Consider the following 72,089-nt stretch of genomic DNA (forward strand, 5'->3'; position numbering starts at 1 on the left):
TTTGATGCCTTTCAGGATTCCTGCTACTCTCTCTTCTCTCCTTTTGTGAATGAGTATCCACCAGTTTGGTTTCTTTAACTCTCCTGACCTCTGTATTCTCTCTGATCCTATACAACTCTGGTCAGCTTTGGCTTTTCCCCTGCACTTGAGTCTCTATTTCCACTCATGCAGCACTTAGGTTTTAGTCTAATACTATGAAAGAATGTACAGTACTGGGTTGTCAGAGTGTATTAGCAAAAAAAGATAACTTTGAAACAAAAAGAAAATAAATACTGACTGAGGTACCTTTGCTGCTCTTCTGGTAAAAGAGAGTAAGCATCAAGTTAATCCTTATGAGTGACTTTCACCCCCTAAGGACTGCATTGCACCAAGCTACCAAAAACAGTTAAAATACTACATCAGGGAGCCTGTTATTTTAGGGAGTCTGAGTGATCCCTATGTTAAAGTCATAGTATTCCTTGTCAACATAAAAATAATATGTTTTCATTATATTTTAAAATTGTGGTTCAGCAAGCCCTCAGAATGATATATGTTTAATCAATGTCAGCAGAAACTTTTCATTCTGAACAATTACAGATTAAGAAAGAGAGTATTTTACTTGTAACTGTTTATTATTATCCTTGGCATTGTAAGTAATCTTGTTTTGTTAAACAGGGTAGAGCAGGCTATGGTTATAATGCCTTTGTAGAAATCAGACAGAATTTCCTCTGGCCTCTGAAACAGCAGCTTCTTGTATCTGTCCCTGCTCTGCTTGCCAATATTTGCACATCTCATGCAGCTCTCCCAACTTTTTCCTCTCTCCAGTTAGCAGAATCTTATTAGAGGCTAAAGTGGCATTTTAGATTTCAAGTAATCAACAGATGATTTTCAAAATTAATGAGGCACTTTGGAGAAGCCCCTGAGCACCCTTATGTGAATCTGAAATACATTCTGTCATCTCTGAGGCTGCTTAGTCAGGTGAAAATTGAAATGAGTACAAATGTTCTAAACCACGGCTTGTTTCTAAGGCCAGCATTAGGAAACATTCATGCAAGATCACAGACAACTCCAATCTTTAAGTCAACAAGTTTAAAATAAAGCTTCAATTTTCTGTCCAAATACATCCCTTTTCCTAATAATTTATTACTTTTCAACTCTTAGTGTGTTTAAAAGTTACATATGGACTTGAAGAGTGTCTCAATACTGAAAATTGTTGTTAGATGCAGCATGCTGGAAGTTAGAGCTTCATATTGACCAAAGACAATTGGCCATTCTTGATAAATATGATGTATTAAAAGGTTGAAAAAGTTCTTGTCCAAAACATGAGCATCTTACATATGTGACAGGAAGCAGATAAAAATCTTCCACAATTAATTTCAACAAAACAAATCACATAGATTTAGGCTTTTCAAATAAATAGTATGCTCCTACTGTGTAAGGCTGAGAGACCTTGGCATTTATTCACTGCATCTGGTATATGAGGAGAAAATACACAGGGCCTTGACTGAATAGAATCACTTAAATAAAACTGGATTATGACTATATTCTGCCCTTGATCTCCTACCCTAAGCTTATAACTAATTCACTGGAAAATGCATTATATCATGAGCTTCTGCATGTCCTAGTGGATGCTTCTAAAACACTGAACTGAATCATTCTGTATCCTGGTGCAGTGAAGCTGTTAGAATTTACAGAGGGAGATAAAACTTTCAGGTTTTTTTTTTTTTAACTTTTTCTTCTTCAGAGTACATATTGGTTAAGCTATTATTTTCCTTCAGTCACCAGAACAATATCCTTTGTAGTTTAAAAGAAAATATTTTCCAGCTCTTTTCCTTTTAAAATATTTATGATATTCATAGCACCACATAGATAGCCCTTCACCTGAGGAGTGCTGCATATTGTTATGACACTGTAAGATGAATGACAGTTTTATTCTCAGTTTCTGCATTTCTACTTTTACTGCAGTTTCTCCAAAATTTCTTTAGGCCTTGGGAACCCTGAAAAGGATGGAGCTGAGCATGCAGGCTCAGATAGCAATGGCCCTGGGACAGGATACAGTGAGGAGGAGCTGGGTTTGTTCCAGCCTGGATACGTGGCTGGAACCACAGACCAACAGCTGTATTGTATTTTCAGACACTGTAACTAAGAAAAAAAAACCCTAAAATTACCAGTCAGAAATGTGCACCAAAAAATAAAGAACATCCTGGTATAGTAAATGTGTTGTTAAGAATTGTTCTTTAACATTGACTGCAGTATATAACTCCAGTGTTGAAAAATAAAGAGGTTAAAATGTCTCATGTTTCTCCTCAGAAATACACCTTGATGTAGTGCTGCTGCCACCCACTACAAGGAAAGCCACTTGTGCAGTCACAGCAGCAGGAGCCTGCCACTATGTGCATTTATGTAGAATTCAACATTGGTGTTTGAGCACAAATGAAATACAAGATCACTTCTCTCCCACTTGTTAGGAATTGTTAACAGAGGTGAGGTTGTCACAAGAAAACCCATGTAAATTGAAATAAACATACCAGCTGCCAGGTTAGAGGCTAAGAGACTGGTGTCCACCCACAAAGAAGGATGGGGACAACGGCAGGGCCCCACTGGTCCCCTCAGCCTGGCAGTCAGAACAGCTCCTGCAGCAGAGAAGACTTTTCCCAGATCAACAGGTTGCTGTAGAATCGCCTCAGAATGATCATTCCCAGTATGACCACTACTGTGAGTTCCCTGGGTAGTGCTGGATTCATTTCAGGAGCAAAGAGAATTCAACTTTCCTCTGGAACTTGTCCTCTAGTTCCAACACTGCTGCTGCCTCTCTGGCCTCTGACTTGTCTAGTGATGGGATCATGCAACACATCTCAACCCAATGGCCAGAAGTGCAGCTAATTTTTTTTCTAAGTCTTGAGCAAAACACAATCAAATCACCTTTGCTGTTCTTGCAGACTTTACAACATGCTCCCAGCAAACTGGCAAAAATTGAGTTACTCCTGCCTGTCAATGATCCATGACCCTATGATGCCAAGCTCAGCATCCTTCAGCTTTCCCTTGGCTCACAGACTCCATCCTTGCACAATAATCACAGCTGAAATGCTGCCTGTATGCTCCACCCAGTGACAGCATCTGCACCAGCAGGGCACAGGGTGAAAAGCTTGACATGTTTTAACAAAAGCAAGGATTCCAAGGCCTGCACAACAGGAATCCTGATGTCCAGAGAGCAAACCAGGTAGTCCAGGGCTGGAAGTCAGCTCATGGTCCCCATCAGAGCTCACTGCCATAATAACCCACAGCAGCCTTACCTGCAAGGCCTGGCAGGTGCCTCTGACTCCCAAGGGTGCAAGCAGAGTAAGAGCAAAAGGCAAAAAAGGCCACAGACTTGGTTGATCTGAGGGTAATTGTTAATTAATGAACTGCACACAATTCTCACTGCAGATAAGACTAGTACCAAAATCCTGCAATGGGAAGAATTCTATAAATCAATATGCTTCTAACTGGAAGCTTCTCCTTTCTTAACCTGTGAAACAATCAGAAACTTTCAATTACAAAAAGCAACACACTTGTGTGAAAGATAATTGTGTTTTTATTTTTCTAAGCTCGCACTTGTGGAACATAATAAATGACCTGATATAATGACAACTTTGCAAAAGAAGAATCCTCCTCTCCCCAACATCTGGACAGCAATATATAAATATTTACAATGAAAAAAATAGGAAAGAGAAGAAAATGAAGTCAACATTAGCCAAGTCAGTTTGTTTCTACATATCTGATTTTGAACAGTAAGTATTCAAGCTTAATCAACGTCTTCCTTCAGTACTGAGGGTTTTAACCTCATTTTCAGATCTTATGTGCAACAGATACACTACTGACTCTGCTTTTATAGTTTGCTCCTGTACAGTACCCATAGAATTTCCCCGCTAAATTTTTATTCCAGGTTTTAAACTTTGAAAACAACAAAAAAATTAAATATAACTTTATGTCTCCTGATACAAAGTTTCTCACACAGTCAAACACATCACAACACTGAAAATCAGCATAATGAAATGCTGTATAGCTTCTTAACAAGGACAATAGGTCTGGGTCCTGATCTGTTGGCTTTAACAAAAGCTCTCTTCAAATAGAACAAGTACATATAGAAAAAATAACCTTCTTATTTTCTTTTTAAAAAAGGAAATGGTGTTTTCCATAAACAAAAGAACATGTGATTTCTTCAACACAGATATAAGTTACAGTGGAAAAAGCTCAGAAAGCTTCAAATAAAACCGGCGTTTTATTTGAAAATAGGATGAAAATCTGAAAAAAGGATGATTTAACAAGTTGATTGGATGAGGTTCAGTCAGCCCATACAGTCCGGTAATTCTAGAAACATCAGTGTAAAAAACCCTGCTTTTTTTGCTTTCTGATATCCAGTGTCACACAATCACTGACTGGGAACATGTTGCCTGCAGCAATGGAGACGGTGCTCATAGTCTGGCTGCACGGTGTCACCGCTGATGGCCGTGTCCAGGCAGGGGCCCCACTCCCTGCGGGTGCCCCTCGGCAGCCGTGTCACACGTGAGAGCTGCGCCTGCCCCGCGTGCCCAGCGACACTCGCAGCCGCGGCTCTCTGGCCTTGTAGTGCTCATTGAAGTCCAGCCTAAAGCTCAGGAACCGAAGGCTCTCGTCAGAACTGGTTGTCAGCAGGACCAAGAACTGCTGGACGATTCCCTGAAGGGGAAAGAAAAACCCAAGAGACAGCTAAGAAAACATCCCTGGTGTGTTTTTTGCACAGGAATATCAGGTGGTGCACAGACCTGGTAAACTGGCAGAGAGAATCTGGGAAAAGGCAAGCACAGTGGTTCATATCCAACTGTTAACAAATCAGTTGTGCTGGATTCAGCCTTTCTGCAAAAACCCAGTTCCATTTTTATTTTTCAAGGATCTGCCATGCAGGCCAGAGACTCCAGCACAAAACAGCTTGGTTTTTTAAAGCGTGCTCCCCACTCCCTGTGCCCTGCTGGCACATTCCATCTGTCTGAAGGCTCCCAGGCTGCAGAGCAGTTGCCTCTGTGTGCCACCGCCTTGGGAGCGCATTCAGGATCCAACCTGTGCCAACAGGAGACCTCACCTTGAGTCCGTGTTGCAGGTGCAATGCCATCCAGGCCAGCATTAGAGCACTGCTTGCTTCAAACATACCCATTTGATGTGGGTTGTAGAGCACATGTGGCAGCCCAGAACAGCAAAGCAGACCCAGGAGGGCAGTCAGTGCTACAGACCAAACCAGACTGTGCATTTGGACAAATCTATGGGGGGATTTGCACTTGGAATGTGGGAGGCACACTTCTGCTTCCCATCTTCCCATTCGGCTCTAGTCACGCCCCTGCAGGAGCCTCACAGGACACAGGAAAGCAGACAGCTTTGGGAGGATGGGAAGACTCACTTGAAGAGCTCATTCCTAATCTCCTGTAAATATTAACATGAACATGCCCATAACTAGAGCACTCCATTACTTCCAAAGACAACCAGAGCAGGCCAGGGAAATCCTGTGTGGAAAATCCGCAGCGGGGCTTACCAAGAATACAGTCCAAATACAGTAGCAAAACCAACATTGCCAGCTTGTAGCAATCTTGTAGAGCACATAAAGCACGTATTTATTTACAACCTACACTTAAAGACTTAGGGTCATTTTTCTGGGGGATGGTAGCTTTAGCATCAGATGCAACCAATAAAGACAAAGAATAAATTACTTAAAGAACATAGCCTGCACATGTTCCCCCAAATATCTTATCCACTGCCCACTCCAGTGAGCTTAAAATTAAGTGTTAGGCCCTTCTTAAGAAACTTTCTGCAGTCTTTAATAGCAATGACTTGCAAAGACTGTGAGGAAAAAATGGAAACAGAAGGAACTCTATCCCCCCTCAGACTACACCGAAAGATAGCCTTACTTTTACTACTGGAGGAAAAAGACAATTTCCATGAAATTACTCTTCTCCTTTGTCAGGGGAACATAAACGATAATAAAATCTTTGACTACTAAGGAAGAGTGAACATAGGCTTGTAAGTACAGAAGGAAAAAACAAAGACCTAGTTCCACAAACTGCACACACATGAATACAGAAGCTACACCTACTCAATATTTTAAATTAATTTCTACACAAAGCTCAGTGTATTTTAGATAAATATAATTTAAGAGTCACCTGGTAAAAGTGAGTGAGTATTCGCAGCTGTGAGCACATTTTAGGTATTGAGTCTTGAAATTCTTTCATCCTCTTGTTCTCTTCTTCCTCTTCTGATGCAGTTACACCCCACTTGCCCTACACAGAAACCAAACAAGTTAAGAGGTGAAGCACCACATGATTCAAGTTATTAACTGGGTCACCTTCTGCCCAGCTACATCAAGTTTATAAAAAACAATCATTGCCATAGAAAGCCAAACACAGAGACTCCAATATATAAACTATCAGACCCCCATCTTGGTGGCTGTACAGCACATGAAAGAAATAAGAGGTTTATTAGCAAGGCAAGTCTCACACCAACACTGCATGTCAGTCTCACACCAGGGAGGCAGACATGGAGCTATGGCATTTTTTGCAAAAGGGTTCCCATTTACTTCATCTAAGAACCCTAAATTTCTCATCCTCCAATGTCCACTAGAAAAATCAACTCAGATTTTAGGCAAGACAGAAATGAAAAACTCCACTCAGCAGTTTTGCTTGAAGTCACTAGCAACTGCTCATGACTTTTACATCTGTCCCAACTACATTTTTCATTTCTACTGTACTTCTACATGGTATCTAAAATCCTCCATATATCAAAATTCATTTCACATTCTAGAAATATCTTTATTGTACCTCAAGCTCACGCTGTTTTTTCCTCTCTTCAAATTGCAACCTCAGCTGCAGCTCCTCCAGAGCAGCTCTGTACATTGCATCTTGGGCATTCTGGAGTTCAATGATCTGGTCAAAAACTGCTCGAAGCTGGTTGAGAAGTACCTGTTAGGCAACAAAACAAGTAAACAGCTGTACAGCACAAGAGTTTAAAGTTACCACCCTTCTCCAGAAAAGGAGAAAAAAAAAAAGTAAAAGAAAAGAAAAGTAAAAAAAAAAATCTTTTGTACGCAGCTGGAGACACTGTTCTGCAAAGCCCTAAGTCAGTTGTTCCATGATCATACAGCTTCTTAGGATGAAAAACAACTGGACTACACCACACAAGTTTTATTCAACATTTCTCACTATGTCTGGGCAGTCAGTACAGAACCTAGCATTATAAAATCTTATATCAGAGGAATAAAAATGACTTTTTCCTTTGCTCCTACAACGTTAAAGGTCCTTCCTGACATATATGCCAAGATCATTAAGTTACAATTTCATGCAAAGGAGAAGACTTACCCTGGAATCACTATCCAGCAAGCACCTAGCTATGATTGTGTCCAGAAAAACTTCATGAGCTGCAATGATGTGATCCAAGTCCTGTGCTTGTTGGACTTTGTTCCAGAGTTCATCCCATGAACATTCAAGCACCTGGAGCAATGATATAGGATTGGGCTATTTCAATTTGTGAGATGACAAGCTCTATGAAATTTAAGACACGCAACACATACAGAATTTTTTACGAGTGCTTCATTTTAAAAGTAACTAATTGGGTGGGTAGAGTATACCTCAAATGTAATATAATACTGCATTTGATGAATGAAATGGACCATTTCTGATGCCAGAATGTGACATTGATGCAGCACCCCAGAAAGCTCTGTAAAAAATCCAAAGAGATGTCATGTTAAAGACTGCAAGAACAAGCACAGCCAACAAATCAGCTTGGTAAATTTTTTTTACCAAACTGAATACTTCATAACACAGCCACTAATCTTAGATGGTAGCAGCAGTGACCTTCTGAGGCCAGGTGTCCTCTCCCACCCACCAAAAGTTCTTAATTATAAAACAATAAATTTTTAAGTATTACTATGCCATTAAGAAGCGTAACTCTCAATAGTTATTTTTTACTGAAAGTAAAGCAGACAGATAAAAAAAAAAATCAAGAATGAGCCAGTACAGATGCTCATAAATATGGCTAAATTCTCTAGCTGAGAAATAGGATCAAAAAGTTCCAGTCCATGAAACATACACCAGAGGCACTACATTTCAGAGCTTTCCTATTTCTTCTCAAACATCTTTCTCTTCTTAGCCTCTTCTGTTCTTAGCTAAACAAAAGCAGAGGGAATAAGTGAAGGTAAAAGTAGTAAATTCAGAACTGTGCATGTATGAGGCTTAACAGTTAACAGCATAAGAAAGAGGGAGACATGGGGTACAAATAAGACATCCAGGAAGATGAGTACAAAGGATGGATGTTACATTCTCACAACTGGGCCAGCATAAATATACTTATGTTAGTGTAACTTTTCAAGACAGGAACCAAGGATTAAGTAAAACAACAGATAAGAAAATTCCATTTACAATTGTTGTTTTACCTTCATCATCATCACCACCATCTACCATTAAACAGCCAGGCAAGAGGAGCACAAAAATACAAAATTAATCTACACATCACTCATCAGACACTCTTCTCCCTCTTAACACACACAGTTTAAAATAAGACGCAGTCATCTATATCCATTTTACAAGCGTGTCACCCATCTGGACACCTCTCACCTGGCATACTTTTCAGAAGCTTTGCATTGCACATGTGCCCTTTCCATATATCAGTAAGAATATACTCCATTCTCTTCGCTCTCCAGAGGAAATTAAATACTCTTAGATAGTGGCTCATGCACTCACGTGTAAATACCTACAAAATAAAGAAAGTTTCAGTACAAATTAATAGCCACACCATATATCCTAAAGGACTAAGAACCTCTTCACAGTCCATCTTATCCGATCCATGCAGCTTATTCGTAAATATTGTAAAAAAAACAAAGAGTTTCCTGGAAATGCCAGAGTTTTTGGAAAGATCCTCCCTTGAGGGCTGACACAGTTGAACAGTTACCTAGCATTCAAATAGATAGAGGGAACTGCTAGAAGTGTAAGAGGAGGTGAACAGAACAAAGCCTAAGCCTCTTTTAAAGCTTAAAATGAAAATTCCTTCTGCTGGTCAGACTCAGTTTTTCCTGCTTAAAAAGGAAGTTCTTTACAAGTTCTTTATAGAGAATAAATACATTCTGATAAACAGTGCAACTACCTATTGAATGCCATTTAGACAGCGTAAGTTCTCCACAAATACATTCTTCAGTTCCCTGCAAATTTTCCCAAATCAGCATCTACAGACTAGCAATTACTGAAGAATAGGAGTACTCAATTTATTAAGTACTTGCTAAAGACTGTGCTGGTACAAATGAATTACTGATTTGCAGTAATGGTTGTTTTAAATGTAGCTTTTCTGCACTCCCAGTTAACTGGTAAGAATTGAGATTTTTTTACTTAACTGTTGATACAGTGGGTACATCCTAGAGGCAAAAAAAATAAATCTCTGATTTCATGCTCCAGAGCAAAAAAAGGTTACTTCAATTAAAGAAAAAACACTTTGCAATTTAATTCAGCACTCAAAACACACAGAGCCAGTACTGTATGACATTACCGTTGCTATTGGCCCATCAACGTGATAGTCCAAGCTGAAGACATCCCATCCAGTGTCCCCAGGAGATACCTGTATTAAAAAGATATGCTACAGTCAGAGTATAATCAGAGCCTACTAAAGCTGAAGAAAAGCATTATTTGCTTACTCTTTTATTCTCAAGGGTCTATGAGCAAACAAGCATCCACATCAACAAGAGATACAGGAGTTTCTTGTTGAAAGTAGCAGATTAGGCAAAAATTGATCAAACACTCTGATAAAAGGGTGAGACTGATCTCACAAAAATACTGATGTTTGCAACATCAGTGTTTCTCCACTGAACCTAGTAAAGGAAAATAACAGTAAGGAAAAATTTCTTTGGCATCTGAAGTAGACTAATTTCAGATGCTATAGCTCATCGCTAAAGTCTTACCTGAGAGACTGAAGCTTTCAAATTAACTCAAGTTTCTTAACACAGGCTTCTTACATGAAATGGGCTTTCATTGCTTCTCTTTTTTTAACTAGAGGTAAGAAGGAAGCACACACTCCAACCTGCCCCTTCCTGCCCCAATTCTTGTAAGAGCAACAGCATTAAGAGCTCTTTGGAGAACCTCAAATCAGGCCCACCAGCATCAATTTCTGTTAGGCCCCAAATACTCAACCTTGTATTGTCAATGGCTGTAAACCCACATCTTGAAATACAAATAGAAAACAGACAGGGAAAGCAAAAAGATGACTTATTAAATGACCTTTATATTACTCAAAGTAAACTTCAGTGGAAAGGAAGGGAGGAAATCTATTCACATACAAAAATCTCGTTTCATATAGATGTCTGTGTGTATACACACAAACAAAAGTATGTTTCAGGTCAGAGTCACCATGATGCAACAGACCTCCAGAAGTCGAACATCCAGGCGCTTGAGAATCTCAGGATTATCGAACTGGGCATTCGTGGCCCTCACTGCCGTTTCCAGGATTCCGGTGAGATTATGCTGATATAAGGTTGTAGCTGGTCGCGCCAGCTCTGGCCTGATGGTTATGAAACAGTCATAGCACATTACTGAAATACTCTGCAGCAGCAATTCAGTCATAACTGCAGCACACAGCAAAACCCTTTTCTAACCAACATTCAGAACTTCCCATATTACTCTTTCAGACTTAATCATGAAGAAAATCAGTGAGCAAAACATTTGCACAGAGTATGAGCAGAATATGTCTATTCACATGCAGCTACACTCATGAATATTAGCATAAGGAGTAACTTAATCCTTATTTAACGCCAGTAATTTGAAGTTACCAGGCAGAATTGCTAGTTTAGCTAGCCTGTAATCTGAGTTGCATTCATATCTTAAATGAGGTGGATTATATCATTAGCACATCAAACCAATAATTTCAGTGGTTTTGAGAAACTTACTGATAGCCATCTCACAGGCTCAGAAGTGCTGGCAGGAACACAGAAACCCACCCACCTCTACATAACTTCACCTTTCCAGAGAGTTGTAAAATACAACTCTTGTACTACCTCTCTCTCCCTCAGGATCAGAGGGTAGCCTCTCACTCCTCCCTCAAATGTGATACTGACTCTACAAGCCAACCTCATTCTGCTTCACATTAAAAAGCGTGGTCATGTACATGTTGATTTTAATTTACAAACGAGTTAATGAAAGTTTTATTACAAAGCCTGCCTTCTAGATCGAAGAAAAGCTTTGCAAGCCAATGCTTCTGTTTGAAAAAGCTTCATCAGTAGCACCAGCATATAAAAGTGAGCTTGCAAATACTCTTTAAGAACTGGAATCAGTAGTTGTGGGTGTACCCGAGTGCTTGAAACAGAAGCTGGTGAGGTTTTAAAATTACACTGAAGGGTTTTGACACAATGTTTTGGACCAAACACCTCTGAAATACAGGGAAGCCTAATAATTCCAACTGAGCTAATCAGTGGCATCAAGGGCAGAATGATTCTGCTTAAACTTGCTGACAGGACCAAGAGAAGTGCCAACATCCTCGAGGCTGTCACAGGTCCAACAAAGATATCTGTATTAGTTCAACTTCTCAAGACTTTGTCAAATAGTACTGTATGTACTTCTTATCAAAAAGAAATAACAAATTTTAAGCCTCAGGGTCAGAGAAACTAAGCCTCAAATAGAATTTTAAAGTTATTACTCCAACATTTAATTGAGCTAGGTATTTAGAGGGTCCTCTTCAAGAAGCAAAACAGTTTCTGTGCTGACCATGCACAAAATCATCAGAAATTCCTATCGTCTTACTTGAGCAAGTCCATTAAATGCCTGATAAAGTCTCCTTGACCAAGTAACAAGTAGCGTCTCATGGCCTGCATGTGCTCCAGCAAATTGTACTTCTTATTCAGAACATCCAGCAGGTATTTGCTGGTTTCAAAATAAGCTGCATCAATTTTCTCTTGAAATGCGTTTTCCAGATCTGTGAACAAATCAGCAGCTAAAAGAAAATAAAAATTGAAATTAAATTAGTAGTTTTCAAAAACTGAGACAAACAAGCTTTGGAGCTGAAACACACAAACAGAAAAAACACACTTGCCATAGTCAAAGTGAAATCAAGTCTAAAGCAGCCTAAACTTCAACATTACTTTTAATCTGTGCCCAGATTGTACTTTCCAGTAGAAGCTCATGTTATTTCACTTTCATATAAAAAGCTGGGGATTTTTAAGCTTGCTGAAATACTGCAGTTTACAAATCAAATAATTTATGGAGATCCAAAAGTGGAGAATTAGGAAAAACCTTTGTTGGGCAGAATCCAATCAGAAGGCACTTCTAAGGGTGCAGGGGAAAATAAATCAAAGAATCACAATGTTAAAACACTCAACAGAAGAGAGTTTCCATAGATAAGAGAATGAGAAAAAAGGGAATATGCTTAAGTTACCTGGGGGACAGCTACCAACCTGCTTTTTCTGTCCATCTTTCATGTATGGGAATTTGGAGACAGAAACTAGGCAGCAGTAGAAAGTAGTAGGAAGCTTATTTCACTGTTTTCTACAACGACAAGCTCATCAAGAAAGGGACTCCAGTAAAACTTAGAAGATAGCAAGAACTGCGGCCTCTTCAGGCAACACGGAGCAATACTCCAAATACTGGATTGCCAACTATCATAAGATTCAGACCTCCCTTCAGCATTAAAGGATGTACTCCCACTTTAACTGCTCAATTAATAAAATGCTTATGACCTGAAGAAATAAGCAGTGGCTCTAACAAAGAAGTCACTCTTTAAGAAGGGAAGCCTAAATGTCTGGCTCACTGACATTCCTGGAGGTTTCCAAACTATCATTCAGTAACCAGTGAAACTCTCCATAGAACATAAAAAGTGCAAGAGATGTCGAAGAGATTACAATTTTACATTTACATTGCTGTGTTTAAAATCCCTAGACTAGAGAAATACTACTTAGTCGAGTAACACACATCAACCTTAGGGATGTGAGAATTAATACAGCCTGCAGTGAGTGCAAGTGTGTTTCCTCAAGATGCTGTGAGCCTTAGAGGCAAAACAAGAGAGGGAACAAGCCAATCCATAAGGAGTCACTAGCTAATCTCTTCAGCCCCTGGACACAGAGGCTGGGCCTAGCACTGGCTCAAGGCACAAGCAAAGCCAGCAGGCAACTCCCTGGCTTGTCTATGGCCAGCCCACCGTATCAGGCATGCTGGTCCAGTCTCCACTCACACAGGGGTGAGCATGTTTAAGCAGTAGCTCTGAGCTCAGATCAGTCTCAACTTTTTACTATCTCAAGCAGAAAAAACAGCCTTTCCCCTCTCCTTAGTACTGATCCTCTTGCCTTGAAGGAATTGACTGGGCCACAGCACTTCACCTCAGACTGAAAAGTCAATTTTACATATGTAGCTATAATGCACCACCTCTGCATACATACACAGCCCCCAGCACAGGCAAAACACAGCACTCCTGTCTGACATGCAAAACTGCTAAAAAAGTTTTTCACATCAATACCAGGTCCAGACACAAGTTCTGAAAACCGTGCAAATATATCTCAGAACACTGAAAAGCTAGAAACAGATAAAGGATCAGACTAAAAGCACTGACAGGCAGGTCCATGAGCTGCTACTGAATAGATAAATAGCTAATAGCTACAGCTGAATACAGTGTCATTCCTGGTCCAGAAGTCCCCAAACTACAGACAGCAGCTACATGTTGGAGCTGAGGCCACTTTATTGGCCTTTTTTACTGTTCCTCTTTCCCCAGTGCTACAATTCTCTGCCAGGCAAGATGACCAACTTCAACACAGTTATATCAGACTTCTTGTTTTAATACATGTTCAGACACTTTTCCACACCATGATTACTTCAGCATCAAAAGGAAACTGGGGAAACATGATAGTTAAGGTTCCCAAACAAATTAAAGAAATAAATAATACAGCCAAACCTATGAAACATTTAGAATTAAAATCAAAAAAAGCATCCAGAACTCAGGCTGGCATCCTAGCTTTCCATGATCTTAATAATAAGTAATTGTCTAAAGGGACTTTCAGGATATTGTTAGATGGCATAAACAAGCACAAAAGGAAGCACTTCCAACATTCATGACACAGAATATTCTTTCAGGATTAAATGGGTAAAGTGCCCTAAACACAAATGCAGTTTCATGCAGAATTAAAGCAACGCAATACCGTGAGGTATTTAGGCTGCCAACTGTAAGCTCAGCACACCTTCAGCACACTGCAGATAGAGTAACATATTTCTAAAACTACGCTTCTGTCTCAAACAGTTATTCTCAGCACTTAAGATAATGTAGGTGCTTTGTAGGTCTCATGCCCTACATAATAGGAAACCTGTATTTGTGCAGATCTTCCATTCAATCAAGGAGAAAGAAAGAAACAAGCGCAAATTTAAAGAAATATTGGAAAAGCATGGCCATAAATGCTGTATAAAGTGGTGAAAGTAGTGCAGCCAAAGAATGGTTTTTTTCCTTTTTTCCAGGAGTAGCTGGCAAGATGATTGTTCAAATACAGTCCTTATTCACTTAACCCTGATCCCTTTCTGCACTTCAGGCTTATCTCTGACTAAGGAAGCACTGAACATGGTACAAAAATCACATTATTAGAAGACATATTCTTCCAGATATGAATGGGCTTTTATTACTAGAACATTTTGCATGGAGGTACTCATGCCAAAAGTCCACACTGAAGAGTTAATACTAAAACTAATTCAAGGTTATCTGGAGGTGAAAAAAAACCCCAACAAACGCAAACCAAACAACCCCACATATACAAGCTTTAACATTATATGTAAGTAATATTATGTTATAAAGTGTTAAGAAGTATGTTCTTTGAAAACAAGAATTTGACAGAAAAATACTTAGATGATTAGCATCAGAAAGCTTATCCCAGTGAGCTATACCTCAGCAGTTGACTATCTTCGGTATATTAAACAAGTTATCAAAAGAAGTTACAGTAGCAAAAACCATTTGCACCACAAGGCAACAATCCGTCCTTTCTCTGAGATGTAGCAGCGTCCTACACATTCTTTGCTTAGTATTTGGATAAAGTCTCCTCAGTTTAGATGTTTACTATTTGCTATCATTCATCATGTTGATTTCATTGCAACAAATATGCCACCAAAAAAACCCCAAAAATGATATATAAGTTCTCATTCATTAAAACTGAGATCTATTCTGAATAAAACAAAATAACGTGAAGGAATTCTAATAGTTAAGTTTTGGTTCCAAGTTCACCAGCTGGCAATCCCAATTTTAAGTAATCTTCAAAAAGAATTTTATTAACCTTCCATATACTTATTTTTGACATATTGGTATAGTGCATTCACAGAAAGGCACTATACCAATAGTGCCAATATACACAAGATAGGCTTCTGTTCTTACTGCTTATTCTCTTATTTACAACTGAGTATTCTTATTTTTCAGCCACAAAATTAACTCAGTATTATGGAATTGTATGATGGAGTATATTTGATTGAGAAGACAAACATACTAAATTTTTATTGCAGCACTCAAGAATATCTCTGCTCCGACCCCAGCTAAGGCAGCTGAAGGCAGACTGTTTTTTGAATGGTTTCATTCACAAATTCAGTACATTAACAATCATCCAAAAAACTTGTTAAGAAAATTATACACATGCATCAACATACATATTTTGAAAAAACAAGTGTCCATTAAACTATCTATATTGTAGGGCAGATGGGATTTTTGTACTCCTTTCCATCCATGAAGTCAGTTTACAGTGTAAACCACATATAGTAAGGGAGGTCATTTCAAAGGGGAGAGAATAATATTAAAACTGTACCATCTTTTGAAGACTCTGCAGATTTTGCAACAGCAATCATCTTTGTGGATGGAGTTTGATCATGACAAACTTGATGCAAGAAGTTGATGGATTTTCCTATTAATAGGACCTGAAGAAAAAAGGAATTTTTAAGAATTTATTTGCCTATAAGAAAAACAAATAAAATAGCAAACAAAGAAGCCATCCACAACCACCAGGACAAGAAGATATTTTGTCATCTTTCTGTGCTTTTATTTTTACAATCTCAACCACAGCAATCCAGAATTGCAATGCTAATATGAAAGGGTTTTAAAAATAAACTTTTCCTCCTACTTGAGATCCCCTCAAAGTTTAACAGTTAGAGAATGGAAAGGAGAAACAGTCCTGTAGCCTTCCTCAGCAAACAATTCTAAAATTCCTGAGACAATTATTTTTTGTTAAATTTAGCCTCTGTTTTCCCAAATCTAAGCAGCAGCACAGGGCAAATAAATTATCAGAAGATGAACTTGTAGATTCATACCTTTTTTGATTGCTCCATTGTAATAAAAGATGGGATCATTGACTTCCTCAAAGTGTATTTGTCATGCCACAAACGATCAGTTTTAACTGTAGGATCTGAAGCTACAAAAAACTGAAGATTGAAATAAGTATTAAAAGAGAAAGATTAACGTAAACTCTAAGTGATAGTTTCCGCTAAGCTATAGTTTCCTTTAAGCTATTATTCTTCCTATTTTAATAGATGCAGAGGGAAAAAAAGAACCCACAAGGAAACAAAAACCCCAAATTTTGCAACTGATACAGTTATCAAATGCTATAGTCAATCAACTCCACACAAGAGAATCCCCTCATTTGTAAACAACTAAAACTACTTTATTCATTTTGCTGAAGTTTGGATGGATTATGTCCTCATCCTGTCACACAATATACCTATTTTCTGGACACAAACTTTTTTCACTGCCTCCAAATACCATTTTCTCCAAGAATGGCCAGTTGTCTTTGTTCAAAACTGTGTATCATATGAAAATTATAGCTTTCAGTACAACACATCCAACAGTAATTTTCAATATTAAGAACACTCTTCCAGTGCACATACAGAGGTTAGAGCTAACGAACTACATAAAATCCAAAGAAGACAAAACCTCGTATCTGGGGAGTAGCTGGGAAAAAAAAAAAAGTCTGTTTTACACTTCTAAAATAAGATTCATAGACATTTTACACAATTCTGACCTTAAAGTTCAGCTGTTACTGTCATTCAACTTTTGACCAAAACAAGGACATTGCAAGAAAACAGCACATTTGACTCTGCAGTAAAAGTATTCAGATTTGTCTCAGAAGCACTCAACTAATTTTAAAACATGATTCTTTGTCTTCTTGGAACAACAAAAAAAAATATTAAAAAAATCTAATCACTTTAAAAAGATACTACTGATTGTAGATAAAGTGTTGAGAGAATTTAGAAAAGCATAAAATATATTTCCAAGATGATAAAGGACAATTACTGTTTGTAATTGATGTTATGGAAGTCACAACAAGTAACTTTGCAGAGTTTCTATTCTGGAACCATAAACCTCTTCTACCCAGTCTGAAAGACTGAACTTACTTATCAAGGATAACAGTACGCAGGCAGACAAAGATACTTGGAGCTTCATTCCAAATAAACAGTTACAAAGAACTCTGCATACATTACTGTTGTTACAGTAAGCAAGAAAAGATACAGAGGAATTGTTTTGTCTTCAGAAACACAGACCTACTGTCAGTACACCATTCTGACTCTACTAACCAGACCCAGCATATAATTTGTTCAAGACACCACATTGCAACCTGCAGATATCAAAATCATGAAGAATTCATGAAGAAAGTGGTATTTCAGGTTGTTATTGTATGTATTTCTTACTCATGTTATATATTTTCATCACACTCTACTTTTCAATTTCCCCTCTAAGCTTCCCAGATCATCACAGCACAAAGCAAAGAGATGAAGTATTTACTGTAGCATACACATTACCTCATGGTATGTGTCCTCCAGCTCTCCATCATAAATCCAGCGATAAAGGAAGTTCAGTACAGGATGAGATACTAGGCCAAGAATGTGCTGAACCAGAGATCTCATGTAGGGATCTCCTGTTTTAGTATAGGCATGAACTGCTGAGGCTAGTTCACCACCTTTTCTCCCTGTAAGAAGAAAGGGAGAGGAACAGAAACATTTGAAGGAAAACCATATGCACCCCATATAAATTCAGCAGCCATTAATTTTAGCTACCTGTGTGTTACATTGAGCTTGCTAAATAGCAATTCTAAAATGCACCAGAAGTAGACTTTTTTATTGCTAACAGGGAATTCCTAGGTTTTAAGGCATGAATTATTAATCTCACTAAAGCATTAAGCAGAGCTCTCTGTCTACTTTATGGTTGCTTAGAGGAATGCAATATTCAAGGCAGAAGATCACACACAGAGGTTGATGCTTTGCTTCCAGAGAAGCATTAAAGGAGCCTTAGAATGTTTTCCTTCTCTCCTGTACTTGACACTTTCAGATACTCTGTGTGCATACATGCACACAAACACAGCTTTCCCGTTTCTTTGTTATAGTTGCCCCCATAGCTCCATTAGGTAACATCTCCTTCAATTTCTTGCAACTGAAAATTAAGATGCTGTCGAAAAAAAAAAAGTTTAAAGATAGACTGCATATTTGTTTTTGCTGCCATGCTTCACAGCTAACCACTTCCTTGTGGCAGAGGCCATGGAACTCAAAATTTTCATGAATGTCTTAAAAGAAAAACCCATTAAAAAAAAAAATAAATTATATCAATTCCAATAATCAAGGCAAAACAAGTATTGTAGGCTTTTTTTTTGCTAAGATGCTCTTTATAAAGGGCTACAATCTCATAAATCTGAAGTGTCATCAGGGAGAAGCATCAGTTACTGGTTAGTTTACTCATCTACTAGCCAAAGTTGTGGTAAACTCCAACATGACTCTCCCCAGCATTTTCTTGTGGATTCCCAACAAAATCATGGTATTTGCAGATTTGCAAAGTTTTGTTGTTTCACATGAATCTGAAGACAAGTTGGTAAAGACTCCTCCATGCCATCATATACAGAGAAATTGCATAATACTCATACATAGTGAGGAAACTAAGCCAATCACTTCATAACATATTAGTGGGGCTTTTCAGTGTACCATTCTCTGAAAGATGATTGAGTAACTGAAAAGTACATGCTTAAAATTGAATTTTTGGAGCATATTCTAGTTTTAAAAAAGTAAGAAGTCTGAATGTATCAACACAGCACTATAATTTGTCATGCTTTGTTTAAACTAAACAAGGGAGAATCTAAACTACCTACTTGAAATTTTCTAAAAAAACCAAAAAAGTCCAAACAAGCACTAATATTATTGATACCCATCTCTAGCACACACAACTATTCAAAGTTATATAACATCCCCAGAAATATTAAATTAATGTTAAACAGACCTTGACAGTGATCAACAAGTGCTGCAAGGGTCTTTAACCTTATTTTGGGGTCATATGTCCAGACTAGAAGACGGCGAAGTGTTAAACTGCTCTCAAGTCCCAAATTCACACCCTGATCATCTTCCAGTTGTAACTGAACAAGTTAGAAACAGAAAGACATGTCAAACAACAAAATTGAAGCAGAACTCAGGTTTTGAAGTTGGTTCTGAAGTCAGATTTTACTAACACACTTGAAATACCTAGTGTTATATATTCTTTCATCAAATCACTGGGCCAAAACCCAAGAGTCAATTTTTAGTGGAAACAGAGACTTCAGCACAGGTGAAAGAACAGAGACAAGCATAAGTGCAATAAGGTAGACACAAAGCACAAAGACTGAGAAAATTAAAGACAGCAAGGTAATAGTCATGAAAAGAGAGAAGAGCAAAAGAAAAGAGAGAAGAGATCCTGGAAGACAGCAAGAGATACTCAAAAAAGAGTAGAGAATCATCTAAAGGAAAGGCAGGCTGAGGGAGGTAAACCTTTTATTACTGCACATGCAGCTTATTTTACTTCAATATGGGACAAATTCTGTTCAATGTCTTCCTCCAGAAGCCGTCGGAACTTAAATTAGCCTTATAGTGAGATTAAGGAATTGCTACATTGAACAAAAAACACCAAAATAAGAAAACTATCATAATGTGACTACCATGAATCTTCCAACACCATGAAAAATAAAAGCTAAGTATTTGCATCCAATGTGCAAATGCAAATCTTATACAAGTACAGATGGAATAAGCTTGACAAGAACACAACCTAAGAATACAGAAGCAAGTTTCTGGAGCAGTACAAGGAGATAATCTCTTAGAAAATAAGTTATTTCTGATATATGACAACCAACCCACTCTGTGCTTTCCCATCTAGCACATTTTTTAGCCAAATGCAACATACTAGTTAAATTTAAGTCTAGTGTCATCCACATTAAGTTCAGCCTTGGAGCCAGTTAAATTCATTTGCTTCCGAATGCTCCTGGGTCCATGTCTGGGATTTTTCTTTGGTGTTTTTGGAAATCAGCAATGATAAGAGAGATACATGAGCCACCCTTTGACTTTAGGGAAGACATGGTACATCTTCATCATGGAACTGCATTTTTAAATGGGCTGACAATGTGAAAACAACCTGCAAGAAAAAGACCAGAGACTCTTATGGAATGGTAGACAGTATGCTCAGGATTACTCATTCAAGGGCAGAAACATGCTCAGGGGAAGCTCTGAAGACATAATAAAGAGTTATCAAGAGAGTATAGAACCCTTTGACAAGATTCTTGCTGTTCTATGCCTATCCTGCTCTCTAGAACTGCAGTTAACTACTCCTAAGCTGGCAGCCTGTACGATCTCCTGAATCTAAGAATACCACATACACTCAATTTTAAGTCAATTTTCTACATGTTTTCAAGAAGCTAAAAGGTACAGGTTTTTTATCCATTCTGCAGTGTGACCTTCAAGCCCTTCCACCTTTCAAGTCACAGAAGAATCTCTCCTCCACTGCTGGACCTCTTTCCTTTCCTTCATCTCTTTGGGAATGAATGTTGCCAGGAGCTTCTGAAAATCCAAACATAACATGACTCTGAGAACCCCTTCAGTTGGGTGCTGGGGGATCTAGATTCCCCAGAAACCCCAGTCTGCTGCTGCAGCAAAGCGCTGCCGACACTGTATTGACTGCTCCCTATGAAAATGCATTTAATCAACATACTCAATGCACTCATGGACTCTAACACTGAAGATGAATCTGGCAAGGAACATGAAGATCAACAAGAAGAACAGCAGTAAAAGTAAGACTGGGAAAATGTGTGTCAAACTACTGAATGATGCTAGGTGAATGGTGACAGGAAAAATGGAAAATGCTGATGTTCTTAATGCCTTTATTTCCTTGCTATTTCAGTGAGATTTTCTGCTGAGGATACTACATGTCAAGATAGGAACTCTGGGACAAGGAAGACCAAGTTCAGAAGGTTCAGGCTAGGGTACACCAAAAAATGGGATATGGTTAAGTCTATGGGACCTGATGGGATGCACCAACAAGCGTTGAGGGAAAGAGCTGGCCAATGTCACTGCAATGCCACTCTCCATTATTTTTTCAACACAGCAATTAGAAGAGGTTTCTGACAACCCTGAGAAAGCAAATGTCACTCCTATCTTCAAGAAGAAGCCATAAAACTACACACCAGTGAGACTCCCTTCATTCCTTGGGATAGCAACTAATCCTGGAAAATAATTTCCAAGTTTATAAAGGACAAAAAGCTTTCTCAAGAAAAATAGCTCAGGGAAAGGAGAAGGAACATTTGTGGTGATGCAGTCTGTCTTCCCAAGTAAGTGTTTAGTGTCCCAAGGCCCTGCTTTGCCACAAGCAGCTGGACATCTGCCTGCTGATGGGAAGTAGTGAATGAATTCCCTACTTTGCTTTGCTTGCACGCACAGCTCTTGCTTTCCCTTCTAAACTGTCACTAACTTGACTGACTTGTCTTTTTGTCTTCCTTCTATTTTCTCGCCGTTCCTCAAGAGACGGGGGAGCAAGGGTGCCTGGCTGCTGCCCAGGGTCAACCCACCACAAAGGCAAATGCAGTTTGAAAATAAGTAACCACAGAACTTTTGTTTTCTCCTTACAGGCTTTCCCTTCCACCCTACCTATCTCTTCTTTGGAAAGGTTTGGTGGAGCAGGAAAGGTAGACAAAATTGCATTTCAAAGTACTCGAACATTTTCATGATCAAGAAGTTTTAGAAGTTAGAATAAATCAAAGCTTCAGCAAACCAAGAGAGAAAACACATTTTGGACAGAGCAAGAATTACAAAAGGAATAACTGGATAACAGCTACCAAAAATAAGCAAAAAGTATATGTAACAGACATTCCAAAAGAATATTCAAGAACTGCAAGTGAGTTAAAAGGAACAGATGCTTTGAAAACATTAACAAAAGTCTATGACAAACTATAAGAATTTTATTGAAGATAGAATTTTAGAAGGCAGTATAATTTAGCTTTAGGTTAATTCTCAGAATAAATTTTTCACCATTACAAGTAATGAACCCCTTGAAAACCCCTTTTTTTAAACAAAAAGCAAGGAGAAAAATCATGTTTATTTTATTTTCATTTTAGAGACAGCACCTAGATGCACATATCTACAAATTTTTGTAGAAAAACTGCAAGATTATCAGCACTGATTTGGTCTATATGTTACAGAAAAACTGTAAAACACTGAAACATCTGCAGAACAGATGTCTTTACTCTCAGAAAACAAAGGGACAATAAAAATGTATGAACTGCCCCACACAGAAAAAAAACCTCGAACTGTTATTACTAGCTGCTGAATCATGCACTGCTGGAAATAGAGATTGCTTTTATTCCCCTCAAGGATATGTGACATTGTTTGGGATTTGAATGATAAAGATATCCAAGATGAAACTGACAAAAAGGATGCAAAACAGGGACAGAGACCTAGAAATACCCATTGTATTCCTTGCTTATGTAACACATCAAATACCAGTGAATTCTTAAGAGAAAAATATTCAAGGGTACATACATTTAAAGAGTAAGAAACGTACAGAGAATTGTGCTCACTGTCAACAGAAACTGCTGTACATCCTTTACATTCTAACAGAATAGGCAGGTATTACCTTTTTAGGAGATATTTAGATAGCATAGAACAAAATAATTGTTGAATACATACCACTTAACTCACCTGAGAATGTAAAACAGACAGAAGTCGGTAGTATTCTTTAAGTTCCTGATGTAAGGCTGCACAAAAACTCTGTAAGAGAAAGAAAAAAATAAAGCAAAGCAATCAGGAGAAAACCGTCTGATTCACAACACTTCCAACATAGTTGGAAAATTCCTGATGTTTCAGCATAAAAGCCAATTCTTAGAGAAATCTTCCCTAAGAGCTGCATATACCTTTTCCAAGAATTTATACAAGATTTTTTTTTTTTTTAATAATCATGTAAGATACAGTATGCAGTGAATTAGAATTTAAATTTCAGGAAGGCCTCTAACAACAGAACACAGAAGTTAGGCAGCTATCATTATATTTACAGTATAGACTATATGACATGAACAAGAAAGCACAATGCTTATAAAAACACTCCCAATAAATGCTGCCAGATTAAGTACTCTATATAATTGACCTTTCATCAATTCACAGTTATATATAATTCATGACTTGACATGGAAGAAATGAACAACACAAAGTATGTCTTCAGGAATCTGTAGAATGTGCAGAAGTTAATTTAAGCCAGAACTAAAGCAAAAACTCTTCTCTGTAAAACAATTCTAAGCACAACTACTTTAGGTTGTTTAAAAATCCAGATCAATTTTAAAAACAATTCCTGAAATAATACTTGTTTAGTGATAAATATTTTCCACAGTTTAGGGTTTGGGGGATGTCTTGCTTTGCTTTTGTAATGGTCTTAACATACAAACTAAAAAAAATCCCTGCAGCACATTTTTTTAAACAGAACTAAAAATATGGCTCATTAATTTGGGACTAAGTGAAAAAGACTTTAAAACCCCACAAAGAGTGACCAAGGTTTTCTATTTGTTTGGTTTCTTGGGAGAATACTCTCATGGCATACACACAAATTCTTCAGAACTTTCTAATCAATTCTCAGCTAATGAATTTGATATCCATTTTGATGGATTTTTTTCTTTTTTAAATGGGAAATTTCCCAGGATTTTCCCTTTAAGGCCTTTTAAAATTACGGTCAAAAGAATCTGCAAAAAAATAAGGAAAATTTCATAGAAAGAACACAAGAACTTGAAGTAAAATATTTATTCACTAGAGTATGTAAAAGGCAGAAATAATTTCTAGAAGCACAAGGAGAAAATAAATCTTCTTTCCTGCTAAGCAGCTAAGAAGCCTAGGGAAAAAAAAAGTCATTAATCTTGCCATTGTGTCCTTTTTTAGGGAAAGGAGGTTCCTTTCGTCAACTCAATGTTGTAAATGGCAAAGAAATTTGACATTCATTTTATTCCAGAGGATACTGAAGGGCAAAAAGAAATCCCCTTATGTGTAACTCCACTTTTTATTTCTTCTCACTTGCTTCTCCAGTAAATTTTGCAACCTATTAAAGCAGCACTTGCCAAGACAGAGGGCAGAGCAGAGCCTCCAAGAAAACAATCAAAGGCACTGTTATGCTCAAAAAGGAAGAACAGTAATCACTGACTTTAATTATTTAGTAGCCAAAAGGATTTAGAATCTATCTGGTCACCAATTCTTCAGAGAAGCTTTACAAATTAAAATTTATATCCAGTACCAATTCCTGCATCACAAACCACATATTTGCTTCCTAAACTGTTACAGGAAAACTGGACATTATCCTAGAATTCTGATTTGGTCTGCTTCAAAAGAGAATTGAGGAAGGAAACAGAATGCTTGTTCAAGAGAAAAAAATTAAAATGCCCACTAGCTCAACTGTATCTAAATGGGCAAAATGCCAAAGTGCAGGCTAAATTATATTTAACTGCCTATTATTCTTTTTATTTTCTGAGGACAAAGTAAAACTTAGATATTAATCAGCAAAGGTAGGAAAGTATAAAGCGTAATATATTGTTGTATCTCTACTTCTAATGTCAATACCGGACATTTTGTATGGTAAAACCAGTCACCAGAATCATAACAGAAGAGGTGACAGACATCTTATTCTACACCTGGTTTAAACAGGGGTTTACACAATCATTCTTTCTGAACATTAAGCGAAAGATGTTTTATAACAATATACACTGTTGTGCTGAATTCTTTAATGCACAGAGTGCAGCACCTGAAATTCTCAGCTATAAAAGCCATGAAGAGCATGAAGGCATTCTCTCTGTGCCCAGATACTGACAGCAAGAGTAGAATATAAATTTTTATTTGTACGTTTATGTCCTAGAAATATACACAAGTGCTTGCCTCAAGCAGAATTAGCGGCATTAGAGCTATGCAGATTCAGGTAACTTAACAGCACAGCCTCCTGCACAGGATCTGAAACCTGCATACAGAAGCCAAGATACTGCACATTTAAATTCACTGAAGAATTAAAGTTCTCCCCTTTCTGTAAACTTGAAGATTAAAGCCAGAGATGGTAAAAATAAGCACAAGCAGGAAGCTGCTAGATAAAGAATAAAACTTCACCCAGATACAAAGGGGAGAGTCCAAAGAAAATGCATACATAGTAGCACTACCATATAAAACATGGAAATCAGCATTGGATCAGTAGAAAAATAGTTATTTATATGTATCTAGAAGGGTTACCTAGAATAAGAGACAGAATGGAACAGAATAAAACATTAGAAAAGTAGGAAGCACTACAGTGTCTCTACTGACCTCTTAAGAAAAATTAGATTGAAGGGAGAAGCACTTCAATTTCTTGGCAGATTAGGTAGGATGTTATGGCTAGAGGCAAGGATAACATTTCTGTCGACTCAGAAGGGATAATATCCAGTTTTACAGAGGGAGCAAGTGAGAGGAAACAGGAATGTCTTAGCAGTAAATGTGGTTTTGGGTATTACAGCAGCAGTGAAGTTACTGTAGACTATAAATCATGATGATGAAACCTATAAAAACAAAAATTAATATTCTTTTGATGCTGTATTCAAAAGAAAGGGCAGAAGATAATGGACTACTTGCATTTTATGTAAGCTAGTGCAGTACTAATACATGAACATTAACAATAGCTGACAAGAATGTCTTCTGCACAGGTAGCTAACAACTGAATTGGTGATTAATTACCTCAGGGATGAAATCATCCCATTTAAGAAATGTTTTGCTTATGAACATGCATGAACAATTTTAAAATACTGGGTTTTTTTTAAAAAGTGAGATTAAGAAAAAGAATTTATGAGTGGTTCCATCTAAAAATTACAGGGGCAAATCCTTAAGATCAGAAAGAGCAAATGTCTTTTTCTTGCCTTCTGACATATCGAATGCAGCATCCTCAAAAGGAGTAAATCAAATGATGAATGATTCAAGCTCTAAAGTTTATGCATCATTCTAGCACTGCATTTACTCTAAGATCAAATACTGTAGTTAGATTGTTTTTTCTAGCTGACCCACCTGTCCCACAAGTCCAAATGCACGATCCAAACTCCTCTGGTCTGTATATTTTCTTATTTTGTTATGTAGCCACCCCAACTCTGCAAGTCTACTTGTTGTATCTCGGAGAGATTTGGACAAGCTCACCTATAAAGTTAAACAAATTAAAGTTTAAAAAAGTTAAAGTTATAAAGAAACGAGTTTGCAATTAAGTCAAATCTGCCATGCCAATACTGGTTTCTTCACAAAAGTCTCTCTTATAAAAAAGGCAGTTTGAGAAAAAAATAATTTTAAATTCTACAGTACAGATACTGCAAAAAAGCAGACAACCACATAATTAACATTATATTTATACACACATGCATTGAAAAGGCAGCAGCAACAAACTACTGGCAACTTTGAGACCTTCTCTTTTGGAAAGCTTAATGTAACAGTATTCATGCACTTTTTTTACATTAGGCAAGTATGGCAATAAGAAAATGGTCTTCAGAAGAAAGGGAGAAATCTGCATTTTCATGTAGTATCAGACTTTATCTTATACTGACAACCAGCAAGACTGAAAATATGAGAGTTGTAGCAAAGGTGTTAATGACTAAAACTAATTAAAAAGCTTTGACGAAATAATTAGCTATTGCTACATGTGAAAGAAACCTTCATTAGAAAATAAATGACCCAATGCCTGACTAGGCAGCAGGAACACAAACTTCCAGAACCCAACTTCCAAGGTTAAGTCCAACTTTTAGAAGTTATTTAATCGTATGTCCTTCTGAACTCTCCTAGTCTGTTTCTGTTTTTTTCCTAGTATCCCATTTGCCTTGCAAGCCTGCCTTAGTCCCAACACCCTATTTAGCTACCACTATATTTTTCATCTGAATCGGTAATTTCTTCCTCAGAATTAACAACAGGTAAGACATTTCCAACTTGAGATTTTCTTCTTCCCCATTTCACCATGTTACTCAAGAACACTATCATCAAGTACTCATAACTTCATTGAATAAAAAACCCCAAACAATCTGACTGATAACACAGACAATGAGAAAGAGACTGACCTTTGCCCACAGCAACTGGGCCTATCCTACCTCTACAGACAATTTTAACTTTGACAGCCTGCTGGAACATTCAAAACCAAAGCAAGGAACTGTTCTAAGAAGTTAAGCTGCCAAATTAGGAATCAATGTCCTTCATTAAACATTTTAGTTAGCAGTACAGGCATTCTCCAAGATAACAATTAGTGTCAGAGCGTGTTATCCACACCAGTGTGGGCTTGAACCAGGCTGCAGCATTTGGTTGTAAGACCAGAGTTCAGTCCCTAGCCCTCTTGTTTACCCACAGAGGTACAGCTTTAACTTCTTGAACAACTTCTGTAGGGTAAATTCCAGCCCAAACAAGCATAATTGGACACAGAAATCCTGCCCGCAGCTAAAGCCAAAGAGATGACAAAAGAATTATTTAGAATTCTGCAAGTACAGAGTACTTGGCAAACACTGAGCACAGCGCACATCCGCTGGAATTAAGTGAGGAACAAGCAAAATTAGCTTGTGTTATTACATTTGTATGTCTTAGATCAAAACAAAAGCTGCTATCTTATACAATGCTGAATGCCACCACCAGATCTAATATTAACACTAATATTAGGAAACACTGCAGCAAGAATAGCACCTTATAAAGTGTGCTTCTTTCTGGGAAAAAAAAAACCAAACCAACAACCCAGACAATGAGATTGTTAGCTGAGGGAGAACTACATGCTTTGACTACTATTTTGCCCAATGTGCAGCCAATACAGCTAGAGGAGGTATGATCTTGGTCCTCCTTGTTTTTCAGAAGTTGTTCCAGTTGCAGCTCTGGTGATTCAGATAATCTCATCTTCACCAGGTTTGGTAGATCAGACCAAGTACAAATAAGAGAGTGGAAGATGACTGACTTCACAAAAATTACTGACAAAAAAGTTCTTGGGCAAAGATTATTCAGCTGGTTTGTAGTCAGTAATTAAACTCCTTGAATTACAAGTTCCAAGTAGAACAGCTTCTGACCTCAAATCAGCCTATTGGATATGAAAGCTACACAGAAAACCAATGAAACCCATTGCCAATTTTGTATTCACTAAGTTTTTTTCACATTCCTCCCGAAAAATAAATTATGCTACCCTTCTTTTGCCATATATAAATTCATATATGGAATATGATTTACTCAGTAAAGATGTTGAGGAATTACAAACTTGGCATCATCTTACAGTTAGATGTTTATTAAGAATCTGTTAATTAAGAAGATTTAACTTACTTAACAAGAGTTAGGTTTTTCCATTTATCCCTCCATTAAGCAGACATAAATGTCACTGTAAAGTAATGGTGAACAACTATACATTTCACATCTTCCTACTATTATGAAGGAAAAAAGGAAATTAGCTCATCTATCAATTTAAGACCTGTCTACTATGCTCTTGCCATGTGAAATGGACCCAAATAATTTCCCTGCCCATTTAAGGACTATGTAATATTGCCATAGTAGAAAGTTTTTAATAGAGGTGAAAATTGAAAGCATTGTCCTTCCATCTGAACAAGAACATGAAAACCAATTAGCAGAAACTGAACTCTGAAGCTGTACTGTGTAAATACTGAATATGAAGATGTTAAAGTAACTAAGGACATTTTTTGTTCTTTGCTCAGCTGACCCAATCATACATTTGGGGTTTCTTTGAATTGCAGATGGGCTTAACATCTCACCACCTTAAAGCAAAGTCTCTCAGGCATCTCTCCTATTTGATGTCTTCATTCAAATTCACATCACGCCTTTCTTCAGTCTACCACCAGTCCTTTCTTTCCTAGGTAATCTGCACCTGATCACTTATAATTGTAATCAGGCCCATAACATCAAGTGGCTAGCATCCATTCTATATCTCAAGCTGTTAAATTTAATTCAATAATAACACAGTCAAATGCCTGCATCTACTTTATATTAATTCTTATACACTAGAGAGGACAAAAGTTGACGGAAGTCCTCAAAGCCGTAACTAACAAGTCCTTCTACTGGATCAAGATTTGGGAGACTATTCATGTTTTGTGAAATGCTGTATTTTCTTTCTGGCATCTAATCTACCCAACCAATTTTCAATTACTATTGTTGAAACTACTCTGTTGTATTAACAAAAGAACCCCCAAAACCAAAACAAACGAAACCAGCACAAAACAAACAAAACAGCTGGTAAAGAGAATACAGACTTGTAATAATATTTTAACTTTTTTGCATGTTTCTCACAGCTATTTTCCCCCTTCTAATATACTTCTTATATACTTCTCTGCTCACATATGAAATACAAGTCACCATACAGTACCTTTCCCTCCACTTTATAGCAATTTTCAGAATTGCACATTTTGATATTTTTTCCATCTATTCCCTGGAAGACATATAAAACATCTCTTACAAGATTTGCTTCCGTTATTTCAACAGAACCTAGAAAAGAAAAAACCAAAAACAAAACAAGTATTTAGATTTGTTGAGACAATTAGTTTTGATTACAACTTTAAAGAGCTATTTAGATGCATAGCCACAAAAACCTAAAACTATAAAAACTATAAAGCCTGTTCTTGTAACCTGTAAAGAAATGGTTTTGGTCCTCTGAGTCTTACAGGAAAGACCAAGATTGCCTTTACCTGCTTCTAATGCTACCTGTGGTTCTCTCAGAGCAGTCAGCTTGTATGGCACAGGGCATGTCCTACTTTAACTGACACATCAGCCAGTTCTTAAACTTGTTATCTCCTCTGATCCAACACCAGTGCAAGCTCTGAGGCAAGCACCACAGTAACTTTATATTTCTTTAAAAAACAGCTGAAGCTGTTAAACAGACTTACAGATTAACCTCTTCTACATTCACCTATGAAAAGAACAGTTAATTCAGAAGGAAGAGCTGCTTGTTGCATAATGGCTTTCAATCACATATGCCACTGCTCAGTGAGAAGACTGATCAAATCAGACTGCATAACAGCCATGGAGCTAGAAAATATTGAAGTGTAAATACTGTTTCTGAAGATAAATATATCTTTGATTTAGAAAAGCTTTTGATATTGTAACATACAGTTTGCTTCTGGTTCTTATCTCTAGTCAGAAGTTAGATTGTGTTAGAGATATAAGATATTTATGAATGTAAAATAAACATAAGATCAAAAAAGTCACTGTGTAGGCCATTAAAACTATCCCCATTTCTTCTGGGCAAACCGTCATATGCTTTTGTAAATTCATTAAGGATTTCAAGAATTAAACGATTTTAACAACAACTATCCAGAAACTGAGATGCTACAACATGCTTCTCCCAATTTAGATAGTACTCTTAGTCTTGTCAGTTTGCCTCCCCAACAATCCACTTTCCCAGAAAAAAACAAGAAAAATTAAATTCTACTCTTATTTCAGCAGAAGGAGTCTTCAAGGTATCATTTAAAACTCAGTCTCCCCCTGTAACAATAAGATGTGCATGACTGTAGGTTGTCCCTCTTAGGCACTTGTAGTGAAATGGTGAAAGATGCAAGTGCACATTTCTTTAACTGATAAATAATACAACAAGTATTAACATCAGCCATACAATGCGCTTTTTAATACTCTGTGTGTAGACGTAACAGTAAGAAAGCTTCAAATAAAAGCAAGCAACTTTAGGAGAAAAAATTAATTACAGGAATTTTATATTCATAGAACTGTATCTTCTTGAAAATAGACTGAATGCAATATATTCTGAACGCAGTCCTACTTCTATTTCTACACCAGCAAGTGACAACATTTAAGACAACTGTCAGTCCTTATACCCATCCCACACAGGAACCAAAGTCACAGCTGCTGGCTGACTCAACACAAGAAGTATTGCTTTTTATAGCAATCAGTATAATAAATTAAGAGGCAGTGGTAGATTTTATATGTTTTTCTATTTCTTTTTCCTATGTTTTTTTCTGCTCCTTTTTCTACTTATTCTTTTTTTCCCTATTGTTGTATGTATTGAAACTACCACATATATAAAACACATATTAACACATGTTAACTAGGCTCTATATGCCAAATGTTGTCCTCAGATACACCAGTACAATTCTGATCTATAAGCCACTGCTTTGTACACTGCTACTCAAAAATGCAGAGGCTGGCAGACAGGCTATATTTTAGTTCCTTAATATCCACACTTATTTGTACAGAAGGTAAAAACAAACCAAAACAAAGCACCACAAACAAAAGCCTGCATCTCTTATCTTTCTTTGCCAGAGAATAACGTTGCTATGGGATGTCAACATCTGCCATCAGCTCATTTATTCAGAACTTACTTTTACAGTAAGAGTTGCCACAGAGATCACCTGTTAAACAATTCCTCCTTAGTTACACCTGTGTAAATTCAGAATAGATCCTCTAGGCATCAGCTTCAAGTTTACAGACACTTAATCATGGACTTAAATTAGCAATATTAGGAATTTAAGAAGAAATTCTTTACTGTGGGGGCTGTGATGAGGCACTGGAACAGGTTGCCCAGAGAATTGTGGAGGCCACATCTCTGGAAGTGTTCAAGGATAGGCTGGATGGCTCTCTGAGCAACCTGGTCTAGTGGAAGGTGTCCCTGCCCAGAGTAGAAGAGTTGGAACAAGATGATTTTTACGGTACCTTCCAACTCAAACCATTCTGTCATGAGTCATTCACCAGTCTGTATTTATATTTTTTTATTTTATTGACAATATCTTACGTCACTTCTTCTGAATACAACCACTGTAAACATTATGCTAACCTAAAGAAGAAAGAGGTTTAAGAGCTCTATATTCCAGTACACATTTCCAAGTTCTGAAAGACACAGAACCACAAAGAGATGAGTATTTCAACATGTTCTGATTACTGAATTCTATCTGACTCTAAAAATAATAGCAACTTCTGATCATCAAAAGAAAGATCATTGCTCACATGTCACAATCACTTAACTATATGATAAACACTGGAATGAACTCAGTCGTTTAAGAGGAGCAGTCCAACTAACCAGTGCAAAAAAGAAACCAACAACCAGCCAAAGAGATTGTGGCCAAACATACTAGTCTTGTACATTTGCCTCTATCCTTCTATTAAGCACATTCTAGAAAAACACTCTTCAAAAAATCAACATGCTATGATTCCAAAATAATTCAAAATATATGGAGGATATAAATAACTGTAGAAAACATGATCTTTAACAAATACATCTTTGCTCACCACTTGTATCCCCTTCTCGCCTAGACCTTGGCACACCACGAGAGACAGCATTTGAAAAGCCTTTTGAGGTAGTGCTTTGTAAAGAAGGCTGGCTTGCAGTTAAAGTCCATGCAAGACGTGACCCTAGCTGCTGACGGAGGCAATCTCCAACGCCCGGAGCTTGATAGGATTGTCTAAAAGGATGAAAGGAAGAAACATCTTTAAAAACTTTGATTCTATACCCATTATATGGGGTGGAGTGATGCAAATTTTGAAAAATGCCCCAAGTTTTTGCAGATGTTTTGTGGGGGGAAGGGGGGTGGTGGTGGTTTAATAAAGGAACCTTAAAAAAGGGTAGAGAACACAAAAGCAATTAATTTCTTCCTATAAGTCTACACTTTCAAAAAAGCCCCCAACCTGTAGAAAAGGTAAGTGTAAGTTTGATAGACATGATTTCATATCAAAGATTAACTTTGATAAAACGTGTAATTATACTGAAATAGGTTAAAAGTGAAGGCACTATAAGAATAATAAACACAGTCATAGTAGAAAAACCTAACTATTTAAGTTTTGTTATTACCTGAAGTTACATGTCAAAGAGCTAAAGGAAAATGGAGAAAGAGGAGAAAGTTCACTTTCCAGCTACTCTGCTCTTTCAGATAGTTTGTATCAACTGCCTGAAGATGTACTTAAGGAGGGAATATCCAGACAAGTCCCAGTTTCCCTTCCTTTCAAACTTGTCAATTCTTTTCACAAAGTCTTAACCATGAAAAACTGCCACACTGGCTAAGCTCCAGTTGGAGCTCCCCGGTTAGCCAGCATCTTGGTGAGTTTTTCTGCCAGGTCCTTCATCACTCTAGGACAAATCCCCTCCAGTCCCATACACTTGTGAGCATCTAAGTGGGTCAGGAGGGCAGTAACTTCTCCCTCCTAGATTAGAGTGGATCCATTCTGCTCCCTGTCCATGTCTACCAACTCAGGAGGCCACATGTCCTGAGAACAACTGGTCTCAGTGACAAAGACTGAGCTTTCCTGTATTTAGCATTAGTAAATCATCAGAGTACAACACTGAATTTTGGCTGTTCAGAAGAATGTAAAAAGAAAAACAGATATAAAGAGAAGTTCAGCAGGAATGAAACTCACAGAAAGTTCTAATTTGCGTTATTCAGTTCACAGACTGCAGGACGAAAGAGCACAGTGAAATTGCAATAAAATGGAACAGTATGAACAGGTCAGAACAAGAATATGCCAGAAAGAGGGTAGGTTCTGCTGATATTTTTAAGTAAGCAGATATAAGAAATAACCTCACTGACATATCTTTCTATATTGTACCAGGATTATACAATGATTGAGGCTAGAAGCGAATTCAGGAGATCACCTCCTACAACCCTTCTGATCAAAGCAGATCAACAACAGGTTAGCTGGTGCACTGTTCAAGTCATGCTTTTAGTATTTTCAAGCATGGAGACTACACAACCTCTCAGGGAAACACATTTCAGTGTTTTGCAATATGCCCCCACCCTCAAACATACAGATTTTTTTCCCTTTTGATTAACTAGGATTTACAACTCACTGATTTTGCCAGTTACCTCTTGTTCTTCCCCTGACCCAAAACAGTCTAGCTCAGTTTTCTCTATGCCCCTTGTCATACCATTACAGAGGTAACATCCCAAGACTTTTCTTCTCCAGGCTGAATAACTTCAGGTCTCACTTAGTGTTCCCTCATACGTCAGGATGCTTCAACCCCTTAAATGGTTTTGGGTTTTGTTCTCCAGACCCCTTCTTCCAGCCCGCCTATGTCTTTTCTTTGTACTACAACTGGATCCGGTGTTTCAGATGTGTCCTCATCAGTACAGAGCAGTAACAAGTTTTATTTGCCTTACCCTCCTGGTGAAGTCCTTCATAACACAACCCAGGAGGTTCCTTAGCCTTCTTCACCACACATTGCAGACTCATGTTCAACTTGGTGCCTACCAGGAATCCCAGGACATTTTCTGTAAAGCTGCTCTGCAATCAGTCAGCACCCAGTATTGTCCTGGTGCACAGTTATTCCTTGCCAGGTGCAGGAATTTGAACTTCATCAGGCTCCTGTGAGCCTGTGTCTGGAGCCCACTGAGCTCCCTCTAACAAGCAGATTAATGACCTCCTTTAACAACCACTCCTCCCAGCTCCATACCACCTGCAAAGTTACCAAATATTCACTCTGTGCCACCAGGTGGGATGAAGAATGTAGCTTCTGTTGACACCATTAAGGACTGGGTTCCAACTGGACTTTGTGTCGCTAATCAAAATCTTTTTGAGTCTAGCAGCTTGAGTACACCTCACTGTCACCTTACCTAGTCCATGTTTTATTCAGTCTGTCAGTAAGGCTGTCACAGGCAGGCAGCATTAAAAGTCTTAGTAAGGTTGAAATAAGCAACAATTACTGCTCTCCCCTTGTCTCATCATAGGAGGCTGTAAGATAGGCCAAGCATGCCTTTCTGAACTCTGTGCTGACCACTCCTAGTCCCCTGCTTCTTGTCCATCATGTGTCTGGACATGCTTTACAGAAAACAAAGACTTTCCTAAGGGTCTCAGTGTCCTGTGCTGACTTTACCAGCACAAAGGCAAAACAAGCACCAATACCTCAAGTTTTTTCACATTTGTCACCTAAGTACATACCCCTTGAACAGGGACCCCTGTTTTCTCTAGCCTTCCTTTACTGCTTATGTAGTTGCAGAAATATCTGCTGTCTCCCTTCATGCATCTTGACAGATTAAGCTCTAGGTCAGTTTAGGATTTCATTGCAGTCACTCTGCCACTGGATGCTCCTTTGCACCTGGCCCTGCTTCTATCTTTTGTACACTTTTTTGTATCTGAGTTTTGTCAGAAACAACTTGGTTCTCCATGCAGGCCTCCTGCCACTTAATTTCTCCTTTCCTGTTTCTTTCCTAAGCTTGCAGGAGGTGATCCATGAATATCAACCAGCTCTCTAGTCTGGCAGTTGAGCCAGATGATCACTGTTGCTCCCTTCAAACAGAATTATCTATTCTGTTCTCTCCTTAATCTTTCTTTTCTCCAGGGCAGCCTCTCAGGGGATCTTTCCAAGAAGATCTCAGAAGAGTCCCAGTTCTCCTACCCTGAAGTCAGGGACTAAATACTGCTTTTTACCATGATTTCACTTTCAGAATCCTGAACTACATCATCTTATCACTACTGCAGTATTTGTACTGTAAAGCCTATTAGTAACAATAAAATCCAGTTCTGTCAGCACTAATTCCATAATATGTCAAATACACTCTACTAAAAAAATATGTCTTCAACTCAAAAAATAAAAGCTTTGGTCCTTTCTGAAAATACATCTTGTGATTTGGTGTTTATTTCACAACTCTGGGGGGTGGGAAGGAAAACTAGGATACAAGAAGATAGTGATTAAAAATGGACACATATGACAGCCATTTATGGCTTCATGTAGTCATATGCCAGCACCTGATATTCCGAAGTGTTCAGCTCAGGAACTCAGCTTCTCTGCATCTAAAGTGGGATTTCCAGTGGAATACAAAAGCAAAGGGTGGAGGAAAGAAAAGAAAAAAAGAAAAAAGGCAAGTCTTCTCCAAACCTATCTGTAAAGTGAAATTTACCCTGGAATGAGTGATTGTGGAGTTGGAGTTGGCCCATTTAGGGCATACAGGCTGATGCTGCTGATCCCACTGCTCCCCATGCTGCAGGAACTCTGGGCAGATTGAGCACTGCGATCCTGGTAATTCAATGGAAGGGTCTGAGGCCTGGCATAGTAATAAGGGGTTGAGTGAGCATCCCGTGGCAATGCTTGAGCAAAAAGCGTGGCATAATTTGACACCTGAAAAGGAAGGAATAATTTTAAAAAAGTGGAAATTGTTGTAAATCACATCTTCAGTGAACATGAGTATAATACCATAAACACAATAAATATATCAAGACCACGTTTATTCAAAGAAAAATTTGTTGATATAATTGTCATGACAAAAAGGTGTCTTACAGTGAGCAACAGTACTTTTAGCAACACAACTTCTTTTTGCCTGCAGAAAGTCATTAGCAATAGCTGCAAAAAGCACTTTGGTGCCAGCAGAGCTGCAACTGCATTTTGCTTTCCCAACTTCATTTAAAACTCATTATCACATGAGCAAGCATCACACCACCAAGCAGAAAGCAAACATAAAAATCACCCATCTAAAATACTCACAACTTCAGTTACACATGTTGGACAGCTCATATTTTTACATTTATGTAGTGTAAGAAAACTACACCAAATATTGCAGGTACTTAAGTCAACTGTTTTCTTCCTTTCGGCTTCACACATCGATATCATGAAAACAACCTGAGGTATTGGTTAAGTCTGGATAATGATTCTTAAAGACATCTAAAATAAGTGACACACATTCACTATTTCTCAGAAGCAAGAAAAATCTCCTCACCTACCTTGTTAGACTGTTTACGTGGATCTTCACTAAGGCTAAGCAGGAGGTAGAGTATTGACCATTTATTTTTCAAAATGCCCTTCAAAAAAAGATGAAGACAAATATAAATAAGTTTAACTCTTGATGATAACAAAATTATTATTAATTATCCAACTTCCTAATATATACATATAGAAACAAATTTTCCAGATAAATAAGACTAACTCAGAATCATATTCCTGAATAAACTGAGAATGTTCAGTGCAGCCTCTGTATTGCTAATTTTATAAATTTTTTCCACTGTGTTCAAATCATGAATTCTCATCTGCTCTGAGATCAGCAAACAGGCTCAATTTAAAATTCATAGCTACTAAGACCGAGGTTTATACAAAGGTGAATTGTTACCAGCATTCCCATTCTCCCACCACTTAAAACATCTCAGATGCAGCCATTAATTTAATCAAAAAATGAAAAAAGAAAACTCTTGGTGAAGTTTTAAGCAAGGACCTGTCTTTTCTCCCTTTTCCCCTCTACTCTTCTTTACAGGAAGGCCTCAAAAGTGAGGGTTTCGATTTCTATTACGTTAAATGCCATTGAACAGAGCTACCAAAAATTTCATAGTTTAAGATAGAGACACTGTTAAAATGAAACTTGAGAAATACACAACATAGTCTTTATCAAACAGACAGAGACTTTTAGAGCAAGACTATCATCAATTTTAGATCTCCGCAGAAAGCTGACCAAGTTCAGCTATAGTCCAAGCTACAAACAGAATACTTTAAAATGAAGGCACTACTAAAACTATTTATTTTAAATATGCACTTTCCTAGATATGTTACTCCATACTTCTAACACCTGCACCTGAATTTACCAGGGACATAGAACCTTATGATGGACATTAAGCTGAGTCAAAGAAACTTACACAAATTCCCTCACAATACTGATCAGGTTATAATCTGCAATACTAAGCAATGCTGAATATAAAGCAAACTTGAGTCATATCAAGATTCAATACAGACTCCATCCCTTATGAAGCAACATAATTTACCAAAGCTCTACATTTTTATATAAGACTAAAAGGAAACATTCTATATTATTATGTAGAGCACAATTCCATTATCTTCTGCTTTGATCCCAAAAAAAAAGGAAAAAGTAGAGGCATTGCATCTGTTGCAGGTAACTAATACAGCAACTGATTAAGTAGTGGTGAAGAAGGAGCAGCAGCTGCTTCTTCTTCCAGCCAGGATAGAATAAATCCAAGTGCTCTGAGAAGCATGGTTTGCTCAACTGGCAGGCTGCCATATAAATAAGCACTGACCTCCTTTCCTGTTTGGAGTAATAGATGAAACAAAGTTAAAACAGATTCACACACTTTTTTTCCCCCCTCCCAACTGCTTTCAAGAATTGTTGGAAGAAGAGCCTCACTGATACAGAAAATGTATATCCCTTTGAGCCCTTCCCTATGCTCATAGGAAAAAGCAATGATTGTACACCATTAATAATAAACCTAACATCAGGTTGAATAATAATTGGTTGTGTGAATTTTAAAGAAGCCATGATACTATTTTATATACACAAGATGCTAGCAGAGGAAAGAAAGAGGTTAGAAGAACCTTAAATGTTTAAGGAGGCAGTAATATACCAGAATATGGCCTGCATTACAGAAGAATAAGCGAACATATAACACAGGCAAGACATTTTGTTCCAAAGATTAGTCATCATGCTCTGCAGCACTTTGCCTGCCAAATGGTGATGCAGTACATAAGCTACAGAAACATGTTATACAAAGTCTGTACTAAGAGCTGTCTGCAAATCAGTGCTCTGCCATACAAATCAGTGCAATTAATACACAAACCCACAGGGTACCGTAACCAGGACAACTTACTCAGTAACTGGAGCTCCATACACTAACAAAGTAATGGGTAAGTCAAGTATGGATGAGGGGAGGAGAAGAACCATGTTCTGACTAGCCATACTCTCCACAGAATACCTTTTTTTGTAATCTTTTGTAATCTAGCATTATCATGTTCAACTCACGTTCTCTACACACTAACATATTTTGTCAGAACACTGGCATGCAGTATTCCTTGATTAACACTGGCGTTAAAGCCATCCAATCCAGCAAAGCTTTAACCTTCAACACTGAAGACCTGGAGCAGTTAAAAATTCAGATGCATGAGACTACTAGATTAGTAAAATTAATACACTGCAAAGCATTTCTGTAAAATAAATGATGAGAAAATTCATCAGTTTTACATATAAAATGAACCCTTTATTTCTATAGAGTTCATTTCCTCTTATGAAGTACCCCTTCATACAACTTGAATCAAATAATAGAAATATAGCTAGGGTTGAAAGGCATCTCTAAATGTTGTCTGGTCCAATCCCCTTGTTTAAAGCAGGGTGATCTACAGCAGGTTGCCCATGACAATGTCCAGTCAGGCGTTGACTTGTCTCCAAGGATGAAGACTCCACAACTTTCCTAAGCAAGCTGTTTGAGTATTTAACTATCCTCCCAGAAAAAATATTGTTCATGACCTGAGCAGCCTCCAAAACAATTCTAACATCACAAGGATGCTTATGAGTCCTTTCAGTCTCTTCATACATTTATGAAACTACCTGTGAACCAAGTTTTCTGTAGAGTTCTGAAAACAAAGCAGCATCTGCTTCCCTTCTTTGTCGCACAACTGTTTAAAAAAAAAGAAAAAAAAGTAGATTACAAATTTGGAAGTGTAACAGTCATGTCTTAACATATACTTGTGGTAAATTATAAAATGCAACCAAGAAAGCTTCAGGATGCTAGACTGTTTCATTGTATTTACTTAAGCACTTTGACAGTTTTCATTTTAGCTGCATTCCAGCCCTGAGAATTCTTGCAATGCAAGTGATTCAATATAAGTATCTGCTTTTCTTAGCTCAAACAAAATGTACATTTTTTTAAGTAAGTGTCCTGGTAAAGTCTAGTCTGCCATTCAGTAGGTTTAGGGAACTAAGGGACTGAAGACACAACTGAAAGTAGATATGCATTAAAGAATGTTATAAAAACTACATGCAATTGCTCCCAAACTAGAGTGTAATTGTTTTTATTTTAGGCAATAAAATCAAGACAAAAAGTAGTAATGCCATTTTCTGCAAGTCAGGCAGAATTCCAGGGTCACACAACTTTCATATATTACAAAAAATATTAGACTCAAATCAGTGCCAGTTACAGAAGTACCTTCTCAGAGAAGACATCTTTCAACTAATATTTCTTATAAAGTTATGTTGCAGCAGAAAGAGCCATGTTTAAAAAAAACCAAGAAAATAAAGACATCTGAAGAAACTTCAGTGATAAGAAAAATAGCTATTAAATGTTAGAAATGCTAATTAGCATCAAATGTCACTGGTAAGTACAGTAAGTCATTACTTCGGTGGTATCTCCAAAATAAATATCAAGTTAGAAGGATATATATCCAGTCACTTGTTACATGACGACTAATATAAGCTTACAAGCTGAAGCTGGGGAGGAGGATGAGGGAGACAGTCCTCTTCAGAAAACTGGCAACAGGCCCAAAGGATATATGCTGTCCTATCTACAAGTAGCCAAAGCATGGCAGGATGTGTTTATTGTAGATTCCAGTGTTTTGGAGTTGTAGCTAGAGGAATTCTAATGGGCTTATTTGTCTATCAGCAAGTCACGGAAGCTCTGCATTAGCAAAAACATACACATGGACTTTAAACCAGTTACAACCACTGACTTCAGTTATCCTAATTCAATCTCTGAATATTCAAAGCTCAAATATGAAGCTTTAATTTCATCAGCACAATTCAAATAATTGTTTCTGGACATGCTATGGTGCAGTAGAATCTGCTGAAAGCAGTATTTGGCTTTTCAAGAAGAATTCATCATGCCTCCTTTGGATACGCACAGTGCAACACTTGACTCAGAGCAGCAAAGAGCACAATGGAATGAAAATGCAACATCCCTTACAAAGTCATGGTCTGTGACTTTTTTTTTTTTTTTTTAAAGAAGGTGTATGCAGAAAACTTGTAGAGAAACTGAAGGAAAGTCCTAAGTCACAAACCATTCCATCAATTCCCAGGACGCTCATGCAGCAAGTTTCACACAGGTGCTCATGAAGTTAATTGTGCCAATGTGTACTATTACTGAAGTGTACATCTGAAAAATCCCCCTCTTTTACTCTTCTAAGAAGAAATAAGAACTCATAAATTCCAAGCACTATTAAGGTGAAAGGAGTGCAGTATTAATTACTCTTTGTCTTCATAGTGGCTAAGATACAAAGCAGCGAGGAAAGTTTAAGCTGAGTACTCAGAAAAATCTGAGCTGTGAAAACAAATAGCCACTCAGGAATAGTCACCAGGAAATTAATGGCATTTACATCATAAGATTTTCAGGAAGTAAGCATTAGTAATAGATTTGATAACTATCTGTGAGGCAGAGTTGTCCCCTTTTCAGAGAAATAACTTGATTAACTTCATGAAGAATTTTGTATTTCTAAGAAAGGAACAAGATGCACTTACGTTCTTTCTTGATTTTCTCTGCTACAAGAAATTCATCACGCTCAACAGTGGGAGCAAAATTGCTTCCAATAACTCTCACTGCATACTGAAACTGCTGGGCTGCATCAGCTGAAAGAAAAAGAAAACTCTGTGAGATAAGGAAAATGCTAAAGTTCCACTAAAACTGATTTTAAAAGAAGTGAGACATGATATTGCATTGCTGTGTCTGAAAGCAGCAAAAACATACCTGGCTTACATCTGATAAGGTTGTGCTGCAATTCTTAGGCACACTTCTAACCAGAGGGCAGCAAAGTCCTGTTTATCCAGCTTAGCGTAGCATTAATGTGATATTTCAAACACACTCACCTGTACACACCCCACAAATAACTGCACCAAAATTAGTGAATAAGCCCTTCCTGTTCTGTGCTGTCACTTAGGTCTACTCAGTTATTAGAGAGCACACTTTGCACACTTAACCGCCCATCCCCATGGCCAGAAATGCTGCGGGACATGGCGCACAGTCACACAATTCAGCTCACACACCAATACACCCATATTCACCGCCTAACCCTGGATCTTCTCTCACATATTCATGACAGTGGTTTTACCAGTCTGCATCTTGGTTTTTGGTTTTGTTTAAAACAGTTTGAATGGTTTCACCTTTTGATTCAAAGCCAACTCAGAGATATCAGCATGCCATCCCAATGCATAATGTGGACACACAGAGGTCACAAATCAGTGACCTCCTTCCACTGCTTCTTCCTCATGCAATAATTCTGCTTTTAATCTTGTTGTTGAACAGCGCTGTTTTAGTACAAGTATCTTGCTTTTTGGGAAAACTAACAGTCTGGTAACACCAAGATAGGGCCAGGTCAGTATTAGTACCTCTACAGCATAGTCATATTCCCATTTATTGACCTGAAAATCAAACACTAAGCCGACAGACACGTTAAGTGCCCTTATAAAGGGTCAGACACATTTTTATTCCTTATCTAGAAACAACTGTAATATCACAAGGAAAAAGGTACATAAGAAAATAACCAAGAGTGCTTGCCACATATTTGAATCTTTTTACTTCAGGAAAGAAACCCATCTAAGCAATTCTGCATATTGTCTGTTCTGTATATAACAATTATGTGTGCAAATGCATCACATGCTCATTTTTTTATTCAGCCAGCTGAGCAGTCAGCTCTCAGGGAAAACCGCCAAGTAATGCAGCAAAGGCTCATCAAGGATGCTGGTCAGGATAAATATGCACAAAAGGAACAGAAAAATGAAATATGAAATAACATTTCAAGTGTATACCATCTCTTAAATTAACTAATATTTGCAATTGGAAAAAAAAATACCTTGAAGATACTAAGTCAAATATTGATTAAATGCTTTAAAATCTTCAAAAATTTATAGGAAGAAGTTTGAAATATGTTCTTCTTGAATGTCCATTTTATACTGTCTTATATTATAAATGTCATTCACTGGTCAAACTCAACCAGAATACAACTGTAGAACAGCAAGCTTTCACCAAGTCACACAAAGAAATACTTCACACAATCAAGAAAACAGTCTGTTCAGACAAAATCATTAACATTTAGCAATATTTGACAATACTGGCCTACAGAAGATGAAAGAGTATTGTTCTATTGTCAGAGAAGAAAATGCCACTATTACTGTAAGGTCACAAACCTCTATGACAAATGTCTCCTCTACTGTTAAACTAAGCAACCTTTCAATTGCAATAAGGTTTTGAAAATACAAATACAAAAATTTAATAGTCCAGCTACCAATAAACCATATGAAGAGTTAAGTATGAGGAAGCATTTCTGCGTAATTCTTAAGTTTAATTCATGTCATAGCAGTACTCAAGATTTCAAGAAGTTTTCTGCATGGTTAGTTAAAGTCAAATACTGGCACTAAGTTATCCCAAACAGCATATGTTCCATCAATTCCTCAAGTGTGTACTTGGCACCAGATAGGAAAGGGGCAAGCTTTTCTTTTAACAGGGAAGTTTTAAGGAAAATTCATTACCTCCTGCAACAGCCTTCTATTTCAATACCAACCATAGCTAGACTAGTTAAAGCACTGAAACTTAGTATAGCCTTTTCCATACTGCCCTAACAAGGCATCTGAGAAAGATCTCTAGTTGAAATACTACAATTTCATTCAACAAAACCTGCTTTTTAAACCTGTTGCACTACTGAAAACATGGGAAAAGTCATCTGCTCTTTATACATTGCTGATTTGCAACAGCAATTCAACAGCTCTGTAGCAACACTGGTTTTCTATTTTATTTAATTCAGATTTCTATGTTTTATTCATATCAAGTCCAGCTTCTCTTTTACAAACAAAATTCCCTGCTGTGGGTGTTTCCTCAGCAGATTATTTCTCATGAATTCGTAAAATAATTTCATGATTTAATCATTTAATGATTAAACATAACTTCATGCAGATATGTGTTAGTACAATAAAAATTCACACAGGTTATAACTAATAGGCACATCTAATTGCTTCCCTCCTCAAAGAATCATCATTATGACAGCAGACATACTTAAAATATACAGCCATCTATCCATTTGAACATCCTTCATCAGAAAATGATTACAGCATGACTCTGTTACATAACAGCAAGCTCAATATATCTGATGCAGCTGTCTGAAGGCTAAAGGGGTAAAACAACCTTGATCATTACATTATTTCCAGAGGTCTGATCAGAGCAGAGAATAAAACAGCCACTTCTCCTCAGACTATATCCCTTAAGTAATACACACACAATTAATGACACTTATAAGCAGCCACACAGCTGAACAGAGAATTTGCACTTGTGAATCACAAGAAAAAAATGAAAATTTAATAACAGTCTCCTTTGAACAAAGCAACCCATCAATCCTTCAAAGATCTGTACTCCACACAGCTATTCAAACTTTCCTAAACACAATAGTATGCAGTATTAGAATGGAACTATTTCAGAAGGCAGATAACAGCACTTTAAAGCTAAATACAAATATAGCACATTAAATATATATATAGAGAGAGAAGCAATGCACAGAAAGACTCTGGTTGTAAAGAAAGCAAGGAGAAACAGGACTAAAGATAAAATTTAAAGGAAAAGATCACAAGACAGAGAGATAATTAGCCAATATACTTGCAAGAAGGCAGTACTTCAGAGAATGTGCTGAAATTCAGCAAGACTATTGCTATAAAGAAGCTTCTAACACTACCCATATATAATTTTAGGGAAGTGAACTGAAATCCACTTTATACTCTTACATATTTCTTTAAACAAGGTTGGTTATCAGTCAGTTAAGCTTCCGAAAGCAGGCAGGGGGAAGCCCTGACAAACCTAAGTAGTAACTGAAACTGTTTTTCCAAATCACTGTGAGAAACCTTGTTTTCTGAAAAGAAGACATTTGGCTATTTAAATAGGTCTATAAACAATTTCTGAACTACATGACCACGCTAAAGAAAGTTTAGCTAAACTAACTTTCTTTCTTTCTCTCTTTCCAAGAAAGAAAGTTTCCTTCTTTCTTGGAAGACTTCAAAGATTAGCAAACTCTCCAGTCAGCTGTCTATCATCCCAGACAACTATTTTCCTTAAACACAAATGCAAAATCATTGTAAAACAATTACACTCTAAACTGCATTCAGTGCTGCAGGAGTGGTGCTGACCAGGGAAAAATTATTGCTGCAAACTACTTCAGATACAGATGCTGCCAAGACCCAAACAACAAACTTCTTTCCTGTAACAAAGTGTGTAATATGCCTAATGTGCTGTTGTCACAAAATAAAGCTGGGAAGAAAAGCTGTAAAGCTTTTCACCTTCTCATATATACCATGAGTATATATGATATTTGCCAAGACAGTAATGCTGCTGTATCTCCTCTGTTTTACTCATGTTCTACATTACTATGAAGTACTACCTGGGGAAAAATGAAATTGTATTAACATGTCATATAATGATAAACTAGAAGACTAGTCTCAAATGCCATCAGCATTACTATTTTGTTCTTGAGGAGAATCTAAATGCATTGTGAGCAAAACTGCTTGTTCCTATAGAAAACACTGGGTTTGCAATGTGCAATTGTAGGCCCAGCCTAGTTCAGACATGCAAGGTGCCACACTGGGTTGAGGTAACCCCAGACACAACTGCGGACTGGCAGAACCCACTGAGAGCAGACCTGCAGAGAAGGACTTGGGAGTTCCCATGGATGAAAAGCTGGACATGAGGCAGCAATGCATACTCACAGCCCAGAAGGCCTGAACACATCTTGGGCTGCATCAAAAGAAGGGAGGCCAGGAGGTCAAGGGAGGTGATTTTCTCCTTTACTGTGGCCTTGTGAGATCCCACCTGCAGTGCCACATCCAGCTCCAGGGTCTCCAGCACAAAACGACTTGGACCTGTTAAGAACAGGTCCACAGAAGACCACAAAGATAGTCAAAGGGCTGGAGCACCTCTCCTGTAAAGCCAGGCTGAGAAAACTGAGAAAACTGGGGTTGTTCAGCCTGGAGAAGAGAAGGCTCTGTGCAGAGACCTCATTGTGGCCTTTCAGTACTTAAAGTGGGTTATAAAAAAGAGAGAGCAAGTTCTTACCTAGGCAGATAGTAATAGGACAAGGAGAAACAATTTTAAAATAAATAATAAAAAAGGAGACATTTAGACACCATGCTAGGAAGAAATTCTTTACACTGAGGATGGTGAGACACTACAGCATATTGCCAAGAGAAGTTGTGGATGTCCTGTCCTGGAAGTGTTCAAGGCCATGTTGGATGGGTTTTGAGCAACCTGGTATAGTGGAAGGTGTCCCATCCCATGACAGCAGGACTGGAACAATATGACCTTTAGGGCACCTTCCAAGTGAAGTCTTTCTAAGATTCTATGAAGTATTCCTGAAAAAAAATTAATTTTACATCAGTCTTCTGACTGAGTCAACAATCTTACTCAAACTTCTCTTCTGTTGATGAAAGCTTTTAGTTGAAGCATCTAAAATTTATTGCTACTGAACTGTGTTTCTATTCTCCAGACTCCTTTCCCACCAAGGAAAAGAAATCAAAATAAGCCCAAGCCACATACACTCCCCATATCTTTCCTTACTTAGAAGTTGTCCATAAACTTTGATGCATAGCACAGGAAGCATGACTATTCTTTAATTCTGTTAATATGGCTGGCTCTTGTTGCATTGTTTGCAAACAGATTTATTTGAGGACTGTCCCACTGAACTATCAACAACTCTGTTATAATATTTTCTGAACTTTCCCTCACTATGAATTTTTGCCTCTTTTGTCAACCCCCATCTGCTATGTTACTAGCATAGGTAAAACTCCTTATCACCTTTTGAATGAACTCTATGCTTTTCTCTGAAACATAAAATTTTAACATTTATTCCAATAATTCAGAGTTTAAAAACCCAAAATCAAACAGCAATAACAAAACTGCCACTGACACTCTATAGAGATTAAATTGAGGCCACAGTATGGACTTCAGGTAGCAAACTGCTCCCCAAAGACTAAAATACTACTTTACTTTCTAGAGCATGCACACCTCCAATAGTACTCTGGCACACAAAAATCTTTTTAGGTTTCAAACTCAAATAGATTTAGCATGAATATTTATAGCAATACCATTTGTTTCCATTGAAGGCATTAAGAGTTCTTAGAGGTTTGTGAAAGACAGCTAAGAGCAAGAAGTTCTTTGTCAGAAGGACTAAAATTACTGTCTGAAGAGAGGCATGCAACCCTCTATAACTGCTGGAGACTACAAGAACAGTGAGGGGGAAAGAAAATTATAGCAACTACTGCACAGGTAAGCAAGCTCCCTGCAAGACCAGGTGTAAGTATAAAACTGAGTGGACAGCCTGGAAAAACACAGAAGATAATATAAAGCCAGTACAGTAATTCGTAGACACTATGAGAACATGTGGAAGAGAGAGGTCAGCAACATCCCCACTGCAGGGTCAGAGAACACAAACTAATCACTGGCTGACTGCAAACACACAGCACCATGCAAAGCTTTAAATCTCTCCTTGAGGACTGGCTAGAGCACAGCAACAAAAAACTTTCAGACACTAGTTTTTGGGAAAAAAAAAAAGTTTAGGTAGATAATTTAAAAAAAAAACAACCTAACAACTAAACAGTTCTTCCACATAACTCAGTAGACCTTGTAATGAATTTCTCAGAGGCAGAGCTGTTTGCAAAAAAGTATATCCCAATAACTAGGCCTATGCAGCTGACTGGTTCTGGAAACAAAGCAAGCCATCTACTTAGGGGATGATCCCAAAAGGGGGGAGAGAGAGAAGATGGGTCCATCACTGACAGCCTGAAGCCACAATCCATCAAACCACAAATTCACTTCAACATAAATCTTTAACAGGCAGAGAAGGTGGAAACCTTCTAAGGCCATCATGGGCAGAAGCAAAAAATTCCTTGATGAGTGTTTATGGAAGACTTCAGGCAGAGGACTGCACAAAGTAGGCTTGGAAGGAAAATAATCCCACCTTAGCCTTAAGTGAACAATAATTGCACAGACATTATATAAACTTTAGGTCCTCCTGAAGCTGTAGCTCCCTCACAAACATAACACACAAGTGCTGAGAAGGAACAAAGGGAGAACAAAATTTCTCAAGCAGAAACTCAGGGAATGTAAAGGCAGGAACAACAACTAAGTCATTGAACATCAATTCCTTTATTATTTACCATTTAAATTTCATCCAATTTCATCAGCACCTTGTACTTCACATTCACAGCAGGTTAACTACATAAATGGTTTAAGATGGATGTTTTCAGCTTCTTGTTTTCAATTGTTAGTAGAGATTTCTCTACTAAATTTAAAGATCTGTTAATTGCCTAAGGGTTTTGCCCCTAAACTCCTTAGATGCACTTGAACATCATAAATTACTTTCCAAACACTAAACTGATAACACTTGTAAAGTTTGCTTCAAAAAAGAGGCTGATTATATACAAAGCAGCCTAACTTCACTGTACACAAGGAGCAGAAAAGCTGCACACAGACCACTAACCACACACTAATACCTTACTTCAAACTTGTCCTGTGCTGAAAGGAACAAGAATTACAAGCCTGTAAAATAGCAAGATGCTAAATAGCTTGTCCAGTGGGTTCCTTACCACCTTCAGACACACGCATCTTCCTTGACACAGAGGATGTCAGCGCTAACAAAATTCCTTTATTGTCTTTTATGTATTCCTTGGACATACGTATCAGCATCTAGGGGAAAAAAACACCACACACACCCTTTCATGACTTTCACAGAATTTTTGATTTTTCAGTCTATGCACTTGAAGTCTATAGCTGAGCTAACACATGTACTACAGTTGACTGCTTCAAGGGAAATCCTGTCTCAGAAGAGTGAGGTTTCAGTGCTAGCATCCCTCCTAACAGAGGACTAAAGAGCAGGGTAAGAACAGGCTTCCCATCTGTCACATGCATAAAAACATGGGTGATAAATGTGGCAGACAACCCACTTTTTTTTTTTTTTTAAGCTGCCACTTCAAAGAAGTCCTCAGATAATCCTCAAGTGCGCAGACAAGCAGACTACAGGTTGCACACAGAAACTCACTGTGATTTTGGCCAAAACTTCCACTTTCACTAGTCAAACACAGCAAGGATTTTAGTCACATTATCAGAATCCAAACACACAGGAGCAGCTTCAACATTTATTTAAAAAAATAACAAAACCTAGTTCTCTTGCATGTTTTTGCACATACTACTTGTAAATAAAATTATTATTCAAGTCAGGAGATACAGAGAGGTATCGGAACAACCACTTAAAAAAAAATCTAGATCCTAAATTGCTAGAAGTGAGCCATCTCCCTCAATACTCATACTTCAGTTGATAAACAGAGCTTTCCATTTCTGTTCTCATGCTCTGCTTAACTTTTTTAAGTATCACAGACCTAGATAACACTAATAAACAAGCTTAGATTGAATTTAGATTAGACTCCAAGTCTAAGAAAAAAGAGTAATGAAGGAAACAGGACTATTAAAGAAATAATGTCCTTGAAAAGGCATGTGCTATTCCAATAAAGCTAGACAATCTATTTTCCAATTTCTTTTTTGTTTTATTTTTTGGAAATCGAACTAGCAACTAGCACAACAATTTAAGATTTTTGGTAGCAAATCTCTGAAATACTCTTAAACAAGAACATATACCAATTGTATCAGAAAAAAGTTTCCAAAGAATGTTAAAGGGAAGAAAGAGCTTTAAAAACAGAGCTATAAGAGCACCTTAGAATTGTAGTCTGATGTGAAGCACCCTTCAAAATACAGTTAAAAAACCTGCTAAAAGAAACGTGGTTATATAAGAATACAAGAGGCATTAAACAGTTTAGAAGCTACTGATTATTTAGTGGAGATAGGGAAAGAGTAGAAATTTGCCACATCCTGATAAAATCTTTCAACAGGAATTCCTGACACAGAAATACTATAGATCCTGGGGAAATAAAAAATATTGTATTGCAGAAGACTTAAAAATGCAATGGAGAAGGAAAATATTTTGAAAAACAAAAACCAGCTGTTGATCATAGAATTACTTAGGTTGAAAAAGACTTTTAAGAACTTAGAGTTATATGGAGTCTTTTCTGTGAAGGAGTCCCTACTCAACAATTCAGTGAAGACAAAGATTCCAATTTACTACCAATTTTACCAAGGTTCTCAGATGAATCACAGAATCACAAAATGGTTTGGGCTGGAAGGGATCTTCAAAGACCGTCTAGTTCACTTTCCCTGACATGGGCAGGGACATCTTTCACTCAATCAAGTTGCTCAAAGCCCCCTTCAGTCTGCTCTTCAACACTTGCAGACAGGATTCACAACTCCTCTGGGCAACCTGCTCCAGTGTCTCACAACCCTGACTAAAAATTTTCTTCTCTGTGTCCAATCTACACATACCCTATAATTGTTTAAAGCCATTAGCCTTTATTCTGTCACTGTTTGGTAAAACGTGTCTTTCTTATAAGCCCTTTCTAAGCACCTAAAGACCACAATGAGACCTCTGAGCAAAGCCTTCTCCAGACTCAACAGCCCCAACTCTCTCAGACCTGCTTTGTATGAGAGGTACTCCATTCCTCTCACCACTTCCATGGCCCTCCTTTGGACCTGATCTAATACATGCACGTCCTTTTACAACTGGGGTCCCCAGAACTGAACACAGTACTGCAGATGGGGGTTTCACAAAGAGCAGTGAGGGGAGAATTACTGTGCTCTACCTGCTGTCCATGCTTCTTTTTAAGGAGGTCAGAATATGCTGACTTTCTGGGATTCACATTACTATCTCATGTCCAATTTTTCATCCATTCCCCAAGTCTTCTTCAACTTCTCTGTAGGACTGCCCTCAATCCACTCATCTCCCGCTCTCTACAGATATTAGGGATTGCTCCAATCCAGGTGCAAACCTTGAGGTTCACAGAGGCCTGCTCCTCAAGCCTGTCAAGGTCCCTCTGCATGGCACTCCCTCCTCTCAGCACATCACTTGCACTGCTCAGCTTGGTGTCACATGCAAACCTTTCAAAGGCACACTCAAACCCACTGTCTGTTATTAATAAAGATATCGATCATCATCAATGATCAATACAGACCTCTGAGGGGCTAACCTAACCCTAACCCTAACCACTTGCTATTGATCTTCATATTGACATTGAGACAGTGACTACAACTCTGTGGATATGACCAGTTTCAATTCCTCATTCACCAAACAGTTCATCCATTAAACCCAAATCTCTCCAACTGAGAGAAAAAGATGGAGTGTGAGACCACAACATGCCATCTGCAGTAGGTGGAAACAAAGTCTGAGAGACAGACAACATATATATCTCTACCTTGTTACTTACTTTCTAGATTTCTAACATAACAATAATCCATATGTAAGCCACGTTCTAGTAATTTTTTACAACAGGTCATCCCTCAAAAGTTTTAGTTACTGTCCAGGAAATATATAAAGGGACTTGTCAGAAGAAAAGGGCACGGAGAGAGAAAAGAATAAGGGATTTGACAACCATTACTAATAAGGGAGAAAGCCAAATCTCATACAAGAAAACAGATGCAATAAAAGCTTCTGCATGAGTTTATCTAGTGAGCCACGCTGATAAACAAAGCAACTTAAAAAGGAGACTCAGCAGATGTACGCCTTCCTTTCCACCTCCCCGACTGCTTACTAAAAAGAGTCTTCGCCTGCACTGCAAGGGAGAAAGTTACGCAAATAGACAAGAGATTCAAGAGATTCATTCGCCTGCTGGAGACTCACAGCAGCATCAAGACACCGAGGACCTGTAGCGGACCTGGCGCACGTCCATGGCTCCACTCGATTAGGGATCGGCAAGTGTTCCTCAACGCGTACACGGAGCCCCCTTTCGCCCCAACACCCCGGCACCGGCGCCCCGCTCCCCGAAGAGGAGAGCGCCTTCACGAGCCGGCCAAAGCTCCGGGTGAGCCGGAGGGCACGGAGCCGTCTGCAGCCGCCTCCCGCCGCAGAGCTCCGGCCGGCACCTCAACATTGCCGGGGCTGTCACGGCCCGGGCCGGGAGGCCGCCGACACTCCCTGCCGAGGGGGCCGGCATCTCTCCAGCCCTGCCGGGGCAGCCCCCGCGGGCTCCGAGCGCTGCCGCCGGGAGAATGGCGAGGGGACGCCGTTACCTTCGCTCTTGCCCAGGATGCGGCAGCAGAGGCTCTGCAGCAGAACGTTGGGGGATTTTTGGTCCGGAGTCGCCATCGCCGCGCGGGAAGCAGGAGGTGGCGCGGGGGCCGGGAGCGGGCGGCAGAGCCGGAGCACGGCGGGGTGGCGGAGGGAAGGAGGGAGGCGAGGACGCGCCGCCCGGTCGGCAGCGCAGGAACCCGGCGGCACCTCCCGCTCCCGCCGCCGCCTACGGCGCCATTTTCACGGGACCCGCCGAAAGCCGCAGCCGCGGCCGCGCACCCAGAATGCCCCGCGCGGCGGTTCCGGGGCAGGCACCGCCCCGCGCGCGGGCAGGCCCGCGGCGGGAACAGCGCGCGCTCCCCGCCGGGGAGCTGCTGTGGCCTGCGCGCCGTGCCGTGCTTGGAAACGCCTCTCGCCTGCCCTCAAAGTCTCTGAGACACCTTACATCAAAGCACAGGTTCACTGCAACGCAGGACTTCTAACGAATGCAGGAGGTGGAGGCTTCCTCAGGCCATCACGGGCAGGAGCGAAAAAGTCCTTGATGGAGTGCTAACAGAAAACTTCAGACGTGGGATTGCAGAATGTAGACACGGATGCAAAGTGTTGCCAAAACATGTTCTTTCACCTGGTGAGCAAGAGGCCAATACACACACAGAGTCGAGGAATTTGATTTATTTACAATTCTGCACTGTAAGCAAGGGGTGGATGGATCTGCTGGGTGGCAGTATCCGAACGATCAAAACTTTTTACTATTCAGACATTTTAGTAAACAAAAGAATTAGTGTTTATTGACTACAAGTTACGTAGCCAATAAGCTCCTCTTTTAATTCTTACTCCCATTAAGTACTCTTCTTAATTAGTACTCTATCTTAATTTAATGATTTCTTTGCATCTCACCCTTGTTAGTCTGCATTCTCAGTCTTTCTCTTCTTTTGAGTTGGTGGATTTCTTGAGTTGGTGGCCATGAGTCTGGGGTCACAACTCATCCTGCTGGAATTACATTTTACCCAGTCGGAGCTGATTTCAGTGCAGTTGCTGAGTTGACTTTATTACTTACTTCTTGATCTTGGAAGTTTTGCTAGATCTCCTTGTGGCCCTAAATTCTGTATTCTTTGTGTCCACCATCAGTGGTATATCCTTCTTCTCAAGTTTTTGTTGACCTCCCCCAGGTCTTAGGTCATTGAAACATATTGAGCCCTAAACCTTAGCAAAGCCATTCTTCCAACAACTAATTCGTCTCTCACACCTGGACACCTATTACAGCTTCTTAGCTACTCTCTGTTTTACAGATTAAATCTCCTTTTTTTGTTGTTGTTTAGGCTTGAAAGTATACAAAGATTGAACATCAGAGAACACACTTTCTTCAGAAATATTTACATATTGCACATTTTGCAACAATCCAACATTAGCTGTAAGTGCTATATACAGACATCCTCACAAACATAGCAACACACAAGTGCTGAGAAGGAACACAGCCAGGGAGAGCAAAAATTCTGAAGTACAAACTGACGGAATGTACAGGCAGGAAAAAACAATAGATTGTTGAAACTCAACTCTTCTTTGCTACTTACCCATTAAATTTTGTCCAATTACGTCACTACCTTATATTTTGCATTCACAGCAGGCTAACTACACAAATGGTTTAAGATGAAGATTTTCACCACCTTGTTAGGAATTTTTACTAGAAATTTCACTATTGAAGGTAAAGATCTCACAGGTATCTGAGATTTTTTTGCCCCTAAACTCATACAAGTAATTGAACACCGTGAATTACTTTTGGGGAGATCAGGTTCACTTATTCCCCCCAGAGAAGAACAATCCGTGGGGTGGCTGCGCTTCTGTGATTTGCTGCCTTGGGGATCAAGGCTCATTAGTGGCTTTTCCACACAAAGTAATTATGAATCAGGGTGGGTCTGAAGCGATGTGTGAGGATCCTGGACCCACGTCTTTGTGTCCTGCTGTGCAGTGAGCTGGGTGTCCCCAGTCCCTGCGGAGGGCCTGGGCTCCGGCTGCTGGGCACCGTGGGGACCAGGGACAGCACGCTCATGGCTGGTCTGCGCTGCTCCCTGTCACCTGCTCCTCAGGCTTCTCACCCCTAGCACAGATGCTGATGTTACTAGATGTCCGAGTTCCATCTCCAGTAAATTCATGCTGTGTCCAGCCCAAAATACACCCTAAGGGAATAGTTACCACCTCTCTGCTGCTGGAGTCCTGTGTAACCTCTAAAAGGGATGGTTTGAAATGCTGCAGCAGCAGCCAGGTGGGCTTGGTGCACTGCTGGCTGTGAACAAATTCGTTCCTGCTGTGCAACACATGGCTTTCTGACAGCCCCTGTTGGCTTCATTGTCTCCACAGCCACATTTTTGTGTGTATGCTTTCTACAGGCATGTACACATGGCCTTTCATTATGGGAACATTACAGATGTAAACACTGGCTCATTGCTAGCATTACTGCTAGAAACAAATCACAGGGGCAAGCCAAGAACTGAAACACATTGAGGATATATGGGATTTTGTTGCTTGGAATATTCTACTAGAAATCTTCATAGTCTCATAACTCACGCTGTAACTCTTCAGTTCTTTAGATTTTTTGAGAAATAAAATAGGATCCAAAACTAATATAAAGTTACCAGAACTTTATCCTGTGTAAATATGGGTTGTAAGCTTAATTTCCAATAATTCTGAAGTAAAGACTTCAAAGATGGCGTGAGCTTTTTTTTGGTTTTGTACTGAATAGCAGAAGAATCTCTGTTCCATTTTTCTGCCCAAAGCAAGCACAGTTGTGCTACAAAGAGCTGGTGACTCACCACTGCTGCTAGTCACTCCAGATTTAGATTCCACCATGGAAGGTGTTAATCTAGCAAGCAGCAAATACATGAGGCAAAAAAATAACTTTGGCAGTTATATCTGGAACTGGTGTTCCTTTACAAATCCTTTACATTCCAAGGGAATCCAGTCACTCACAAATACCCTGCTTTTAAGTGGATATTACTAATTCTTTCTGGTCACACTAGTTCATTTTAACTAAGGCAATTGTGTCACTGGTCTGAAATCAGAACACGTTATGGAGCAGCAGGATGAGAACATGCCATTGAAATGGGCTCACTCAGGCCTCCTGCAAGCAGCAGTACAAATACAAACCTGAGCTTATCAACTTCAGCACAGCCACATCCTATGTTATGCTTCTGAAGTAGTGTGAGAGCCAACCATTCATTTATATTACTGAAAATGTATTCTCTTATTTCTAGCTTCTTTTTCCCAAGGAAATGAGACTTACTACAGTTATTCTGTATGTCAGTGCCTCTTCATAACTGCTGGATCTCATCACCGATTTTAAACAAATTCAGCAGAGGAATAGAGTTCTTAAGGATATTAGTAAAATTTAATGGAATTCAGTAGCTGAGAGTACTAAGGCCTAAGTCAGTCCCCCCTTGAAAAGACAGGTAAGGAGAACTTACTTCTCCCTGTTGTGTTTGCCCTTAGCAAAGCAGCTGATTGGTGTGCACACCCTGGACAGATAGACACAGACCCTAGCTCCGAGCCACCTACAGTACCAGCTCTTCTTGCCCAGCCTGATGGGTGGATGGTTGCAGAACTGAAGATGTAAGGGACAGAGAACTCTGGAAATAATGTGGAAAGTAGTCAGAAAGAGACCAGAGGGATGGAAAATAGAGGGAAACTAAGCTTCGTTAGTGTTACTCCTCACAGACCTCCTTGCTTTTTTCTTAATGGAAAGAATGAATCCTGAATTCCTGTTTAGAAATGCTAATTCTGATAAAGCAGGCTGTGAACACATTCAGCTTATTGTGGTTTTATCAACTCCAGTACAGCTATGGTTGCTTAAATCAGCTTAAAAAATCTCATTACTAATGGGAAAGAAAAGAAAATATAAACTATTTTCTTACTATATAGCTATAAGCTTAGTTCACCTTGCTGCTTGGTCTCAGCATTGGACAAGAAAAAAAAAGTTATTGCTGCTCAGATTTTTCACAGTACAGAAAGTTCATCAGTTAGCAAAGTTAAATGTGTGCTTTTAAAATTATGACAATTTCTTACAAGAAAATCAGCTCATCCTTAGAAGGTTAAAGGGACTTGTATTTCAGATCTGCTTCTTAAAGATCATATTTCTGATAGTAAATAGCTTTATAACAAAAGAACATGCAATAAGATCCAGCAGGAGGTAGAAGCTGAAGCTTGCCAAAGTAAGGCTAGAAACAAATGACAGTTTTAATTCAATAAGGATATTCACTCACTAGAAAGAGATGTTTAACAGCATGGCACTTTATTCATATCTGAAACACTGTAAATCACCCTTCTGGTACAGGTGATCAGATATGAACTGACATGTGAGCTACTGAGTTGCATTTATATTCTGCACAAGATCAGTCTGCAGGGTATCATTGTACTTTTTAATCTTAAATCATCTAAATCTAATCAATAGTACTAAGCAAAAAAATCTTATCCTTACAAAAAAACTAAGGGTTAACTGTGCTGGTTTTGTGAACTCTTCTTTGGTTATGCCTACAGGCCACAATACCTTAGGCTCTCGCTCTTTGCCCTTTGTGGGGCACACCAAAAGCAGTAGGGAATCATGCCAACATCTCCAGCATTTCACTGTGCCAGACAGACTTTTTCATGTGTCCTGTAGCCAAAGTTAAGAATTACAGTAGCTGGAAATAGGGATGTTTACTGTCTGTGCCTTACTGTCAGGCAGTAATATGGATGGATACTGTCTGTTCATGTGGCAGCCCTGGAAGTACAGCAGCTGGGCCTTTTCTGGCTCCAGCACCATGTGGCTTCTGTCCCTAAGCATATATTTTCCACATAGGCAACCTCATAATGGCCTAGAGCCCTGCTATGCTGAGTCTGCAGCATTAAAAGGGTATTAAACTAATCTAATTTTTGAAAGGCCATATGTTTTCGGATGATGTTCTGTGACTCAGTTTCAGATAGATGTCCCTGTGCACAAGTGGGGCTCAGATGAAGAGAGACTTTAATCCAGTTTAACACTCATGCTCATGTTAGTTCTGCATTGCATCCTATTTGTTGTGACTTTCATAATATTACTACCACATCTCCATTTTCAAACTTCACTTCAGCTGTTCCTCTGTTGACTGAGGAGCCTGCTGTATATTCCATAATGCCATATACTTAAAAAAAGTCTGCTGAACTGGTGTTAGCGTATCAAAAAAGAAACTTGTGTTTCCTAATACTTAAAGAGATGCCAGAAAGTATGATTTTAGCTATATAAGAGCAAAACAAAGGACTTTTTATTTTTTTTTAATTTGGGATTTTTATTCAATACTTACAATAAAATAACAGTTTTAAACCACAGAGTCAATGTGTCAGGGTGGAAGTGACCATAGTGGGTTATCTGGTCCAATCTCCCTGTTCAAGCAGGGTCATCCCAGAGCACTTGGCATGGGATTGTGTGCCGATAGCTCTTCAATATCTCCAGTGAGGGAGACTCCACACCCTCTCTGAGCAACCTGTTCCAGTGCATGATCATCCACACAGTAAGGAAATTCTTCCTCATGAGCAGTAACTTCCTGTGCCTCATTTTCTGCCTGTTGCCTCTTGTGCCATTGCTTGGCACCGCTGAGCAGGACCTGGCTCCACCTCTTAGCACCCTGCCTTCAGATACTGACAGAGATTGACACAGTCCCCTCTCAGTTCTCTTCTTGAGGCTGAACAGGCCCAGCTCCCACAGCCTTTCCTTGTAAGAGAGATACTCTGGTCCTTTAACCATCTCTGTAGCCCTCCACTGGACCTGTGCCCAGAGCTCCATGTCTCTCTTGTCCTGAGGAGCCCAGAACTGGACACAGCACTCTAGATGTGCTGGGTAGAGGGGCAGGATCTAAATGAATAACATTAATTATCTAAGTGAATAATATTAGCTATCCTATAAACTGGAAGTAGTACTGCTGTTTTGCATCTTGGCACGGTTGTCTTTCTTCTGCTAGTGCCTTGGCTGAGAAGTTTCATTTTTTTCCAGTTCTCTTTAATCATAAACAGTATTCCTTTCCAACAGGAAGATACACAGACAGATGCACATTGAAGCCCACTCCATATTAAATGCTATTGACCCTACAGGGGTGGACATCATTATACATCTTTCCAAAGAACAGTGTAGCTGCAGCCAGTAGATTCCAACAAGCTCAGTAAAGCTATCTGACATTTTCTTAGTCCTGTGCTGCCTGTCATATCACCGAAATGTCACATATATGGAGTTTCAGTAAAAAAAACACATCAAATGAAAATATTTTGCAAGAAAACTTCTATTTTGTCAAAAATTCCCTAAAATACTGTCAAAATATTTTTGAAAGTTAAAGCAACTTTGTGACAATTATTTAATTTTAAAAATCAGAGCAATAATTTTGGAAGGGAGCCTGGAATTAAGCCGTGTAATAAAACTAAGTTAATATTTCTAAATATATAAGTTTCATTTTTAACAGATCATCAGCTGTTCAATAGGAATTTTGACCATATCTGGCTTCAGTATTTTAGAGCAAAAACTTTTGATCTTTATCAGCCCCAGAAAAAGGTCTGTGTGGGGAAACTATCGAAATAAGACACGGAATAAAAAAATGGCATGTAGCAAACCAGTAAGAAAAGATGTGCTAATTTGTAAGGGAATTATTTCTTATGTATTCTATTATGTGATAACATCACTAGGCAAACATAACTCATTAAGTACAGCATAAGTCAATAATAAAGCTCTACAAAGCATTGCAATACTATGCAAACAGGAATGACAAAATAATTGGAGTTTTCTGTTGTTTTTTGTTTTATGGCATTGTTTTGTCTTATTTCACTTTAAAGCAACAAAGTCGTGTTGGAGGTTTTACAGTATGATTTTATTTTAAGAACCTTTGTTTACTCATTTTCCCAGGCACATATTTCTCATTCCAGTAGCAGTTCTCATGTCTATGTGAGCTGAAAGCCTCAAGGCTGAGGTTTGGGTTTTTCCTCACATCATAAGGAAGAAGGGAAAGCAACCAGTTGCCAAAGGAGGAACCAATTCCCCATGTGCTTTTGTTTTAAATGTCAAAAATATTCACAAACTGATAAGCAAATGTCACCTTGTGATTGTACTTGAGCTAGCTGTATTTAGGCAGTTTTCTGACAGTGTACTCTTTAAGGGGGTCAGTCTGAAGACTTCACTCTGTAATGCTTTTTAGAGTGTTTATTGATTTTTCTGCTCTCTTCTCAGTGTTTGGAGTTTATCCTGATGCTCATTTTTTTCCTTTCCAATGAACTAGTTAGGAAAATGATGTACTAGCTGTGTCCCTAGCTGTGTTAAATGTATGGGGTAAACAGTTTTAAAAATGGAAGGAAACCTTTTCTTTCCTGCAGGTTTGAGGATAGCAATTAGTCACTTTGTAACAGTGTGTACACCATACTTTCAGACTGTCAAGGTAACAATATCCCCTGCAGAATACATCCTGAGCTTCATCTTCCTACAAATACTGGAAGAAAAATTGCTATTCACTTTAGAGAACTCTGTATTTATGAAGCTGATTATTCATCTCCTAAAGTCCACTTCATACCAACCTGAGCTTTTTCCATTACAGTTCTTGAAGATTACTGACTTCATTCACCCTATTGGGACGAGTCTGTGTATATTACTATATATATTTGTAAGGAGAAACAAAGAAACTTCAACTCATAGCCTTCTTAAGAAAATAAGAACAATTCCTAGTTTCCCTGCCTGCCACATTCTAGCCTGCTGGTTATTAGCCCCTGTACCTGCATTAATGAATATGGCATTTTTCTGTTTCCTGCATTAAACTATCGAATCATCTTTCTATGCCTGATTAAAAAACAACCATATTTCATTAGGTTGAGAGGTGCAATAAATAGGTGCAACCAAGTGACTTTTAAGGCTTGAATTTATAAGGGCATGTAGGAATACATGCCCCCATGGCTGTTAAAGCATTGAGTTTTAGGCTTGTAAACATCTGTGAATCCAAGCCTACATTACATGCTCCCAGATGCTTGTATTAGAGGAAGCTGTAGAATTTCCAAGTGCAGTTTATTACTACCAATGTTGAACTGCTAGCAGCTGAGTTACAAAGGGATCAGCCTGGAGCTGCAAAGATTTGCCAGTTCTTAGGTGTGTGTTTTAGCAGGGGAACCACATTTGACTCCTACGTGCAGGAGTGTTTCATTGTCCTGAGGCAAGGTAGTTTTTCTGTAGGTAACTTCTTATGTGTTATACTGTTCAAAGATTTCTTAAACATAAAATCTAGTGGGTTAGAAACTAATCTCAACATTTCCTTCCTTCTGAACATCTGTAGCAATTAAAAGCATATTCTAGGAGAATCAGGCTCCCAGAGACAGAAATAACTACACACAAGCGATACAATCAGGTAGTAACTGGAGCCTTTGAGAATGAGGTTTGTTGACTCCATTTCTTGGGTTTCCTCTGTGTGATTAGATCAGCTCTAAACTGAGAGCCTGTGTAGCCATATCCTGTGTTTCCATTTATAATGTCAGATAACACCTTCCATCTCAGGATGTCTGTCCCCGCACATATATTTTTGGTATTCTCTGAGGCAGAAAAGGGTTATAATCCACATTTCATACAGAATAAAATATGGAAATCTAAACAGACAGAGGTCCTTGTAACCTTGGCATTTTGCCCAAGGTTATAAGGAAAAAATCTACCCAGTTCAGGAATATAAGACAGATATTCTCTTTTACTTATACTTTAACTACAGAACTATGGTTCCTTCCTACTTAGAATTCTCTCAATGTTTTTAAATGCTGCAATTATCCTTTGACTGCTTTCTATTTAAAGACAGGGATAAATACTCAGCACTTCTCTCGAAGGCACAACAGCAGCATATATTTGTTAACAGATTGTTTAGGTTTCTGAAACCTCCTGAAGAAAGAAGTCATTATCTTTCTAGGGCCAATATGGAGTTAAAAGTCAAGAAACCCTCTTATCCTCAATATAAGAAAAAATACTGAACGCTATATTCCAGATAATTCAGAAAGAATAGTTTTTCTCATGAAAATTGAAATTCACTGGATTATGATTACAGTTATCACTATTGCTTTATGAGGGAGAGTGAGTATAATAACAGTGGCATAATCTTTGTGTAAAAGTCTTCTAATAATCTTGTTTAGTAATGTCTTTTTTCTAAAATGAGCTGCTGGAAATCTGAAGAAATGAAATTTCCCTTCCTTTGTTTCTGATTTCTTAGAGAACTGCATGGTGAGCATTATTGTCCTGCTTTATAGGGACACTCTGAGACAATATGTGATCAAATAAGCCAACAAAACAGAGTCCAGTCCAGGAAACCATGCAGGTTCATTTCATTTCCCAGTCACTTCCTCTGCTGGACAGAAACACAACACAAACCAGACAGAGCTGTTTATCAAACCATTAAGATGGAAAACATCACACTGAGTCATTCCAACACAATCTGCTTCACTGAATAGAGAAAGAATTTCAGCAGCAAACCTTATATAAGCTAATACTTGAAAAATCAGTTTTAGATGAAAACTGCACATTTTCCTCAATTGTCTAATATAATGTGAGGCATCTAAATTCAGTTATGGGCAACTTAGTATTATTGCCTAGTTATATTTGCCTAAGGGCAAATGTTTATGGAGGGAGGACTTCACAATTTTTACTGTTTACTTGGGGGTGCAGCATTACTCACAAGTGGGCCCCACATGTTGCCTACCTCTGCATGAAAAGAGGGGCATAAGGAGGAGGCTCCTGGGTGCCCAAGGCTTGTTAAAGTATGGAGTTGGGAAATCTGGAGGCATATGCTTGTCAGAAGTGACTCTGGGTGTTGTATGTCAATGTCATTCTAATTCCAGATGACAGACTCCACATATCTTCATGTAAAATTAATGTAATAAGGGAGCTATCTATGTTAATAAGTACTGGCTCAGCTAATATATTGTGTGCATCTGGTAATCATAAATTTTCTGTCATTTTAATCCCCTATTCCATTTTGAGGATAAATTACTCATTGTTTGGAAATGAGCAAAACTGTCTAGAGAAAGTTAACACGCTTAAAACTACAACTCTCAGCTGAAAATGATGGAAAGAGCAAATAATCAAAAAACTCTGGATTTCTGATAAAACCAGGTTGTTCTTCTACAATGTAATTTAATTTTAAAAATGAGGTCGTTTGACTGCATGATAAGAGCAAGTTATAGGCTGCTGGGAGAGATCTCCCCTGGTGAGTTCTCCAGGTTATATTTCTATCCGTGTTAGCTTCAGAAGATGCAGCTGAACAACTGCAACCTGAGAACACAGGAGTACCACAGCAGAAATGAGACAAGCAAAACACAAATGCTGAGACGTGACATTTAGTAAAACAAGCATCAGAGCCTGAATCTAATATTCTGCTACTATGAAGAGCAGAACAACACTAAAACAAGTCAGAGCTCAGGTTTGATCTCAGAGAGTCCTTTTCTCTGCTTGACAGGGCGTGTTATCGGTAAGCTGCGCTATAAACTTGCTACTGCTGCTAGTCATCATCAAACAGTGAGGTTGGTCGTGTTGCTGTATTTGTTTTGTCGTAAGGAGAATGGCTTACGAGCATGAAAGCAGGTTTATCTGGAACATCCAACTGACGTGATCAGTCCGGAGGCCGTTCTTTTGGGTCTTCAAAAGACTTGCACGCAAAGGATCAGAGTGCTTCGTAAAAAAGAGTGTTTGCAGGCCATCGCCATGCCCGGAGCCGGCGGCAGGTGTCACTGCAGAAGGCGCAGAAAAGGCGGTGGCGGTTCCCCAGCCGCGCTCGCTGCGGCGCCGTCAGTGCCCGGCGGGGCTCCGCTGTGACAGCCTGGCCACGGGCTGCCATCAGCTAACTGCAGCGCTAACTGCCTGTCGCCAGAGACGAAGAGAAGGGCACGTACCCCCTAGTTAGTAAAGGGTATTCTCTCTGGTATTCTTATTTGAATGTGGACTGCAGCTCTCCTTGGGAGAAGGGGCTGCTCAGTTCTGCCTTGCTGTCACAGGATGCGTTAACTGTTCAGCACTCATTCCTGCTTTCTGCCTGCTCTGACTGGTGTTGTTTGTGCACATTCTAGAGACGGTCCGGACTTGCCCAGAAACCAAACTCACTTCCTATGCACACCCCAGGGCATGGGCTCTTCCCAAAGCTTTTCCACTTGTGCTCAGGCAAACGCTTCAACAGCAGTTCAGTTCTGCAGGTTCACACTTGATCATTTCAGCTGTTAAAAAAACATGTGGTGCAGCACAGAGATGCCTTTCTTTCTTTTCTACAATTGTCCATCTAAGGGAGGAATACATCATCATCTCCTCATGACTGGCCCAGAAACTAAGTCCCGTACTTTTCTCACAGCCGGCGAAGCTAGCCGGGCCGAGCAGACTGAGGTCCAGGGAAAGTTCAGTGAGATTGCTCTGAAGCTTAGAAAGGAGTATATTGGAAGAGGGAAAGATCTTCTATCTGTACAGCTTGCTCAGGGATCTGCATTACCTAGTCCCACCAGCCAAATCACTGCTTCTAAGGCGAAAGACAGCTTTTGTGGTGATCACTAAGCAATACAACACAACCTGGGGATAAGGGATATATGAACATAATAAAGCAGGTCATTCTACAAAGTGTGGTACTCTCAGTGTCCCTGTAAAAAGCACAGAGATCACATGAGGTATAGCTGCTAAGACTCAAAAGAGCTAGGATGTAGTTTTTGTACTGTCAGTGCCTCTCCACACTATCATCTCCTAGAGAAACAGGAGCTGATGCTATCCCTCTTCACATCTTCTCTTCCAAAACTTCCCCAGCCTTCTGAGCAAAATCTCTGGCTTACAAAATATCGGATTGAATGCTTCATAAATTCATACGAGAATAGTAAGCTTTCTTGCACCAGAGGAGTGTGGTTTGAGCTGTTTTGTCTCTGTGTCTCTCACTCTTGGGGCACTAGCTTCCCACATTTCTGAGGGTTTGCCTCGACAGACTGCTGTTGGACCACACATGTGTTCTGCATGCCCTTGTGTTCTTCTCCCTGAAGGCATTAAATATGGAGCAGCCCCATCTGCCATTCCGTTCTTTTGCCATGTATACTCCAGAATAACAGGACTCTGTAGCAGTGGGGGAGGAGAACAGCTTGTGAAAAGAGAACAAACACAAAAATAAATTTTGTAGAATTAAAATTTGTTCAGAATCCAACAAATTATCAAGGCTGTTTCAGCAGGTATATGAGATTTTAGCTCGTGATATCGGTGCTGTTCAGGAGAGACAATACGTTCATAATTTAAGTAGAAAGAGGATGTTCAGCTTCAGACACTGAAAAAGATCCCTTCTAATTGTAGAAAACACAGAACTCTTCACCTACATATCTTAGATTCCTGATAAAATGGCTTTCTGCTTAGACTGGGTTGATCCCTTGAATCCATCAGCACATCATGTCCTAGTCCTTCGGGGAGCTGCAAAGGAGCAACAGCTAATCGAATTTAATTTTTTTTCTCCTAGATGAACAACTTCCACAAGTGCATGAGAGGACATGACGCTGTCAAGCATGCCAGAGGAACTGAGTCAAATCAAAAAGGCACAATGTCACCCTTGGGAGAACAGGAGGAGGTATGCAGAACACCTGCTTTCACTGCTGTGGTGCACAAGAACCTGAGGTTGCGGCGGTGACCTTCGGGACACCCTGCAAGATTCAACTGCTTACCCAGCTCTTCTCTGCAGGTGTGAGGAAGTGTCCTATGATTTATTGTGTACTTTTTGTTGAGGTTGGTGATTCTTTGGTGTGTGTAGTTCACTCACAGGATGAAATGGGTCTGTGAAAAATCCAAGTCCATCATTGCTTTCAAATGGTAAGTTCTATCTTGTCAGTTATAGCAATTTTTTTTTTCCCTAAAGATAAAAACCAGAAGTGCATTTTATAACTTTTGGGCTATTATTCAAAAATTTCTTTCTGTCTCATGTCTTTTTGTACATACTCCTTAGAAACATGAATAAACCTGTGGAAAAACCTTGATAATATATTGGAATGTGATCAGTAAGATCATAATTAATATATTTATATTTTTACTAATAATAGAAGTGACTTAAAATAAAAACATAGAGAATTCAGTTGTCTGCTATGATTTACATTAATCCATAAGTATTCAAAAGTGGTCATAAATTGCAGAAAAATAATAAAACATAATAAAAATAAAGTAATTAACAAATTATCTAACATAAAAAATGCATTATTTATTATACACTATATTTTTTTCTATTTTGAAAGCATATCATCCAGTGAAGAAGCAAGTACATAGCTTAGATTATTAGTTACATACACCAGAGAATGCATATCAAGATACAGAGTAAAAGAATATTCATATACTGAATGCTGTTTGGTAGAGAAAACAAAACACAAATACTAAACCATGTCTTTGATATTACAGCAAGCTGATTAGGAACTTCCAGAGCTCATTACAGAAATGCACTAAACAACAGTCAGTTTTGTTTACTCTGCAATACAAAAAACTGGCATTAATTTTGGATAGGTATTTTTCACCATTATTCACTCAACCAGATCATGCATTTTTGGAGGCACAAGCAGATTTAACTTGAACATTTCAAACAGAATTAAATGTAAATGTCACTTAAAGAGTCCTTAAAACATCTTACATCAGTGTAACTGAGATCAATTTTAGGTACAGCTGTCAGCTAAATAAAGGAAACAAAATTATTGACAGAGTTTACTTTGTAGTTCAAGTTCATTTTCTGTTGACTTTGTTGTCATCTGTGCATGATTGCTGCTTCTCTTTTCCAGAATAGGACTGTTCTGTTCCAACATCTTTTGTGCTCTAAGATGCCAGTGTAGAGCTTCAGTATTTGTTCCAGTAAACAGATTCCTCCAGCTCAATAACACTTTTTTCTTGGTTTGTTTGATGAGGCCGAGGTCAGGAAACAAAAGGATTTTGTTCTCCGGATACTGGATATTGCATTGCTAGAGTTGCTTTCAGCAGTCTTTCGTGTTCTCCTGTTTCAAACTTAGATGAAATAAAAACACTCCCACTGTTGTTCACAGTCACGTTCTCCTCACTGGTATTCTACAGCACTTTTCCCCATAAAATATGTTTTTACCTAGTATGACTTTCCAGAAGTTCAGTTGGAGTTTAGTAATATTTGAAATAGGATCTCTGTGGCCTGTACCAGAAGGGGGAACAAAGGTTGTGCACAACTCCAGACTTCATTTGGTTCTCAGTTGCTTCCTGCCTTTTGTCTAGTGACACACATTTCACAAAGGAATACAGACACCTCAGACACCTTCTCCACCTGCAGCCCATGAAATTTTAAAGACACTTTTAGGCTCTTTACTTCCCCTTATCATGGAAATACAAGCCTTCAGGAAAAAAAGTGGAACACACATCTAGGGGGAGAAACTATTTAGCTGTCTTACTGTAGCCTGCCCACATACAATGGTATCTGAACTCAGAGCCCCACAGTATGTGCACATGCTTCCGATACAGCCCAGACCACACCATGGACAGACCCCAGTATGTACTTGTTATCTAACTCTTTGTGATGCCTGGTTTGCCAAGCACTCTATTTAAAAGTATTTATCTGGAAGTAATTATTTTAATACCCTGAGAGACTGCCTGTTAGGATAGATAGAACCATGCTTTCACCACAGTGATGCACAAAATTAAATCCATAATAATTTTAAGGAATATTTTGATATTTCCTATACTTAAAAGACACAGCTTAACGCTAACTGAAAAAACACAAAAACACAGTCAAAGGCAACACCACCAACTAAAGCATTTGTTTAATTTAATAATAAAATTAAAACTTTCATTTTTAAAAACACTTGACAATAAAGAACCATCACAATTTAATACATAGTTTCTCTTCACAAATACCATCTCCTTTTCCCATTACAGTTTGACAACGGATTACTTGTCTGCTGGAAGTAATTATTTATTATATTCTTATATCAGCTGATTGCAAGCAAACCTTTCCATAAAATTCTTGACAGGAATTCTGTCCAAAGAAGCCTCTGTAGCAATGATGTCAGGTGTAGCTCTGTGCTAAGAGCACTGTGCAGAGTATGCATTGCATGCACTGAGGAACAGCTGCCTGCACACCAGTGGAGTTCTCAGAGGGCTGCTCTGTCTCTGGACAGCACAGGAGTTATCCCAGGGAGCTTCAGCAGCAGCACTTCCCCTTCCCACAGGCTGAGCACTGCTCACATCCCGAACTGTCAACAGAGCTGAGGACTCAGGACAGCAAACTTCCTTTACATTCAACAAGCCTACTATATATTTGGACAATCTGCTGTGTGTATGTTTCTGCTGCGATGTTCTGTTCATGATATGATTGTGACAAGACAAATTTAAATGGAGAGTTACAATAATCCATTACCATTTATTTTCAGAAATTTTAGAAGATGTGTGTTTTTTGCATAGCCTTTTCATAACAAAATAGATTCATAATCTTATGCTCCCCTGCAGACAAAGACTTTCTGTCTGAAAAACATTTCTGGCTTCTAATTGGAGAAGCAGGCAGAAAAGAGAGGGACATTTTAATTACCTTTCGTAAAATACTGTATCCTTGTGTCAGTCTTGAGATCAGCAAGGTACTTGGGGAATATGTCCTTTTAGACACTCATCAGCTTCTCTATCACAAGATTTATGGTCTCTCTCCTTAATCTCTACAGTTGAGGTATGTTAATCTTTTACATACATCAGTATATAAAAGTGTGGATTGATTAATAATGTAATTTATCAGAAATCAAAAAGCACAACAGAGCCTTTTTTGTCTTTCCCAGACCTTTCTTTTGATATGCATGCTAGCCCATAGCATAAAAGTCTCTGCATTCCACATCACTAGAAATGTACTTCTTCTCACATGAATTTTCAGACTGTTGGTGCTGAATAACATAGGTGAAAAGTTATTTTAGGGTTTGAAATTTTCACGTTCTGAACAGCCATTGTGTGCATGCAGGAGAAAAAGCAAAAAAAACTGACCAGTAAAAATACCATTGCAGGTAAAAGTTCAGGAAGGAATTATTTCTCCAGATTCTCCCTGTAAAAATAAGGATACATTTTTCTGGATGTGTATTATTCTATTATTTTAACTATTTGTATATACTTATGTTTCACTAATAGGAAAAGTAGGCAAGAATATGGACAATGAATTAAAAGACCTTTAGTTAGAGGTCATGGACAGACCAGTTTTGGTGACTCAGACACAATATGATTGAGTTTATTTACTGTTAGGAAGAGCTTCTCATTTGATTCACATAGTCAAGAGCCATCTTTATATAAAGTCCTTGGCCATTTTCCTGGGAATGTACAACTGCTGCCACAAAGACTCTAGCTACATACCACACAAGTTGATTTTAACATTTGATGGCACTGGGACTCTACCTCAAATTGTTTCACAGTCCACATTTAATCCTGAATCAACTCTGTGTGCTTCAGCATAGTTTCTATCCCTTATGCAAAGGATGGATATGGGACATTTTGTTTGATTAAAATTCTGCTGTGACCTAATCCTCCTGAAAGGAATACCTCTTAAGATAGACAAGTGTCCTGGAGTCTCCACTTGCATTCCTGTCCTTACAGATGTCTGTCTTCTGCAGCTTGGCCCTTGCTGCTCACTGACAGCCCTGATTAGGGGCTGGTAGAGCAACAACACTGTTGCTCCAAGGACAGTGAAAATGCTTGCAAAACTGATTGTTAATTATATGCTTGCATTTCCTGGGAATTTTTTAGAAAATAACCTTGGACCAAGACATCCAGCATTGTGAAAACAAACAACACACAATATCAACCACATATAAATGCATTTCTGGGATTCCTACAAACTTCTTAGCTGGTAAACTACAGTCATACTTTTGTCTTTTCAGAGCTAAGACAAGATTGGTTGAAGTACCATTAGGTTTTAATTGAAAAGTAAAAATACTTGAGTAAATCAAGGCATTGCTATGGATAGGCTTTAACTGTCATGAAATGTTGTATAGGTATTTTTTTTTCCACCGTCATGATGAAGGCAGATGGTACTAATGGGGTAGGATATGAGAAGAAAAGATTTAAAAGTCCTTTACCCCATCCCAATAAATCTACCTCTGACAGATATGAACAGACAATCTATAACTTATAGAATTAATAAAGCATGCTGTAAAAATGCATGTGTATTTATAACATGCCTGTTTGCATCTGCAAACTGAGTAAAGTCAAATAATGATTCAAACTGCCAACAGAAGAACCTTTGCTTAAGTTTCATTTTGAAATACATCTGAAAACAGTCAGTACCAGTTAGGATTTCTTAACTGCCAGGGGTGACAGGTATCTAATATTGATGGAAAAGATGAGCTGTGGCAGAACCATCTCTTAATATGGAAACACTGGTCCACATTTAATTGATATAGAATGAGAACTGCTCATACAAAATGAAAATGTCCTGCTCCCAGCTTCTACAAACGTGAACCCAATAGAAAGATATTGCATTAAATTAATTTTGAACACCTTCCCATTACTATTATGATAGGATTTTGAAAGAACATACATCTATTCTATATTTTTTGGAAGACAACATATTAAATCCTCTTCTGAACTATGTATTCCTTCCTATCTTGGCCACATGAACACACAAACCCACAGTACTCTATGGCTGTTACATTACTCAGAAATACTTACCTCAGTCTAAAAATAGAAGCCTATCAGTGAGAATAACTATTGTATTATTAGAACCTAGAGGAAAATACAATGTGTCTTATGCAGTTCTAATCTAACGGTGATTTTAGTCTTCTGTCTTAAAATGCAAACTAACAATATTTCTTAAATTTGCAATATTTTATGCAATAAACCTTATTTAGTGATGTTATTCATTAACTTAGCTTAACACCAGTACAAATCCACTTTCTGAATGACCTTATTTAACGTCACTGTAAATGTGGTGAAAGAAGTTGTCAACTCAGCACAAATTACTTGTAAGACTAGGTGGAAATTCTTCAAAGGATCAGGTTGTTCTTTTCCACTAAAGGAAAAATTCTGTCAAGGGAGTCAGTACCTGCAGGAGTTTCCCCAGGTTAAATACTTTCTATCTTCTTCTGAAGGAATAGCACTACTGCAGGTTCTAGCTCTGAGCTTCCACAGGAGTCTGTGGAGCCCAGCGAGATTTTATAAGAGCTGTATGTCTTCTTGTTGCTTGTCTACTCCTAAAACACAGTTAAAAGTACCAGCTGTCCACTATAGATATCTGTATAACTGCATGTCTTCAAAAACTTCTCAGTGTGGAAAAGATATCAAAGGAAAAGAATACATCATATGGCAATTTTACAGACCACTGTCCACTCTTTACTAGGAACAAGGCAAAACACATTATCTTTTTCCTCTAAAACCATATACTATTGATAAAAGTGTAGCCAAATACAGATTAACTCGAGGAGTTAATTTGGACTTTGAAAAACTACATTTAATCACTTGTGCAAATCTTGTCCAGTTAGCCCATCATAGTATCTTGAGATTCAGTTCTTTATCTAGAATCTAATTGTAAATATATAAGTAGCAAAACATCCATGTTTCAGAAAAGAAAATCCATGTATTCATTATACAAGATTGTTTGATAGTCTTACAAATCCATATCAGCAAACTGAATGCACATCACTGAATTTATTGAACTGAAATGAAGGTGACCATAACTGTTATTCTGGTAACTCCTGCACCTAAAATTCTAACAAAGAGGAGAAAACCCTTTCTGGAGCTGTTGCCATAGAAAGTCAACATTTCTTGCACAGGGTTTCTGATCCTAGAAAGTGCTATTTGAGTTCTCAAATTATGTTAATTATATTTATTCATGTACTAAACAGAGAAAATGTTTAAGAAGGGAAAAGAGATCCATATCATGTGAATATAAAATAATTAGCAAGATTAGTGGTGGCTGTCATTAGTAGCAGGTGTTAAAGGTTTTCAAGCAGAGCTATGTCTTAAATATTTAATTTAGTTCCTCTTTTACATTATGTTTATGATTTCCTATTCACCTTTACTCAAAGGCATTGCAAAAGTCAGTTGAGACGCTTCTGTGACATGAGGTGTATAGAACAGGTATGCTATTACAACTCTAGCACGATTTGTGTTCAACTTTAAATAAAGATTGCAATCACTTGCACTTAAAGGACATGTAGATATGGCACGTAGGTACATGGCTTAGTCATGAAATTGGCAGTGCTGAGTTAATGGCTGAAATTGATGAACCTTAAAAAGTGTCTTCCAACCTAAAAGATTCTATGGTTCTATGACTTGATTACAGCTAGTAGCATTCCAGAGTAGCAATCTTACCTCTAAGAGTTACAAGGATTTACAGAAATTTTCTTGGATTGTGTTACTGGAGGAGTTTCTCAGTGCAAGGAAATAAAAGTTGCCCTGGGATGTCACGAAGGTGCACTAACTCACAGCATAAGTAGAATGCCTTAAATCAGGGAGTAATTTGAAATGGTCTAAACCAACTTTATGTATGTGACATACAAATATCAAGATCATAAACCTGTATGATTGTACGTTCCTCAATACCTAACATATATCTGTATGATACACAGGTAAACTAAGTTTATATTAGGAAAAAAGGCTAAAGTGGTAAATATCAGCTAAAACAACAGGCAATACATTGACATTTAGCATAATTTAAAATGCAAGAAGAAAAAAATCTACTTAAAGCTCAGTTGAAGCAGAGCAAATATTTGAAATTCTGAGCTATACAGTAGTCTCCTTTAAAGGCTTAAATGGATATTCCTATGAATTAGAAGTAAAAATGAGTACTTAGTTAAAATGTACAGTCAAATTGTCAGTCGTCATTGCATCATAATATAAAATGAATTAGCAGACTCCATTTGTTTCACCATTTTGGCATAGCCGTCCTAATTCCTAGATTTTTTAAACTGACACAGATGTCTATAGAAAATGATTCATGCTAGGCAGTGGCATATGAGCTGTAATGGACAGAATAAAAAACTTAAATAATTTTATTGAAGTAAATTTTTGCATGAAAGTATTATTTTTGCATTAAAGTACTATTTTTGTATCAAAGTACTATTTTTGTTGCCTTTGCCATTGTGCTGTCTTTTCAATGAGTATGACAACTTCTAAAAAATATATCCTCGAAAAGAAAAATTTTTTAATG

At 38.4% G+C, this 72,089-nt stretch overlaps 1 protein-coding gene across 1 annotated transcript; it reads right to left on the reverse strand.

The window, feature by feature from the left end:
- Positions 1 to 3,530: 3,530 nt before the first annotated feature.
- On the reverse strand, positions 3,531 to 52,240 carry TUBGCP3 (tubulin gamma complex associated protein 3). The gene is made up of 22 exons (XM_015640743.3): positions 51,978 to 52,240; positions 41,363 to 41,470; positions 39,461 to 39,528; positions 36,864 to 36,941; positions 36,047 to 36,264; positions 32,448 to 32,620; positions 29,581 to 29,699; positions 26,274 to 26,399; positions 22,926 to 22,994; positions 19,213 to 19,345; positions 17,751 to 17,917; positions 16,266 to 16,376; positions 15,767 to 15,875; positions 11,754 to 11,943; positions 10,383 to 10,518; positions 9,514 to 9,582; positions 8,592 to 8,727; positions 7,607 to 7,695; positions 7,338 to 7,469; positions 6,801 to 6,941; positions 6,147 to 6,263; positions 3,531 to 4,677 (listed from the first exon to the last, which is right to left on the reverse strand). The coding sequence occupies exons 1-22, from the start codon at positions 52,051 to 52,053 to the stop codon at positions 4,519 to 4,521; spliced, it is 2,724 nt and encodes a 907-aa protein (XP_015496229.1). The 5' UTR covers positions 52,054 to 52,240; the 3' UTR covers positions 3,531 to 4,518.
- Positions 52,241 to 72,089: the final 19,849 nt, after the last annotated feature.

The sequence above is a fragment of the Parus major genome, chromosome 1 (assembly GCF_001522545.3).
Source record: "Parus major isolate Abel chromosome 1, Parus_major1.1, whole genome shotgun sequence".
Classification (NCBI taxonomy): domain Eukaryota; kingdom Metazoa; phylum Chordata; class Aves; order Passeriformes; family Paridae; genus Parus; species Parus major.

Coding starts and splice junctions, on each gene's coding strand:
- TUBGCP3 (XM_015640743.3), bottom strand. CDS start 52,053: ATGGCGACTCCGGACCAAAAATCCCCCAACGTTCTGCTGCAGAGCCTC. Junction 32,621..36,046: donor CCACAATCACTCATTCCAGG/GTAAATTTCACT, acceptor TCATCCTTTTAG/ACAATCCTATCAAGCTCCGG. Junction 6,264..6,800: donor AAAAACAGCGTGAGCTTGAG/GTACAATAAAGA, acceptor GTTTCTGTGTAG/GGCAAGTGGGGTGTAACTGC.